Source organism: Gossypium hirsutum, chromosome A08, assembly GCF_007990345.1.
Source record: "Gossypium hirsutum isolate 1008001.06 chromosome A08, Gossypium_hirsutum_v2.1, whole genome shotgun sequence".
NCBI lineage: Eukaryota > Viridiplantae > Streptophyta > Magnoliopsida > Malvales > Malvaceae > Gossypium > Gossypium hirsutum.
The window spans coordinates 101,446,774-101,507,721 of record NC_053431.1 but is presented as its reverse complement, the minus strand read 5'-3'; the positions used below and the strand labels follow the sequence as shown (position 1 = coordinate 101,507,721).

General features: G+C 37.4%; 1 protein-coding gene across 2 annotated transcripts; it reads left to right on the top strand.

Moving 5' to 3' along the window:
* The first annotated feature begins 5,915 nt into the window (after positions 1-5,915).
* Positions 5,916-16,074, top strand: LOC107936512 (probable alkaline/neutral invertase F). Of its 2 annotated transcripts, XR_005899550.1 has the most exons (5): positions 5,916-6,898; positions 7,766-8,212; positions 8,840-9,398; positions 9,848-10,876; positions 15,774-16,074. XR_005899550.1 is itself a non-coding variant. In XM_041074519.1 (4 exons), the coding sequence occupies exons 1-4, from the start codon at positions 6,350-6,352 to the stop codon at positions 10,138-10,140; spliced, it is 1,848 nt and encodes a 615-aa protein (XP_040930453.1). In that variant the 5' UTR covers positions 5,916-6,349; the 3' UTR covers positions 10,141-11,039. The 2 variants fall into 2 exon arrangements, 1 of the variants encoding a protein (XP_040930453.1); XM_041074519.1 differs by lacking the exon at positions 15,774-16,074 and having other exon boundaries at positions 9,848-11,039.
* Positions 16,075-60,948: the final 44,874 nt, after the last annotated feature.

The following is a 60,948-nucleotide window of genomic DNA, read 5'->3' as shown; positions in this document are numbered from 1 at the left end:
AACACCATAGCCAATTTCCCAAGAAACTCAAAGCAAACACCTTTGAAATATCTCAACTCAACCTCATAAAATCCAAAACCAAAAACAAGTAAAAGCCTAAATTTTAGCAAACCCAATAAACATTTAGCTCTAAAAAAAGAAATTTCCCACATTCAAGTTCATACATAATAAAACATGCAAAAGAAAATAGAATCACTTATTAGTCAAAGCCCTAGGAATTAACAACAAATTCGGGCCAAAATTAAAACTTACCCCAGTCTTCCATCTTCACTTAACAACAACTCGCCTTGTTATCTTTCTAGCATTTGTGAAATCAAATAGAGGAAATCATATATGCAGTGAAAAAGGAAAAAAAGGGTTGTAACTCTGCAACCAAGGGGTTTTATTGGCTTAAAAGGAATGATGCTTCAATAGATTGACTTAGGTCTCCTTTGTAATCAAAGGAAAAAGAAGGAAACGTAGAGATGGGAAGAAAAGAAAGTTACAGTTTCTTCCTTCTTTTGACAGAGGTGAGGGCAAAAATTGAAATTGGGAAAACAAATTCTTCCTCCAAGTGTTGAATGATGATTCAGTGGTGAGAGAAGGGAATGGCTATTCAGCCTATTCCTATAGTAGACCTTGAATCAATTCAGGCCTGTAGTACCATTACAGTCAACCAAGCTAATGTTTGGCGGTAGGCCCGCCGAATTGGGCTAAAATCTATTCATAAACCCCCCAACCAAATATGTTGTTAGCTTTTCATTACAAAAAAAAATTATTTCATAACTTTGCCTCAATTCTATAAAAAGTATTCGAACACTAAGGGTTCACCAGGCGAATGTTATAGGCCGGGTCATTATATCTATCAACAACCTGGTCGGGTCGCCATACTCGTAAACAACTTGGTCGGGTTGCCACACTCATCAACAACCTGGCTGGGTCGTCACACTCGTCATCCTTGTATTTATTGGTCAGGTTGTTATACTCTTCAACAACCTAGTCGAGTCACCATACTTGTCAACAACCTGGTAAGGTTGCCACATCCGTCATCATTTTGAAAACACTTATTCAATATTAGTCATAAAAACCTAAAGCTAAAAGCTACATTCGCTGCCATTATTTATAACAATGAATAATTCTCCCCCTCACATTTAACAAACATTATGCATGTCTTACGCAATGGATAATATACATTTCTTACGTTATATATTACAAACGAGAATGTATTTTAAACGTATAGCCCACATTATTTATGTTTATATTTTAACGGAAAATATTCACGACTTACATTTTATATCACCAATGAACAATTTACATTTCTTCCATTTTATATTGTCAATGGACGATCTACACCTCTTGCATTTTATATCATCAATGAATGTTTTTGCATCGCTTAAGTTTTATATCACCAATGGATAGTACGTATTTCTTACGCCAATGAATAATATGCATTTCTTACATTTTGTATTACCAACGAATAGTTTGTACCCTACATTTTATATTGTTACACTAATGAATAATATGCATTTCTTACGCCAACGAACATATGGCTTGAACCTATTCTATTTTACATGTACAATTATGCCATCCAAAATATACATATACCATGTCTCTATTGAATAAATTTAATCCATCTATATTAACAACTGCACCACTCAGGTATATGTTATACATTTTCAAATTGTCGGGCCAATGAGCATACTACCCATTAAATCACAAAGAAAACTTATACGAACCAACCATGAATAGAAACACCATCTGCAATGCATTATTAAGGGTACAAATGAATTTTAATAGCCTCGCAAGACAACATATATTCCCAAGTCGTAGGGCCAATAATTGTATCCTCCATAAAACTACTAGATAATTTTTGGCTACATTCCCTATAACTTACCACCCATTTTTTTACAACAACTACTACCTACATGGGTGGCCTACAAATGGTCTCGAAGCATGGTCACTTTATAACTTATCTCTCGACTAGGAGGGGGACTAGTGATATATCCCCCAATTTGGACCTGGTTGGACCCTCCATTGGGCCCTCATCCCTCTTGTAAGTACCCCAAGATACCACTTAGTAAAGGGATTCCTCTCCACTCAAAACCCTAATTGTAACACTCCTCACCCGTATCTAACGTCGAGATAGGGCTCGAGGCGTTACTAGGATTTCACGTTCATAAACATATTAAATAAAGTCACTAAGCTGTGCTCTAATTTAAAACTTTCAAATATGTATATCCTTTCCCTTGAACAGGCCGTCGAGACCTAAAACATGTCTAAAGGCGGTACGGGACAAAACCGAGAACGTTTGATAAACTTTGGGCATCTTGGAAAATTTCTTTTAACTTGAAGTGCCACATGCCCGTGTGACCTGGGACATGTCCGTGCAATCACCCCGTGTCCAAGACTTGAGCATTCTGTTAAATTCACACGGCCAAGACACACACCCGTGTGTCTAGCTCGTGTTCATTTAACAGACTTACCATTTTAGATGCAGGGGACACATGACCATGCCACAAGCCCACGGGTGTGGCCCGTGTGTCACACACGGCCTAGGCACACGCCCGTGTACCCAACCGTGTAGACTCTATTAGGCTATTTTCCAAGCCTATGGTTACCCCCTTTTAACACTTATACTTAATGAATATTAAAAACAAAGTAAAACATAATTATGCTCTCATAAATGATCTTTGCAAAAACTCATTGCATGGAAATCTCATATCATTGGTTTCGTACATGCTAGGTTATTTCCCATCTTGTATTTATATGTTGTCATACCACTTTAATACATTCAAGATTGGCTCATTCTTATGACTCATTGCCAATTGGAATTCAACCATCACACATGATTATAAACTTGCATGGAAATTTTGTAGGTCATAGCCTACTTCAAAACAAATCAATCTCTATGGCCATAAACAAAAAGATAGATTTATCTTTACAAGCCTTCATTTGGCAAATCAAATGACACATATAACAAAATACTCAAAAGACCTATACATGCCATTGAACAATTTAGAAATGTCTTTATACCAAAGCTGGTCTATTTGATAGTATGTTGACTCTCCAACCGTCTTCCAATCTTTACGAGTCCTCGAGCTTTGTGAGAGACAGTGAAAAGAGAAGGGTAAGCATTTTCATGCTTAGTAAGCTCGAATAACCGGAAAGTAAACTTACCAAGTAATTAGCATGCAATTAAATTGGGCAATAAATTCAATGAGCATAGGATGGCTTACCGATCGCTTACACTTAATCAATGAGTTAGTCATATAACAATGCACTATAAAAGTTATCTTAGATGAGCTCATCATTCAACATCTCATTTGTATATATATATCATATTAATTTTGTTGAGTTTTTAGGAAATCTCGATGGAATACCCATTTACCGTCAATTCGTACAATGATTGTTTCAGATATGCACTCCCGCGAACCTCACATCTTATGGCGAGATTACAAGTCCAAGCTAAATTGATGTCAGGATTACCAGTCCAGGCTAAATCCCTTATAACGACAAACACCTTTATTGAGCTTGGATCTAAATTACCAGTCCAGGCTAAATTCAAATCCTAATCGGATTACCCGTCCGGGCTAAATCCATAATGCACGCATATTCTTCGGGAGGCTCGACCATTCAAAGGAACACCCGTCTGGACTAGATCCTTTTATAAATGAGATCAACAGATTACTTGTCCGAGCTAAATCTTTACTGAAACACATGCAGGACCTCATTACACATGTCAATCATAGTTTGTCCATCGAATTCCCTTTTTAACTTCAACCGAGACATTTATCACAATTTATACTTAGACATGCATTTCATATAATTTCATATTATTAATAATTGCAATCATCATGCATTCATAAATCATATAATTAGGCACATTGAGTGTTACTTTAAGTTATCCGAACTTACCTAGTATTCGTTTCGGTGTCGTGTTTCGGTTATTCTGAAACCTTTCGTTTTCCTCGATCAACCTCCAGAATTTGTTCCTCAAGGTCTATAACAATAAAAATAGATCATTAACATTCCACATTATACATTTCAAGTCTAAATTTCACCCCCAGTCCAAACGACCGTTTTGCTCCTAACCTTTCACATTTTTACGATTTAGTCCCTAGACTCGTATAATGAAACGCATGCAATTTCTACCTTACTCAAGCCTAGCCGAACACTTTTCCCTCTTATGGTATCCCAAATTTTCCATTATTTTCACATTTTTACCACACATTTTACAAATTTTGCAAAAAGGTCCCTTTAGGAGTTTTTCATGAAAATCACCTAGGAAAAGTTGTTTAACACACCTCAAACTTTCATATTCCTCCATAAAACATCAAAATACAAGTAACTCATGCATGGGTAAATTTTTAAACATGAACCCTAGCTTGAAATATGGGTAGAAATAGAGAGAGTAAGCTACCAGGATCTCAAAATTACAAAGAACATGAAAAACGAGGCTTGGGAGCACTTACTAATGAGCTTGAAAAACTTGGAAACCCTAACTATGGTGGCTTAGGAATTCCGGCTAGACAAGGGAGAAGAATGGCTGATTTTTGCAATCTTTTTCCCATTTTATTTCATTAATATGCCAAATGACCAAAATGCCCTTAAGCCATTTCTTTGAAATTTCATCCATGCAAGCCCATTTTTGTCCAAAAACTTAAAAATTGGGAAAATTGCTCCCCAAGTCCTTCTATTTTATAATCTAAAGCAATTTCATGCCAATTGCTTCTAGAATCCAAGTTTTGCAATTTATTCAATTTAGTCCCTAATTTTTCCAATTGGGCATTTACTCAAAGAATTCCTTCATGAAACTTTAAACATGCATATTCTCATATTCTAAGCCTCGTAATAATCATAAAATAAATATTTTGATGTCGGATTTGTGGTCCCGAAACCACTATTCCGACTAGGCCCTATTTTTGGATGGTACACTAATTCACTAAGTAATAATCCTAACTCTCTCTCTACCTGTCCAACTTTTGACCTTAGAATGGGTGAACTGACTTCTTTCGACTCTATCCCTCCTTTTCATCCATTTCCATTAATACCATGCATCAATAGACACATGAAGAGCTGTTTTACAGCTTCCATAGAGATGAGGTTCCAGTCAAATCTATGATGCACAAGTGTGTAGTGCAGTTCGTTCCCATACATAAGCAACATTCAAACTGTATGGGTTTCAATTTTTATTTTATTCTTCTTTTATAAATTTTTAATTATTTTCTACAATTTTAGGAATTTTTAAATGCAATTTTATAAAATTTTATAGTTACATTGAAAAATAATTTCTTAATAAATTTATTTTTTTTAAATTTGTATCCGTTTTAATTTTTTAGAATTAAGATGTCAATGAAATTTTTTTAAAACTTTTAGGACTAATTTTTTTTATTGAATAGCAGTAAATTGATAGAATGCCTAAATATTGGAGGGTTAAATTCGCTCGTATGTCGATAAAGAAAAGCCCATGTTAAACCTTCGTTATTGATTTTACGGTTGAGTGACAAAAAATTCTAATTTTGAGAGCTTTGGTGACTCTATTAAAAAACTTTATAATTAAGTGACTAAAATAGAATCACTCGCATAATTGAGTGACCAAAATAGAATAACTCTCATGGTTGGGCGACTATTTGTGTTGTTTACCCAAAAGAAAAATGGAAGAGTTTATGGGTTTGTTTGTGTTCCCTTTGGCGCCCAAAGCCCAACGGCCTCCAAGGTCCCACTATTACTCCTCCCGCCACTAAAAACTGAAAGAAGTTCACAAACAATTTTGTTAATCTCTAAAACGCCCCTACATTATGAACTTCCTACTTGTCACCCAGGGAACGAAACGGAGAGGGGCAATTTCGTAGATAAACTAAGTATTGAGACCTATTCTTAAACAACTTCCACACTTTATTTTTTTTTTCCAACCTCCAAAACGAACCACAATTCGGTACCCAATCGCTCACGCCCTTTAGGCTTCCATCTCTGATCGTCTCTCACTATTCTCTCCAGCAGTTTCAGTCTCTACGAAACGAAGAGGGAAGACCTGAGAAAGTTATCTCTCTCTAGAGGGCACGATATTGTGCATTTGTGCTGCTCATATTTGATTCTCTTCTTTAAGAATGTCAACTTTGAGATCCCCGTGTGATCTTTTAGAAGATGTAAAGGAAGCAGAGGTGGTTCCTGCGCTTTATTTTACTCTTTCAGTCGGAGATAGTGAGAAAGAACTTGGAGATTCATCGGAAAAAGAGGTGAAATCGCCTGATTTTTTATCGTTCTTATACACGAAGGACAGTGCATCGTGACGCCTATCGAAGAACAACCTTCGGAGACTACCACGGAGAAAGGAGCTGACGACGCGAGTGAGAAATCTTTTGATTTTATCATGTTTGAGAAGTCTAAATTTACCGAGAAATCCCTGTGTTCACAAAATGAAGAGGAAGAAGCTCTTGAATCTCCTGAGGAAGCTTCGCAAACTGAAAATATAAAATGGACGGATAATGGAAAGACATCTCTAGAATCAAACCAGCGAGAGAGTCCAAAAATATCAACAGAGATATTTCAAGACACAGTCGGAAAAGAAGAGTCATCCAAATCGGAGGAAGAAAATGAATCGACTGACAAACTTGATAAGCCGATGAAGACGTTGAGAGTGCAGAGCAACGAGAACATCTCCAAATCCAATAATGCAAACGTGGCGCAGATGTCACTGAAGCCGTCTCCTAGTGTAGGTTCGAGTCTCGAGAACTTGGAACTCGACAGTTTATTGCCTGCGGTCAGATCCGTCGATAGTCCTCTAGGGAGTACGGAAAACGGTGCGATGTTGGAAGAAGCGTGGGAGGGACTACAAAAATCTTACGTATATTACAAAGGCAAGCCTGTCGGTACGCTCGCTGCTATGGATCCTATCGCCGAGGCTTTGAATTACAATCAGGTATATTATGTTTAGTTTTTTGTCATCGTTTTTGTTTTCTTTTGATTTTTCAAATCCAGATATCTCCCTTGTTTTGTTATATTATCATTTTCTTTTGTTTGGCTATTTTGCAATGAAGCTTCATTTGTCTTAGGTGTTTTCTCAACGGTCTTTCTTTAGCCTTCAAATCCATGCTTGTTAGAATCCATTTTATCTTCAGAATTTTGCTTACTGCTGTTCGCTTTCGCTATAGCATTTTGAGGCATTTTCTGTTTTTGTGAATGGTGTTAAGGAAATTCCTGTTTTACATGCATGATAACCATCTATATCTATTTCTTATGCTTATTTTCCATCTATGATAATCATCTATATCTATAACTAATTCTTCTTCTTATTCTTCTACTTATATAACTTCGGTTCCTGTTATGATTTGCTATGAAAGTTCTTGTGCCTTTTAGTTCTGTGATCTTTTCGTCTTCACCTGGAAAATATGTGGTCTAATGTACACTTCTTGACTTGCCCTTCATATATCTGCAAATTTCGTGGTAATGCCGGAGGAACTAATTAATTATTATATTATATTGTGAGTAGCATAAGTCGTTTCATCTTCAATTTTTATTTTAAAACAAACGAGGAAGAGAGTTTTCCATACAGGTGAAGATTAACGATCTTTGTAGATGCCTTTGAGAGGAATTACCGTACGTCATTGTTACATAGCCACAGACTAAAAACATGCATTATTGCTTGATCAAATTCATAGTGCTTCTGTTTTTCTGAGTTTGATAGCTAGCCCATAATGTTATGATTTCAATGAAGTTAAAAGCCTTATTAATGCAGGGGTGCCCTATTGAACTCAATCAATATTCTTTCCCCATTCTTATATTGCAGGTTTTCATAAGAGACTTCGTTCCCAGTGGCTTAGCCTGTCTAATGAGACCTGCCAATGCTGGTGGCGATCCAGAGATAGTAAAGAACTTTCTGTTAAAGACTCTCCACCTTCAAGGTTGGGAGAAAAGAATTGACAATTTTACACTTGGGGAAGGTGTCATGCCTGCAAGTTTTAAAGTACTTTACGATTCGCATAGGCAGAAGGAAACCTTGGTTGCAGATTTCGGTGGTAGTGCAATAGGAAGAGTTGCACCTGTTGACTCTGGGTTCTGGTGGATCATATTGCTAAGGTCGTATACCAAATGCACGCATGATTATACTCTCTCAGAACTACCTGAGGTGCAGAAAGGAATGAAGCTGATACTTAATCTTTGCCTTTCAGATGGTTTTGACACTTTTCCTACACTTCTGTGTGCAGATGGGTGTAGCATGATTGATAGGAGGATGGTGAGGCTTCTAGTTATTATAGAAGTTTCCTTTAACTTTATATAGAAGTACTTGTTTGAAAACATGATCGGGAATTAGACTGGTTCTTGTCACAACTGCTCCAAGTGTTAAGCGTAATTGCCAATCTAAGCCACTTCGAATCTTCTTCTATTTTCATTGTTCTAGTACCCTTAGATCCTGTGATCAGTCTCTGCATGATTTTGTTCTGGCCCTAGTCTAGTACCAGACGGCTAAAGGGTTTTCCCCCTAAATTCTTGCTTGTTTTTGTGAATGAGTAATGTAATGTAGTTCATATATTATTGTTTGAACTCATTTTATTCACTACGGGGCAAAGCTGGAAAATTTATATTGGGGAGCTAGAATTGAACTGTAAATTCTTTTGGGGCCAACACACAAAATTTACCATTTTATTAGTTATTACTTTACAAATTTTAAGAGCCTAAAAGGGAAATTTTACCAAACCAAGGGGGCCAAGGCCCTTGCCTTCCCCCTGGTGCCGCCCCTGCTGCAATGCTTTGAGTTGTTTTGATATTTGGTCGGTCGCTCCTACTCTTTTTCTTCTTTTTACCCTCATTGCTCTGAACTGAGTTTAATTAGTGGAATTTAATGTGCTTCCTTTTTGGGCAGGGAATTTATGGGTACCCCATTGAGATTCAAGCACTTTTCTATTTTGCACTGAGGTCTTCTAGGCAGATGCTAAAACCAGAGCGAGATGGCAAGGAACTAATTGAGCGTATCGATAAGCGCATCAGAGCTCTCAGTTTTCACATCCAAAAATACTACTGGCTTGATTTCACACAGTTAAACAACATATATCGCTACAAAACTGAGGAGTATTCCCACACTGCTGTCAACAAATTTAATGTCATCCCAGAGTCTATTCCTGATTGGGTGTTCGATTTTATGCCCTTACGTGGGGGATATCTGATTGGTAACGTCAGCCCAGCTCGAATGGATTTCCGCTGGTTTCTGGTTGGAAACTGCATTGCAATCTTGAGTTCACTAGCTACACCTGCACAAGCAACAGCAATTATGGATTTGATTGAGGAGCGCTGGGAGGACTTAATAGGAGAGATGCCTTTGAAGATAGTTTATCCAGCTTTGGAGGGTCATGAATGGAGAACTGTCACTGGGTTTGATCCAAAGAACACACGGTGGAGTTACCACAATGGTGGATCATGGCCAGGTATTTGTCATGTACTTACAGTTCCATAGTAAGTTATTTGCAGAGTTCAATGATTTAAGTTGCCTTGTCGCATCATATGATATTGCTTTTAGCTGGATCATTTATATTTCCAGTGCACAACAGGCAAGCTCGAGATCATGTAGCCTTTCAGGATTAACCAGTATAATCTTATGATTAGACTTAGTAGGGTGTCGAACCTTCTTTTTATTAGACGAGGGATTCTCCTTCTTGCATTTCGGCGAGGTACCGGTGTCGTCCCTTAGGCAAGGTGTTTAGCCGGGGCTTTCGTGGTTTTCGGCCTTTCTTAATCTTAGGCCCAACAGTGTTAATAGATTGCATCCAACGAATTTAGAAAGCTCAAGAATGAAATGAATATGAACATTTGATTTCCTTGAAAATGTTTATTTGTAAAGTTCCTTGACCTGGTGTATTGAACATTGTCCATGCAGTTCTGATATGGCTACTCACAGCAGCGTGTATCAAGACTGGAAGGCCTCAAATTGCAAAACGAGCCATAGAGCTGATTGAACAACGCCTTTCCAAAGACGGCTGGCCTGAGTACTATGATGGCAAGACCGGGCGTTATGTTGGGAAGCAAGCAAGGAAATATCAAACATGGAGCATCTCTGGCTACTTGGTCGCTAAGATGTTGATTGAGAACCCAGCCAATCTCCCCATCATCTCTCTTGAAGAAGACAAAAGGATTGCCAAGCCAAAGCTCACCCGCTCTATCTCATTCTAGAAAACAACTGCATCTGACAGACAGGGATTTTCATTTTATTGCACACATATAATTCTTTTTGCAACTGGGATGGTTCGAAAATATCCAAAAATCCAAAATGCTCATATTGACACTGTTTTAGTTGTATAGTTAAAGCGAGCAAAAGATTGTCAAAAGTCAAAACCAGAACCAAGTAGCCCTTCTCCGTGAGTACATAACAGTAAACTACTACAGGTTGTAAGAAAAGAAATAATACCTAGGGCCCAAAACCATTGGATAAGTAAAAATGTAGCAGATAAATTGGATAGAAAACAATGGCCCGGCCCCCAGTGCGCTGCTCTTTCTCTCTTCAGACGCTTAACCGCCAAGGAAAAGAACCACTAAGGCAAATACGAAGAAAGAAAAGTCTTATCAGTACATTCTTCTCTAATAATTATATATACATATCTGTTTCTATAACTATTTGATCAAATTAGGCAATGGCTAACAGCTGCAGATTCATATCATGCGACAAGCTAGATCGTATGGCTACCTGGGTGGGCGCCAGCATGGCCTCTGCATTTTTTGCCTCATTGGAGCGGTGCTCCTGTATAAACCTCAGCACCACCGATTTCGATGACGAAAAGGAAGCCAAGGACCGCCCTCTCATGTTCATCAAGCCCGTGGTCCACGATGAACCCCAATCCCAACCAGACCCAGCCGCCGCGAACCGCCCCACCGCCGGCAATCTCAACGTTTGATTGTCTTGTCTTCTAGGGTTTGTTTCTCATGTTTCTCTACCTTTTTTTTTTCTGTTGTATATATGTGAAGTAGGTTTCTAGGTTAATTGCGAATCAATTCGTGTACACTTTGGCTTATGATTTGGTGTCAATTGTTTTTTTTAATGGTGATTTCAATGGAATTTATGAATTTCATTCTCATTTTTGGCTTTCTTTTTGTTTGGATAATTCAAGGATGAGACGATTTTCAACTCATTTGCAGATGCATCGTAATATTCTGATTTCATTGGAGTTATGATTTTTAACTTTAGGAACAAATTCATGAATATGGACTGCGATAAAGTGAATTAATTTTTACTGTTGTTTTTCTTTAACTAAAGAATGCTGCTTATTTTATTTTATTTTTTAGAAAAACAAAATGCTATTTTTAACTGAATTATTGAATGCATGATGCCGTTGACTAGTGCAGTTACATTTATGTTCAGCGTTAATGAATTGCATTCTTGATGTGTCCCTTTCGCCTTTTCTTCTTTTATGTTAATTTGAGCTATTACTAATTGTACTGCACGTTCTGGACTAGTGGATGAGCGCGGGTATATATTGTTCTTTCATATAGTAAAAGAATTATGGCGCACTCATGTTTGAATGTGTCAGATACAAATAGAAATGGTAGGTATTTATATTTTGAGGAAAATAAAAAGTTTGGGTAACATAGATTTTCATATTTTAAGAAAAACAGAGAGTTGGGGTAAATAGCAGGGGCATTGTAGTGATAGTGTTGTTTCTCAAACATGTGTCCTAAATCTCTTATCAGCTGACTGAAACCAAGATGCGATGTGATGTGCAATGAAAGTAGGTTTTCATTTTTACGGGGTGGACAAAATGTCAACTTTTAAAACTTCTGAGGATAAAGGAGGAGAAGAATGAGGGCAAAAGCGGATCGTAAAGTTTGTCAAAGTCGTAGATTTGACTTAGGGCTCTAGACGTTCGGAAAGAAAAAAAAGCAAATAAATAAGATAAATGAAAGATAGAACGTGACGTGTAGAAGTCCTAAGAAGTCTTGGAAACACAAAAAATCCACAACCCCCTTCAAGCGGGGCTAATTTCCCCTCCAAGATAATCCCCATGATCTAAAAAAGATTATTAAAAGAAATTCTTTAAAAAAAAACCTAGAGAGAATTTATTAACTCAAAAGAGAAATAGAATAATAATATATAGACTAGCTAAATAAATCTAAATAAAACTCGTAAGTATACTAGAATTCTAATTTAATCTTAAATAATGAGTAGTTTTAAAATAAATTTTCTTGTTAACATAAAATTCCTAAATAATTTAAAATACTTAATAATTATAAAAAATTTAGAATAAAATAATAATAAAATAATAAGAGTTGATAAATAAAATATTGGACTCATATATAATAAAAATTAAGTCTAAAACTCAAATCCAATATGAAACGTCTAGGCTTGGGAGATCAATTGGGGTTCTTGAAGTGAAATGCCTAAGCTTGTTAGCATTTTTCACATGGGCTTGTCATCATAGATTGAGAGTTTATGCCCACGAACATAATTAGTCTCTTCTAATCCATCATTACTCATCGTCTTGAAACTTCAACTCTTCTTCTCGAATTTTCTTCGTGATAAAGTCTTGAACTACTAAGTTGAGTTTTGACTATTTGTTTGGATTTGGATCTCGTAATTGGGGCTTGATGGAAACTAAGCTCATCTTTATTATGGCCTTTGAATTGGGTTGAGTTGCTCATATCATTCCCCCTTCCACAAAAGGATTCGTCCTCGAATCTGTAATATCAAAAGGAGAAAGGTCAACGACATTAAAAGTGACACTAACATGATACTCACCGGGAAGGTCGATTTGATATGCATTATCATTAATGCGCTTGAGTACGAGAAAGGGTCCATCACCACGTGGTCTAATTTTGTTTTGCGTTTAGTCAGAAATTGCTCTTTTCTCATGTGGACCCAAACCCAGTCATTGGGCTCAAAAATAATTTGCTTGCACCCCTTATTAGCTTTGTTGGCATTGGCTTCATTTGTTTTGGAGATTCGTTGTCTTGCTTTTGCATGCATAGATTTCACCAATTCAGCTTTCTTCTCACCATCTAAATTAGAAATGTTTTCTATAGGCAATGGTATAAGATCAAGTACAATTAGTGGATTAAAACCATAAACAAGTTCAAATGGGGAATAGACATTTGTAGAGTGAATAGATCTGTTATATGCAAACTTAACAAATGGAAAACACTCTTCCCAATTTTTAAGGTTTTTACCCATAACAGCTCGTAGTAAAGCACCTAAGACTCGATTGGCTGCCTCAGTTTGTCCATCGGTTTGGGGGTGACATGTAGTAGAATATAATAATTTAGTACCAAGCTTGCCCCATAATACTTTCCAAAAGTGGCTTAGAAATTTTACGTCTCTGTCCGATACAATGGTGCGAGGTATCCCATATAAGTACACCACCCTCAAAAGAATAAGTCAGCCATATGTGTAGCGTCATCCGTTTTGTGACAAGGAATGAAGTGAGCCATCTTTGAAAACTTATCAACAACAACAAAAATACTATATCGACCTTTTTTGGTTCGTAGTAAACCAAAAATAAAATCCATGGATAAGTTTACCCATGGCGAAGAAGGAATCGGCAAAGGAGTATAAAGTCCATGAGACACTACTTCAGATTTTGCTTGTTTACAAGTAATACAATTAGAACATACCTTTTCAACGTCCTTTTTCATGTGTGACTAATAAAAATGTTCGTGGAAAATATCTAGTGTCTTGGCGACACCGAAGTGTCTCATTAGGCCTCTATTATGTGCCTCACGAATTAATAACTCTCATAGAATATTGTGGAACACATAACCTGTTTAAGCAAAAAAGGAACCCATCTACAAGATAAAACTTGTTAAAGACACCATCCCACAACTAGAAAAAACATTTGCAAAATCAATATCATTTAAGTATGAATCTTTTATATGTTCAAACCCTAAGACTTTAGCATTTAATGTAATTATCAAAGAATATCTACTAGATAATGCATCAAATCAACAACTACATTTTCTTTACCTATTTTATACTTAATTGTATATGGAAATGTCTGTAACAATCCGATTTTGGGGCTAGTCGGAATGGTGGTTTCGGGACCACCGACCCGAGGTTAGAGAAATTGTTTTTGATATTATTTTTTTATGTGTTGTGGAATTATTATATGAGTGTATGAAAAATTTGGCAAGGTAATTTTAGCATTTATGAGCTTAATTGCGAAAAAAAAGACTAAATCGCATAAAGTTCAAAAGTCTTAAATTAATAGCTAAGGGTGTTAAATTGCCATGGAACTTAAACTGGGGGTCTTTAAAGGGCAAATAGACCTAAAAAGAGTGCTAGGCCGGCCATGGGGACAAGAATGGTCAAAAAAAGTCAAATTGGGTGGGTTTGGTTGCTTGTTTGACTAAAAAGAAAATAAAATAAACAAAGGATGATATCATCCTTTTCCTATCTTCTCTAGTGCCGAAAATATCAGCCATAGGAGGGTTTGAGAGCTTGAAAAATTTCAGCCACTCTCTATTCTCATAGGTAAGTGATTTTGATAATTTCCTTAATGATTTTGCATTTTTGGACCCTTTGTAACATGAACTTTCTAACAAGGGGACTATTTTGTAAAATGGTTGAAAGTCTAGAGTTTTTTCATGATATTACACATGTTCATTTCTGAAATTTTATGGAAAATATGAGTTATGGTTGAGAAATAAACAATTATTGTGAAGAAATTTTCATAGAAACCCTAATTAGGGACCATTTTGCATAAGTTGAAAAATTAGATGGTAAATGTGAGAAATAATGGGAATTTTGAGTTTCTATAAGAGTAAAAAGGGTTCGGCTAGGCTTAAGATATGAAGAAATTCGATAAAAATTAATTTTCGGAGCTAAGGGTAAAATGATCACTTTGTAAAAGTATAGAGGCAAAATGGTCATTTTTCTCAATTATAAATTATTGAGTACCTAGATTATTAAAAGAATTAAATTTATGAATTTTTTCATTTTAAATTAAGAATTGCAAATTTCGGGCCTAGACTGGGGAAAAGCAAAGCAAGTGGACTAAGTCGGATGAGTAGTCTACATTTTTTGCATACTGAGGTAAGTTGTATGTAAATAATACAACTACATGGTTATTATAAGTTTAATTTGATATAGCATAAATCGCTTGTTTGTGGAAATAATTATGTATGATGAATATTGAGATAGTAGAACTCCCGTTGAACCTTAGGAAATAAATCGATTATTCGTGCCATGACATTTGGGTCATTTGTGTGCTAGTGTAAGACATGTATAGGACATGCATAGTCTAAATTATAAGAGCCAGTATAAGACCATGTTTGGGACATGGCATTGGCATTGAGACGTAAGCTAGTGTCTGTATCGGCCTCGTGATGTAAGCCAGTGTAAGACATGTCTGGGATACGCATCGGTTACGAGATGGGTCAGTGTAAGACCCTGTCTGGGACATGGTATCGGCACGGATATGTGAGAGCTAGTGTAAGATTATGTCTGGGACATGGCGTCGGCCTCGATTTCGATAGTCAGTGTAAGGCCATATCTGGGATATGGCATCGGCATTATACTCTGTGTTTGAGGCTTAGTGAATACCCGATAGTATTTCAAATAGTTCAACGGCGAAAGTTACAGTTTAAGTTATACGAGAAAAGTATGATCATGTTGTAAGTGGTACAGGTACCTATTTGAAATGTATGAGATGTAAGCTCAATATATGCTATGTGAAATGTATTGGCTAGTGATGAGTAAGTTGTTCTTATGCCTACTTATGTGCTATGAGCATGATGATAAATGGTAAAGTTGTTGTTATATTTATTGCATGCAATTATTAAGTTTTATGTTTACCCTGTTTTTTTCCATTTTCTTATAGTGTCGTCTATTTAGCTCGTGGATCAACGATTGTCGGAGGCATCGATCACACTATCAATCGTAGCACTTGGTATAATTAGATCTATTTAATTTGATTATGGCATGTATAGGACCCTGACTTTAAAATTTTGTGTCTTTGTTAATTGGCCAAATGTGTTGGCGTGCTTTAGCATTTTGATTCATTTTGTACAAGGTCATAGAAATGGATAAAGTTGAAAGTTGTTATACGAAAACAAGAAGTTGTTTCATGAATAGGTAATTTGTTGGTTGTTTTAGTAAATATGAAATGTGTAAAGGCCTTAGATGTGGCTGTTGGATTGATGAATTATATTATGATGATCTTTTGCATGATGGTTGTTGTTATTTTGTGTTTCAGGGTGGTAAAGGGCTTGGTAAATAGCTCTATGTTGCCCACACGAGTAGACACATGGGCGTGTGTCTAGGCCGTGTGTGACACACAGCCAGCCCCATGAGCGTGTTGTCCAGCTGTGTGTCCCATTCATGTAGAAATTTCAAGCTAGTATACATGGTAGTAAACACACGGGCAGAGGCACGGCCGTGTGTCTTAGTCTTGTTAAGGACACAGCCTAGCACACGGGCGTGTGCCTTGGCTGTGTGACCCTTAAGGATTGCTGACGTCAGAAACAGAATGTCAAGGTTTTTGGACACGAACGTGTCATGACCGTGTGAGAGACACGGACCATAGACACAGGCATGTGTCAGGCCGTGTGAAAACCCCTGTGGGTTCGAATTTAGAATTTAATTCCACACGGGCGTGTTACCCTCCCACACGGGCGTGTGCCCTGTTTCAAGGGTTATTTTTATTAAGTCGGTTTAAGGTCCTGAGTTAGTTGCGAATGGTTTCCAATAAGATTTTGAAGCATCGTAGGCCCACATTAAGGAGTTTTAAGAAAGGTTAGAAAAAGTTTTAAATTTGATCGAGTCTTGGTGACTCAGAAATGATTGTAGGCATGTGGTTAAGTATGATAATGCCTCGTGCCCAGTCCTGGCCTCAGACTCGGGTAAGGGGTGTTACATTTAGTGGTATCAGAGTATGGTTTAGTCAGTTCTAGGACTAACTTAGCATGAGTACGAGTCTAGCTATATATGCCATAAATGTACATTGATAGTGTGACGACTCTTGACGATTACAAATTATGTTTTTTATATAGTAAATGGATCCCGACGTAGCTACGACGGATGATGTGGAGAGTAATGCGTCGGCTCCCGCTGAAGGGACCACGCTAGTAGATAGTATGCCTGTAACACTGAGTCAGGTCGGAGGGGCTAGAGAAGCTTATTTCTACATGATGGACGCTTGTTACATGGAGTTTGTTCTTGCGAATCCAAACACTCCACCTCCACCACCTCCGATTCTTTAGTATGCCCTTGTAGCTCCGCAAGGAGTGGATTTGGTTAGGAGAGAGAAACCCTCAGTATCTAAGATACGAAAGCAAGGGACCGAGGAATTTTGGGCTAAGATTGATGATGACTCGGAGAGAGTAAAATTTTGGCTAGAAAATAACATTAGGGTATTTGATGAGTTATAATGCATGCTTGAGGAGTGCGTGAAGTGCGCAGTGTCACTCCTACGAGACTCGACCTATCAATGGTGGAACACCCTTGTGTCGGTAGTACCAAGGGAAAGGATTACATAGGAGTTCTTCCAGGAGGAGTTTTGGAAGAAGTATATTAGTCAGAGGTTTGTGGACCAAAGAAGAAAAGAGTTTTTAGAAGTGAAGCAAGGCCGTAGGACGGTAACTGAGTATGAACGTGAGTTTATGAGACTCAACAAATATGCACAGGAGTGCGTATTTACAGAATCCATTATGTGCAAGAGGTTTGAAGATGGTTTGAACGAATACATTCATCTATTTGTTGGCATATTGGAGATAAGGGAATTTGTGGTGCTCGTGAAGAGAGCATGTAAGGTGGAGGAATTGGCCAAAGAGAAAAGAAGAGCTGAAATCAAGTCCCGAGACTCAAGGAAGAGACACATAGGGAAATCACAGCAGACCTCATCTAAGACCGAGAGAGTTTTCTACCGATCAAATGGGTCAGTGGGGTTCTCAAATAAGAGCAAGAATAAGCAACATATGGCGTCTAAAGCCCAAACTACTTCTATCTCGAGTGTTGGTAGTGCTCGGCCAAATAGACGGAAGTGTTCACAATGTGGTAAACGTGCCGAGTGAATGAAAGAGGTTGCTTCAAATGCAGATCTTTGGACCACTTCATCTGAGACTACCTTGAATTAGATGAGAAAGAGAAAAAGCAAGACGTGAGGACGAATAGTGCTCCTAATAGGGGTAGACCACAGAAGAACTCAGGCAATGGGGCTAGCAGTAGAGGTGCTGTGACAGCCCTAAAGTGACCCTAGTCGGAAAGCGGTCTCGGGACCGCTAGACCGAGTCACCAAATTATTTGAATGTGATAATTATTGCCTAAAATATGTGAATATAAATGTGTGAAAGTTTTAAGCTTCGACTTAGTTAATTGCATGTGAATTTAGTTGATAGGACTTATGTGAGAAAATTTAGAAATGTGCTAGGCAAATGCAAGTGGCCTAATAGTGCATGTAATCAAAGGGGTGGACTTGCATGTCAATTTCCCCCCATTTAAGTACTAGTGGCCGGCCATGACTAGGGATGATGGGCAAAACATGTCATGAAACATGTTGTGTTAATGGAAAAATAAAATAAGAAGCATGGGCAAAACATGTCATGAAACATGTTGTGTTAATGGAAGAATAAAATAAGAAGCATGGGCAATAAACTAATAAGAAATTGAAGGAAGAAAACAAAGAGAAAAAAATGTGTTCATCATTCTCATGCATGACCAAAAAAAAAAAGAAGAGAAAAGCTCTCATGTTGTTCTTGGCCGAATAGGAGAAAGAAAAAGAAGGAAAAATAGCTTTGAGGAAATCGGCTATGGTGGTTTGATAGACTAAGGTATGTTTCAAGATGTTCCATGAGATGCATGCATGTTTTAGTAGTTAGCTTGAGTTCTAAATAGCCCATGGTTCAAATCTTTACTATGTCATGGAGATGATATTCGGCCAAGGTGGATTGGTGTTGATATCATTTGCATGCTAAAAGTGAAGCTTTGTAATGGTGCATGTGATGGTGGATTGATGATTCTTGAATCTTCTTTTTAGCATTTTTGAGTGAGACATTAAGTCCTTTGTTTAACCATGACCAAAAATTGAAATGGTATGGTGTTGTGATGCAATCGGCCCCAACATAGACATGTATGTTCGGCCACATGAATAAGTACATAAGTTATGTGTATGTTCGGCCATAGGTAGCATATTGATGGCTTTAGCTTGACTTAGAAAATTCGGCTAAGGGGAAATATTAGCTAGTATGTTGAATTCGATTCGTGATTTCGTACATATGTGACTCTAGTGTCTAATGTATATATGGGCTAAGTACCTTGAGCTTCTCTTTTGATGTTCGAATGAATTGTATTAAATTGCTTGATGTGATTAAAAATGCGTATGACCATTGTGTATTTGAGCTAAAAGGTGGCCATATGACCTATCAAACTCCTTGTCATATTCGGCCATAAGCTAGCAAAATGAGACTTTAATGAGTTAAATTTGTTTGAATTAAGCTCAAGAGCAAAGGGGAACTAAATCCGATAAAGGGAAGGAAAAAGTGGTCGAATAGCCGTCGAAACCGTTCGACAACATCCGAGGTAAGTTCTTGAGTAATAGAGCTTAAATTATTATTTGATTAGATCATGTTTTAAGCAAATCAAAATCGTGCTCTTTGTGTGTGGCTATTGAGCCGAAATGGCAAGAGTGATAAGTGTCTTGTGTTTGAGTTTTGCTAATGAAAATGAAATACGAATGTGTCATGATTTATTGTTAAATGTGCATGGTTATTCGAATGATGTCCGGGCTAAGTCCCGAAGGCTTTGTGCTAAGTGACCATATCCGGACTAAGATCCGAAGGCATTTGTGCGAGATACTAATTCCGGGCTAAGCCCGAAGGCATTGGTGCGAGTTACTAAATCCGGGTTAAGTCCCGAAGGCATTTGTGCGAGTTACTAAATCCGGGTTAAGTCCCGAAGGCATTTGTGCGAGTTACTAAATCCGGGTTAAGTCCCGAAGGCATTTGTGCGAGTTACTATAACCGGGCTATGTCCCGAAGGCATTTGAACGAGTAGCTATATCCGGTTAAATTCCGAAGGTACGTGATTTGGGAATGAATGATCTTGCTGTAAAAATTTCAGTTAATACGCTTGTAACATCCCAACATTGAGGTATGTTTCGTATGTGCTTTGAATTAGTTGAGCCCTTACAAATAAGTATTCGCTCAGTTGATAAATGAGCTACTGGCCTTTGGCTAAGTTGATCTTTGTGTATGAATAAAAGGGTTGGTAATGTGAAGTAAGTATGATATTGAAAATTTGTGCATATGAAATTATCCGTTTAGCTACATGAATGCTATACTTTGGTTGTGTCTAAATTCTTTGCTCAAAACTTACTAAGCATTTAATGCTTACTCCGTTTCTTTGATTCTCTGTTTTATAGATTTTGGTTCTTCAGCTATCGGACTCGGGATTTTGAAGTCGAAGTCGCCTACACTATCAAAGCCTCCTTTTGGTACAATTTTGGTTGAACTTCGAAATGGCATGTATAGGACTACCCTTTTTGTTGTGGGTCATGGACCCTTTGGATTTGTATAATTTTGGATAGCCATGCGAAAATGGCTTATATATGTTTGAGCATAATGTTATACTCATTTGGTATGGATATGCTTAACAAGGATTGGCCATGGGAATGGTTAATCACAATCATAATTTGTGCTATTTATGCTAAAAGGGCTAGTTGAATCATGGAAACTATGAAATAGGTAAAGTCTACCTTAAAGGCAGATGCTGACAGCAGCAGTGATGTATATTTGGAAAATCACTAAAAATAGTAGGAATGGAATTAAATAGTGAATAAATTATGCAAACGAACCTTGATGAATCTATTTTCATAGGAAAGTAACGAAACATTCATATGAACAGTATATTATGAGATGCTAAAGTTTTCGTGAGACAGGGCCAGAACGGTTTCTGGATTCCCTGTTCCGACTTTGGAAATTCATTATAAATTAACCAGAGATAATTAGAAGTCATGCCATATATGAATAGATTCATTTTTGAGTCTAGTTTCTATAGAAACAAACGACATCAGTATTGAAGCCCTGTACAGGGAGATATCCAAGTCGTAATGTGCAAAGGTCAGTGTAGTCGATCCCTGTAACATGGGAGACTTTGACTAATAAACTCTACTAATTGGCCTGACCAAAAATTCTAGAAACAAATTTGTAGATGTATATATGAGTCTAGTTTCAGGGAAAAATCACGAAGCTGATTTTCGAGTTGTGAAACTCAAGATATGATTTTTAAGGTGACAGTGACGCAGTTAGCCAGCTTGCCTGGAAAATTTAAAATGGATTGTGCAAAGAAGTGATTTAAGTCTGCAAACCCCTCGTGTCCGACTCCGGCGACGGACTCGGGTACGGGGTGTTACAATTTTATTGGTATCAGAGCTACGGTTTAGTCGATTCTAGGACTACCGTAATGCGTTGGGTCTAGCTATACATGCCATTTTATGTGATTATTTGATAGTGTGGTGATTTCTGACATTTGCAAATGTGTTTATTTATAGTAATGGATCCCGATCCCGACCGAGCGGTAGCTGATGATCTTGAGAGTGTAGCGCCTGCTCCCGCACAAGGGACAGCGCCGGTGGACTCTCAACCTAATGCTAGTAACCCGAATGATGAAGCTAGACAAGCTTTCTATAGCGTGATGAATGATTGGTTCAACCAATACATTCGAACTAATACGGCTGTTCCACAACCTCCATTCCCGACAAATACCACCCCCGCACCTACCATACCTCCGGTAACTGACCAAATAAGGTCAAATAAGCCCCCAGTTGATAGAATCCGAAAACACAGGGCTACTGAATTTAAAGCCACGGACAGCGATGATGCCGAGCAAGCGGAATTTTGATTGGGCAACACTATCCGGGTACTAGATGAACTATCTTGCACACCCGATGAGTGCCTAAAGTGTACTATCTCCTTGCTACGTGATTCTGCTTACTATTGGTGGAATACATTGACTTCTGTTGTGCCTAGAGAGCAAGTAACTTGGGAGTTTTTCCAAACCGAGTTTCGAAAGAAGTATATCAGTCAGAGATTCATTGACCAAAAACGGAAGGAATTTCTTGAACTCAAACAAGGTTCCATGTCGGTTACCGACTATGAAAGAAAATTTGTGAGGCTTAGCCGGTACGCACGAGAATGCATTTCCTCAGAAGCCGTGATGTGTAAACGTTTCGAGGATGGGCTGAATGACGATATAAAGCTGTATGTAGGCATTTTGGAAATCTGAGAATTTGTGGCACTTGTCGAGCGAGCTTGCAAGGCCGAGGAGCTCAGTATGGAGAAAAGAAAAGCTAAGGTGGGAGCAAAGGAGTTTCGTAAGAGGTCTTCGGGGAAGCCCTTCCCACAGTCATCGAAGAAATTTAGAGATGGCTTAGGCCGATCTAGAGACACTTCAGGCTTTTCTAGAAGAGATCGCGATCGACCCCCTGTGGATGCACGAGTCACTTCGGTCGCTAGTGTTGGAAATGATCGTCGGGATAGAGCGGAGTGCCAGTATTGTGGTAAATGGCATTCGGGGAGTTGTAGATTCCATGATCGCTCCTGTTACAAGTGCGGATCAGCTGACCACTTCATTAAGGATTGCCCGAGGTTGTCTGAACAGAATATAAATCAAAGCGAGAAACCGGGTGCTACCACTGTTCGAGGTAGACCATCTAGAAATACGGGCAATGCTAGGGGTGGTCAGAGAGGATCTAGAGATGCTACGACCAGATCCGAGGCTCGCGCTCCTGCTAGGGCTTATGCTATACGCGCACGCGAGGATGCTTCCTCGCCAGATGTTATTACCGGTACTTTTACTCTCTTTGATACTAATGTGATTGCTTTGATTGACCCTGGTTCTACTCATTCTTATATATGCGAAACCTTAGCATCCAGTAAGACTTTACCTATTGAGTCTACTGAGTTCGTAATTCGGGTGTCAAATCCCTTGGGTCGTTACGTGCTTGTCGACAAAGTGTGTAAGAAATGCCCCCTAGTAATTCGAGATTCCTGTTTTTCGGCGGACTTGATGCTTTTGCCGTTTGATGAATTTGATGTTATTCTTGGTTTGGATTGGTTGACCGCGCATGATGCGGTTGTGAATTGCAAAAGCAAGACTATTGATTTGAGGTGCGCAAATAACGAGATAATCCGAGTTGAGTCTACGGACTTATAGGGGTTGCCAGCTGTAATATCAGCAATGTTGGCCCAGAAATATGTAAGAAAAGGGTGCGAAGCATACCTTGCGTATGTACTTGATGACAAAGAATTTGAAAAGAAACCCGAATCTGTGCCGGTGGTTTGTGAATACCCGGATGTTTTTCCTGAAGAATTACCGGGTTTACCACCTGTTCGGGAGGTAGAGTTTGGTATTGAGCTTGTACCTGGAACTACGCCAATTTCGATAGCTCCATATCGTATGGCACCAACCGAGTTCAAAGAATTGAAAGCTCAGTTGCAAGAGTTGACGGATAGAGGTTTCGCTCGACCAAGTTTCTCACCTTGGGGTGCACCAGTATTGTTCGTGAAAAAGAAGGACGGAACCATGAGGTTGTGCATTGACTATCGTCAACTGAATAAAGTGACGATAAAGAATAAATATCCATTACCGCGTATTGATGATTTGTTTGATCAACTAAAGGGAGCCTCAGTGTTTTCAAAGATAGATTTGAGATCGGGTTATTATCAGTTGCGGATTCGAGATTTGGACGTACCCAAAACTACTTTCAGAACGAGGTACGGTCATTACGAGTTCTTAGTGATGCCGTTCGGGCTCACTAATGCCCCTGCGGTATTTATGGATTTGATGAATCGGATCTTCAGACAGTATTTGGACCGGTTCGTAGTTGTGTTCATTGATGACATCTTGGTCTATTCAGGAGATGAGACCGAACATGCTGAGCACCTGAGATTAGTGTTGCAAATTTTGCGGGATAAGCAGTTATATGCTAAGTTCAGTAAGTGTGAGTTCTGGTTAAGAGAGGTTAGCTTCTTGGGTCATGTGGTATCCGCATCGGGTATTCGAGTTGACCCGAGCAAAATTTCAGCCATACTTAACTGGAAGCCTCCAAGAAATATTACCGAAGTTCGGAGCTTCCTGGGGCTCGCCGGTTATTACCGACGATTTGTAAAAGGTTTCTCGATGATAGCCACACCAATGACGAAGCTACTTCAAAAGGATGTTAAGTTCGAATGGACAGAGAAATGTCAGAAAAGTTTCGATCAACTGAAAACTTATTTGACTGAAGCTCCAATTTTAGTGCAACCCGAATCAGGCAAAGAGTTTGTCATTTATAGTGACGCATCCCCACTTGGGTTGGGTTGCGTATTGATGCAAGAAGGTCGAGTTGTGGCCTATGCGTCGAGACAATTGAAGCCACTCGAGAGAAATTATCCGACCCATGATCTCGAACTAGCTGCCATCGTATTTGCTTTGAAAATATGGCGACATTATTTGTTTGGTGAGAAGTGCCATGTATTTTCGGATCACAAAAGTCTCAAATATTTGATGACCCAGCGAGACGTGAATCTGTGACAAAGGCGTTGGCTTGAGTTGTTGAAAGATTATGAGCTTGTCATTGATTACCACCCGGGAAAGGCTAATGTGGTTGCGGACGCCTTAAGCCGGAAATCACTATTTGCTTTACGAGCGATGAATGTACACTTGTCTGTTCTACCCGACAATGTGTTAGTAGCTGAATTAAAAGCCAAACCATTATTGATTCATCAAATTCGTGAAGCTCAGAAAGTCGATGATGAATTGGTTGCAAAACGGGCTGAGTGTGTTCCGAACAAGGAATCAGAGTTTCAAATTGATGATGATGATTGTTTGAGGTTCAGAAGTCGTTTGTGTGTTCCAAGGAATTCGGAACTCATTCCGATGATTCTGAACGAAGCCCATTGTAGCCGAATGTCAATTCACCCGGGGAGTACGAAAATGTACAACGATTTGAAACGTCGGTTTTGGTGGCATGGTATGAAACGAGACATCTCCGACTTTGTTTCGAGATGTTTAATATGTCAACAAGTGAAAGCAGAACATCAAGTGCCTTCAGGATTACTTCAGCCGATCATGGTACCTGAATGGAAATGGGATCGAGTCACGACGGATTTCATATCTGGGTTGCCAGTATCGGCAAGTAAGAAAGATGCGATTTGGGTTGTTGTGGATAGACTGACTAAGTCGGCTCACTTTATCCCCGTACGTACGGATTTTTCATTGGATAAACTAGCTGAATTGTATGTTTCTCAGATTGTAGGATTACACGGGGTACCGATTTCTGTTGTGTCGGATAGAGATCCGAGATTCACCTCGCGATTTTGGAAGAAATTGCAAGAAGCTTTGGATACCAAGCTGCACTTTAGCACCGCTTTTCACCCCCAAACCGATGGTCAATCCGAGCGGATAATTCAGATACTTGAGGATATGTTGAGATGTTGCATCCTCGAGTTCAGCAGTTCATGGGAACGGTATTTACCTTTGATTGAATTTGCTTACAACAATAGTTTTCAATCAAGTATTAAGATGGCACCTTACGAGGCTTTGTACGGTCGTAAATGCCGTACACCATTGTTTTGGACCGAGCTCGGTGATAGTAAAATTTTCGGAGTTGATTTGATTAAAGATGCTGAACAGAAAGTAAAGGTAATCCGTGAAAGTCTGAAGGCAGCCACAGATCGTCAGAAATCGTATGCGGATTTGAAATGAAAAGACATTGAATATCAGGTGGGAGATAAAGTGTTTCTTAAAGTTTCGCCTTGGAAAAAGATACTCAGATTTGGCCGTAAGGGCAAGTTGAGCCCGAGATTCATTGGGCCGTACGAAATCTCCGAACGAGTTGGTCCGGTTGCGTATAGATTGATTTTGCCCCCTGAACTTGAAAAGATTCACGACGTCTTTCATGTTTCGATGCTTCGACGTTATAGATCCGATCCGTCACATGTGATTAATCCCTCAGAAGTTGAAATTCAATCTGACTTGAGTTATGAAGAAGAACCGATTCGTATCCTAGCTCGTGAAGTGAAAGAGTTGCGAAACAAAAGGGTTCCGTTAGTTAAGGTGTTATGGCTCAAACACGGGATCAAGGAAGCTACTTGGGAAACCGAGAGCTCGATGAAAGAATGATACCCAAACCTATTTACCGGTAAGATTTTCGGGGACGAAAATTTCTTAAGTGGGGGAGAGTTGTGACAGCCCTAAAGTGACCCTAGTCGGAAAGCGGTCTCGGGACCGCTAGACCGAGTCACCAAATTATTTGAATGTGATAATTATTGCCTAAAATATGTGAATATAAATGTGTGAAAGTTTTAAGCTTCGATTTAGTTAATTGCATGTGAATTTAGTTGATAGGACTTATGTGAGAAAATTTAGAAATGTGCTAGGCAAATGCAAGTGGCCTAATAGTGCATGTAATCAAAGGGGTGGACTTGCATGTCAATTTCCCCCCATTTAAGTACTAGTGGCCGGCCATGACAAGGGATGATGGGCAAAACATGTCATGAAACATGTTGTGTTAATGGAAAAATAAAATAAGAAGCATGGGCAAAACATGTCATGAAACATGTTGTGTTAATGGAAGAATAAAATAAGAAGCATGGGCAATAAACTAATAAGAAATTGAAGGAAGAAAACAAAGAGAAAAAAATGTGTTCATCATTCTCATGCATGACCAAAAAAAAAAAGAAGAGAAAAGCTCTCATGTTGTTCTTGGCCGAATAGGAGAAAGAAAAAGAAGGAAAAAGAGCTTTGAGGAAATCGGCTATGGTGGTTTGATAGGCTAAGGTATGTTTGAAGATGTTCCATGAGATGCATGCATGTTTTAGTAGTTAGCTTGAGTTCTAAATAGCCCATGGTTCAAATCTTTACTATGTCATGGAGATGATATTCGGCCTAGGTGGATTGGTGTTGATATCATTTGCATGCTAAAAGTGAAGCTTTGTAATGGTGCATGTGATGGTGGATTGATGATTCTTGAATCTTCTTTTTAGCATTTTTGAGTGAGACATTAAGTTCTTTGTTTAACCATGACCAAAAATTGAAATGGTATGGTGTTGTGATGCAATCGGCCCCAACATAGACATGTATGTTCGGCCACATGAATAAGTACATAAGTTATGTGTATGTTCGGCCATAGGTAGCCTATTGATGGCTTTAGCTTGACTTAGAAAATTCGGCTAAGGGGAAATATTAGCTAGTATGTTGAATTCGATTCGTGATTTCGTACATATGTGACTCTAGTGTCTAATGTATATATGGGCTAAGTACCTTGAGCTTCTCTTTTGATGTTCGAATGAATTGTATTAAATTGCTTGATGTGATTAAAAATGCGTATGACCATTGTGTATTTGAGCTAAAAGGTGGCCATATGACCTATCAAACTCCTTGTCATATTCGGCCATAAGCTAGCAAAATGAGACTTTAATGAGTTAAATTTGTTTGAATTAAGCTCAAGAGCAAAGGGGAACTAAATCCGATAAAGGGAAGGAAAAAGTGGTCGAATAGCCGTCGAAACCGTTCGACAACATCCGAGGTAAGTTCTTGAGTAATAGAGCTTAAATTATTATTTGATTAGATCATGTTTTAAGCAAATCAAAATCATGCTCTTTGTGTGTGGCTATTGAGCCGAAATGGCAAGAGTGATAAGTGTCTTGTGTTTGAGTTTTGCTAATGAAAATGAAATACGAATGTGTCATGATTTATTGTTAAATGTGCATGGTTATTCGAATGATGTCCAGGCTAAGTCCTGAAGGCTTTGTGCTAAGTGACCATATCCGGACTAAGATCCGAAGGCATTTGTGCGAGATACTAATTCCGGGCTAAGCCCGAAGGCATTGGTGCGAGTTACTAAATCTGGGTTAAGTCCCGAAGGCATTTGTGCGAGTTACTTAATCCGGGTTAAGTCCCGAAGGCATTTGTGCGAGTTACTAAATCCGGGTTAAGTCCCGAAGGCATTTGTGCGAGTTACTATAACCGGGCTATGTCCCGAAGGCATTTGAACGAGTAGCTATATCCGGTTAAATTCTGAAGGTACGTGATTTGGGAATGAATGATCTTGCTGTAAAAATTTCAGTTAATACGCTTGTAACATCCCAACATTGAGGTATGTTTCGTATGTGCTTTGAATTAGTTGAGCCCTTACAAATAAGTATTCACTCAGTTGATAAATGAGCTACCGGCCTTTGGCTAAGTTGATCTTTGTGTATGAATAAAAGGGTTGGTAATGTGAAGTAAGTATGATATTGAAAATTTGTGCATATGAAATTATCCGTTTAGCTACATGAATGCTATACTTTGGTTGTGTCTAAATTCTTTGCTCAAAACTTACTAAGCATTTAATGCTTACTCCGTTTCTTTGATTCTCTGTTTTATAGATTTTGGCTCTTCAGCTATCGGACTCGGGATTTTGAAGTCGAAGTCGCCCACACTATCAAAGCCCCCTTTTGGTTCAATTTTGGTTGAACTTCAAAATGGCATGTATAGGACTACCCTTTTTGTTGTGGGTCATGGACCCTTTGGATTTGTATAATTTTGGATAGCCATGCGAAAATGGCTTATATATGTTTGAGCATAATGTTATACTCATTTGGTATGGATATGCTTAACAAGGATTGGCCATGGGAATGGTTAATCACTATCATAATTTGTGCTATTTATGCTAAAAGGGCTAGTTGAATCATGGAAACTATGAAATAGGTAAAGTCTACCTTAAAGGCAGATGCTGACAGCAGCAGTGATGTAGATTTGGAAAATCACTAAAAACAGTAGGAATGGAATTAAATAGTGAATAAATTATGCAAACTAACCTTGATGAATCTATTTTCATAGGAAAGTAACGAAACGTTCATATGAACAGTATATTATGAGATGATAAAGTTTTTGTGAGACAGGGCAGAACGGTTTCTGGATTCCCTGTTCCGACTTTGGAAATTTATTATAAATTAACCAGATATAATTAGAAGTCATTCCATATATGAATAGATTCCTTTTTGAGTCTAGTTTCTATAGAAACAAACGACATCAGTATTGAAGCCCTGTACAGGGAGATATCCAAGTCGTAATTCGCAAAGGTCAGTGTAGTCGATCCCTGTAACATGGGAGACTTTGACTAATAAAATGTACTAATTGGCCCAACAGAAAATTCTAGAAAAAAATTTGTAGATGCATATATGAGTCTAGTTTTAGGGAAAAATCACGAAGCTGATTTTCGAGTTGTGAAACTCAAGATATGATTTTTAAGGTGACAGTGATGCAGTTAGCCAGCTTGCCTGGAAAATTTAAAATGGATTGTGCAAAGAAGTGATTTAAGTCTGCAAACCCCTCGTGTCCGACTCCGGCGACGGACTCGGGTACAGGGTGTTACAGGTGCCCCTACAGATTCAGCTGTGAGGTCTGAGGGCCGTGCGTCTGCAAGGACTTATGCCATTTGCGCTAGTGAAAAGGCATCTTCACTAGATATGATTACAGGTACTTTTTCTCTTCACGATATCTCTATTATTGCCTTGATTGATCTAGGGTCTACGCATTCCTATGTATGCATGAAATTAGTACCCAGTATGAATATGTTTGTTGAGTCCACCGAATTTGTGATAAAAGTGTCAAACCCGTTAGGCAGGCATGTGATAGTTGATAAAGTATGTAGAAATTGTCCTTTGATGGTTAGAGGTTATTGTTTTCCGGCTAACCTCATGTTATTACCGTTTGATAAACTTGACCTAATTCTTGGCATGGATTGGTTAACTGCTCATGATGTGATAGTGAATTGTGGTAGTAAGTTGATTGAAATGAAATGTGAGAATGGGGATATTATTCGGGTTGAATCAGGTGAACCGGAAAACTCATCAGTACTGATCTTGTCTTTAACTGACGAGAAATATTTGAGAAAAGGGTATGAGTCCTACCTAGCATTTGTGTTGAACATCAAAGAGTCTGAAGTGAAAATTGAAACAGTGCCTGTAGTACGTGAGTTCACAGATGTGTTTCTAGAGGAATTGCCTAGATTACCTCTAACCAGAGAAATTGAGTTTGGCATCGAGTTGGTCCCTGGTACGACCATCTCGATTGCTCCGTATAGAATGGCTCCTATGGAGTTGAAGGTTCAAGTACAAGAGTTAATTGACAAGGGATTTACGAGATTGAGTTTTTCTCCGTGGGGTGCCCCAGTACTATTTGTGAAGAAAAAAGATGGGTCGATGAGATTGTGCATAGACTACCGACAGCTCAACAAAGCGACTGTGAAGAAGAAGTATCCCTTGCAAAGGCATAGACTACCGACAGCTCAACAAAACGACTGTGAAGAACAAGTATCCCTTGCAAAGGATCGATGATTTGTTCGATCAGTTGAAGGGAGCCACCGTGTTTTCCAAGATCAACTTAAGGTCGGGCTACTATCAGCTAAGGGTTAAGGAGCAAGATGTACCGAAGATCGCGTTTAGGATGGGGTATGAGCACTATGAGTTTCTTGTTATGTCTTTTGGTTTAACAAATGTTCCTACGGTGTTTATGGATTTGATGAACTGCATTTTTTGGTTGTATTTTGACAAATTCGTGGTGGTCTTTATCGATGACATACTGATTTACTCGCGTGATGAGAGTGAGCACGCGGAGCATCTGAGAACTGTTTTACAAACCTTAAGAGATAAGCAATTATATGCCAAAATTAGTAAGGGTGAATTTTGGCTTAAAGAGGTTAGATTCCTAGGACACATCGTGTTGGGAGATGGGATCAGAGTTGACCCAAGTAAGATCTCGGTTATAGCTAAGTGGAAATTACCGAGGAATGTGACCGAGGTTTGAAGCTTTTTGGGTTTAGCTGGGTACTACAGAAGATTCGTGAATGGATTCTCTATGATAGCTACTCCGATGAAAAAGTTGTTACAAAAGGGTGTCAAGTTTGAATGGACAGAGAACTGCCAACAAAGTTTCGAGAGATTAAAGGTCTTACTGACCGAGGCTCTAGTTCTGGTGCAACCAGAATCGGGGAAAGAATTCGTAGTATATAGCGATACCTCCTTAAATGGATTGGGGTGCGTACTCTTGCAAGAAGTAAAGTGATAGCATATTTCTCGAGACAGCTAAAGCCACACGAGAAGAATTACCCGACGCACTATTCAGAGTTGGTCGTCATTGTGTTCGCGCTGAAAATTTGGATACACCATTTGTATGGCGAGAGATACCGATTGTTCACCGACCATAAGAGTTTAAAGTATTTGATGACTCAGAAGGAGCTGAATTTATGGCAACGAAGGTGGTTGGAGTTGATAAAGGATTATGAGTTAGCGATTAACTACCACCCTGGAAAGGCGAATGTAGTCACCGATGCTTTGAGTAGGAAATCATTGTTCGCCTTGAGGGCTACGAAAACTTAGCTGACCGTGATTGATGATGGCTCGATTCTAGTCGAGATGAGAGCTAGACCTATGTTCCTTCAAGAGATATGTGAGGCTCAGAAAAGTGATGAGGACTTGCAAGCTCAAATGGCTTAGTGTGAAACGGAAAATGAATCAGAATTTTATATTAGTACTAATGGTTGTATGATGTACCGATACAGGATCTGTGTACCCAAGGATAAGGAGCTTATTCAGAAGATTTTATGAGAGGAACATAGTGGTTGCTTGTCTATCCATTCAGGTAATGTGAAAATATAAAATGACTTGAAGAAAATGTACTGGTGGTCAAGAATGAAAAGATACATTTTTGAGTTTGTCTCTAAGTGTCTAGTTTGTCAACAAGTGAAGGCCGAACATCAAGTACCCTCGGGTTTACTATAGCTTGTGATGGTTCCCGAATGGAAATAAGATCGGGTAACCATAGATTTTGTGTCAAGATTGCCTTTGACACTAAAGAAAAAGGATTCTATGACAGCCCAAAATTGACCCTAGTCGGGAAGTGGTTTCGGGACCGTTAAACCGAGTCACCGAAATGTTTGAATGTGATATTTATTGTCTAGAATATGTAACTATGAATGTGTGAAAATTTCAAGCTTCGATTTAGTCGATTGCATGTGAATTAAGTTAATAGGACTTATGTGAGAAAATTTTAAAATGTGATAGGTCAATGCGTAAGGACCTATTAGTGCATGTGGAAAAAAGGGGGGACTTGCATGTCAAATTCCCCCTCCTAATAAGTAGTGGCCGGCCATGCTATGGGTGGAAACATGTTGGGAACATGTTGGCCTAGTGAGGTATGTAGGATAAAATATAATAAGAAGTATGGGGAATAAAGAAATGGAAAAAGAAAAGGATGTGGGTAATTGTTTCTTTCCCCCCCCCATTGCCGTGAAAGTAAGAAGGAAAAACAAAAAAAAAAGTGTCCATCTTTCTTCATTTCCCCTTGGCCGAATGTTCTAAAGAAGAAAGAAAAAAAAATTTGTTCATCTTTTATCATCCTTGGCCGAAAATGCTAAGAAGAAGGGGGAAGGGGAAGTAAGACATTCGGCCACTCCTTCTAGTCTTGAATAAGGTATGTAATACATGGTAGCTTTTGGAAATTGTTAAATGTATTAAGCTAGTTACTAAGTCCCTTACTTAGCCCATGTTCAAATCTTGAATATTGTTGGTAACATGAGCAATCGGTCATCTTAAGTCACTATTAAGGTAAGGAAGTATGTACTAGCTTTTGAAATTTTAGTTAATATTGAGTGAGTTATCAAGTGATTTTTGTAAACCATGTTGAAATTTCGATTTTGGGGGTAAGTATGGTTTTCGGCTATAAGAGATAAATAAGGGTGATGATTGTGTTACATGCTAAACTTAGATGAAATTGTGTGATTAGATAAATTAAAAGTAATAGTATAGTTGATGAATATATATAGATATACATATTCGGCCATCACTTAGGAGCTTATGTGATGTTGGGTTTAAGCTTTGCATATTCGGCTATATGTATATATACATATATATGTAAGCCCATTCGTGATATTACCTTAGGACTATGTATATATAACCGACAAAAAATGGAGAAATCTAGCAAAGGTGAAGGCCGAATGAGCTATAGGAGGTGTGGATGACTTTTATGCATGTGGGTGTGTGTGTATGCCATTTAGTTGGCGACATTCGGCATTTCTTAATTAACATTAGAGATGAGTGAATGAAATCGGCATGTGTGTTTGTGAAAATGCCGAATGTGAATTTGGATAATATTGAGTAATGTATGTGCTTTAAAATGATGGAATGGAGTGGATGCTTTAAATGTGTTATGAACAATTATAAGTTAAATTAAGGTTGCTAAATTACCATTGTCATTGCCGAATATACAAACATACACACGCATGTGTAATTGAAGTATGAATGTTTAGCAAGATGGTTAAACTAGTTAATTTATCGATTTAGCTCGAGAAGCTAAAGGTGGAGAGGCAAGCAAAGGTAAAGAAAAGGTCATCGAGTAGCCGAGTTGGAACCGTCTTACCCAACACGAGGTAAGTCATTAAGCATGTAGTTGGTATTATTTCAAATGGTCATAATGTTTATGTATTGATGCTGAATGGAATGAATAAATATACATATATATATGCATGTACGTATGTGATGATGAAATTGTTGAATGAAAAGAAAAGAGGTAAGATGTACTGAGTTGTTGATCTTGGCACTAAACGTGCGGGTATAACCATTTATGACCATGAGATTGGCGCTAAGTGCGCGGGATTGAATTGTACAGCACTAAGTGTGCGATTTGACTATGTTGCACTAAGTGTGCGAAATGAATATGATGCACTAAGTGTGCAAATTGACCATGCGGCACTAAGTGTGCGAGTTTGACTATGTAGCACTAAGTGTGCGATTTGATTACGTAGCACTAAGTGTGCGAGTGGATTATATAGCACTGAGTGTGCGGACTCAATATACATTCGTGAATCATTATGGACACTATGTGTGCGACACTATTGAGTCGATCGCGGACAGCGGATCGGGTAAGTGTCTTGAGAACATGGCTAATAGGTGCTATGCTTATACTTGGTGTTGAGCTCGGTAAGTTTGAACCTATGTGACTAATATACTTGAAGTCACGTACATAAAATTTATCGTAGGATGGGTGAAAGGCCGTTTAATCGTTTGATTGTAACGAAAATAAATTGATTTATGAAAATGCTTCAATGTCCTATTGATGAGTATAAGGAATGTGAATGCATGAATTGATATGAAACTGAATCGATAGGTTGGAGGAACTATGGTATGGTTCGGTATGGATGGAGTAAATTGTCTCGTTCCATTTTGTTTCCTCTGGTGATAATGTTATTGATGGATGGTAGTGCATTGCTTATGACTTACTGAGTTATAAACTCACTCGGTGTTTCCTTGTCACCCATTATAGGTTGCTTGGACTCATCTATTTTTGCGGGGTCAGGCCGTCATCGAAGTCATCACACCGGATAGCAAGTTTTGGTACTTTCTTCTTAGTTGGCTTAGAAGAACATTTTGGCATGTATAAGCTATTACGTTGTGTTTGAACTTTGGCATGTAAACTTTAAGCCATGCGAAAATGGCACGAATGTTCGATTGAGTTGGATCAAGGGTAGGCATGAAATGGACCTAGTTACTTTCGTAACAGATGCTGGCAGCACCAGTGTCATGAGATTGAAAAATCACTAAAAATAGTAGGGGTGGAATTAATTGATGAATAAATTATGTAATCGAAGCTCGATGAGTCTGTTTTCATGAGGAAGCAACGAAAAGATCATATGGGCAGTATATTAAGAGATAATCAGATTTTTGTGGGACAGGGCCAGAACGGTTTCAGGATTCCCTGCTCCGACTTTGGAAATTCATTATAAATTAACCAGAGATAATTAGGGGTCGTACCATATATGTACAGATTCCTCTCTGAGTCTAGTTTTCATAGAAACAAACGGCATCAGTATTGAAGCCTCGTGCAGTGAGATATCCAAGTCGTAATGGGCAAAGGTCAGTGTAGTCGACCCCTGCAACTTGGGAGATTTTGACTAATAAACTGTACTAATTGGCCCGACCAAAAATTCTAGAAAAAAATACATAGATGGGAACATGAGTCTAGTTTCTGGGAAAAATTACAAAACTGATTTTTGAGTTACGAAACTCAAGATATGATTTTTAAAACGACTAGTACACAGATTGGGCAGTGTCTGGAAAATAAATTTTATAAGGGGTTAAAGTCAGTTAACACCTCGTGTTCGACTCCGGTGTCGGTTTCGGGTTCGGGGTGTTACAGATTCCTTGTGGGTCGCTGATGATAAGCTTACCAAGTCGGCACATTTTATACCGGTGTGTACTGATTACTCCCTTGAGAAATTGGTTGATTTGTGTAATATCTTGATTTTGGGCCTAGTCGAAATAGCAGTTTCGTGACCACAAAATCCGAGATAGAAATAATTATTTTATGATTATTTTGAGGTCTATGATATGATTTCATGATTGTGTGAAAATTTCGTGAAGAAATTTTATGCATAAAGTGCTTAAATTGTAATTAGGGACTAAATCGAATAATTTGTAAAACTTGCATTCTAGAAGTTTCTAGTATGAAATTGTTTTGAAATATTAATTAGGAGGTCTTAAATAGCAATTTTACCAATTTCTAAGTCTATGGACAAAAATTGGACATGGATGGAATTTTTGGAAAGTTTAGTAGTAAGGGTATTTTGGTCATTTAGGGGTAAAATGAATTTAAATACAAAATTAAAAGCCAAATTTGCTCATCTTCAACCCCATGGCCGAATATAGCAAGGAGAAACCATGGATAGGGTTTTTCAAGCTTCCAAGCTCGATTGTAAGTCCATTCTAGCCCCGTTTTTCAAGTTCTTTACGTTTTTGGAGTCCTGGTAGCTCGATTAAGCTTATGCTAGCAATAATTCAACCTAGGGTTCATATTTGGAAAAATACCCATAGGTGAAATTTGTGTATTTTGGTGTTTTATGATAGAATATGAGGTTTTAAATTATGTTAGACAACTTGTGCTACTCGGTTTTAAGCGAAAACTAGAAAAAAAGGCTTAATCGGTAAAAATACGTAATAGTCATAAGTACATGTTAGAGTCAGAATTTGATGTTGCCATAGAAGGGAAAAATGATCAGCATGTCACAAAAAATAATAAAATAGGCTGAATTTTAATTTACGAGCTTTGGGGAAAAAGTGTAAATATGCGAAAGTTTAGGGGCAAAACTGTAATTTTTCCAAAATATGATTTTGGGTCAATTTCTATAATGTGAGTCCTAATTAGACTATATTTTAAATGATAGAGCAAGGAAAACTAAAATTCGGGCTAAAATGGGGAAAATACCAAGTTGTGGACGAAATGGTAAAAGTAGCCATTTTCGCATACGAGGTAAGTTCATATGTAAATGTTGGTAACATAGTTATTATTTTAAATTTTTTAATGTTATTTAAATGATATGATAATTATTATGAAATATTATATTGTGATAATTGTTTGTTAATATGTCAAATTATGTGATATACATGGAAAAGGTGAAATACTACTGAGTATCGGTAACGGCATTCCGTAGAAGATGGTTGAGACACATGATTGGGAAAAAGGTCCCTTTGAACCTTAGGAATGGATTAGGATACAAGTGACATATCACTAGGATATTTGGGCATCCGAACTCGTTGAGTTGAGTCCGAGTTCACTTATGGATGCGAATGTCCGAGCTCGTTGAGTTGAGTCCGAGTTCACTTATGGGCGGGTTACATGGTAGCTTGGCTACATATGTGGCACTTATGTGCAAACTTTCCATGTATCCGAATTATATTCTGATGTGTTCAACGGGTAAAATTTTACTCAAATGGAGGAATACTCGAGATGAAAGGGACGTATTGGTAAGCGTTGTGAAATGAATACTTTGAACAGGTATGTACCTAACCCTCGGGTTGAAAACTCGATATAACAACAATATGGTAAGATGATAAATGAAAATGTGATATGAATGTCTTGGTGATGATTATGCAAATGATGTTTTATGTTTGCTTACATGGTTATGTTACTTGCTATTTGCATGTGAACTTATTAAGCATTTATGCTTACTCCCTCCTTTTCATTCCTTGTAGTTTTGACAAGCCAGCTCGGAAATCGGGAACGGTTGGAGGCTCGCTCACACTATCCGTATACCATCTTGGCATAATGGCTTGTATATTTTGAGTATGGCATGTATAGCATTATAATCATTTTGTATATATGGTCTTATGATATGGTTATTGAGTGGTATGGAAATGCTTGGTAATGATTAGCCATTGGAATGGCTAATCATGATCATATTTGGTGTTATGTATGTTAAATTGCTAGCTAATCCATGGAAACCATGAAATAGGTAAAATTTACCATAAAATAGATTCAGACAGCAGCAGTGACATGAGTTTGAAAAATCACTAAAAATAGTAGAGATACAATTAGATGATATATAATATATGGAATCGAAGCTTGATGAGTCTATTTTCATATGAATGGAACAAAATAGGTATATGAGTTATATTTTATGAGATGTTTAAATTTTTGTGAAACAGGGCCAGAGCGATTTTTGGATCCCCTGTTCTGACTTTGGAAATTCACCATAAATTGTTCAAAGATAATTATAAGTCATGATTTATATGTACAGATTTCTGGTTGAGTCTAGTTTTATTAGAAACAAACGATATAGTCATTGAAACTTTGTACAAGGAGATATCTGATTCGTAATACACAGAGGTCAGAGCAGTCAAACTCTGAAATAGGGGAGATTTTAACTAATAAACTGTACCAATTTTCTTGACCAAAAATTCTATAAAAAAAATTAGTAAATATATATATGAGTCTAGTCTCAGGAAAAATTTACAGAATTGGATTTCGAGTTTCCTAACTCGAGATATGAATTTTTAAACGACTATGACGCAGATTGTTAGCTTGACTGAAAATTTTAAAAATAAATTATTTGAGCTGTTTAAGTAATGAATTAAGTTTGTTAACACCCGTGTTCGACTCCGGAAATGGTCTCGGGTATGGGGCATTAGATTTGGTGGTATCAGAGCAGGTTTAGTCGGTTCTCGGACTAACCTAGCATGTGTAAAAGTTTAGCTATACATGCCACAGATCTATGATAGTGTGATGTCTTCTGACGCGTATGAGTACAGTACCGTCTTATTTAGACAGGGTACTCTCCAACCGAGCTACGCCGACCATATTCAATGTTATGTGAAGGTATTTGAGTAAAATTATGATTATGATAAGTCTCGGTTCAGAAAAGTATGAATAAAGGTTTATGATAAATATGTGATAAATATTCATATTTGCTTAATGCTCATATGATGTAGTGTATGTGGCTTACTTGATAAGATGAACGGAATAAATAGAAAGTAGTAGAGGTATGAATAAAAGTCATAATATTATGATACAAATGAAAATGTCCTTGTCTTGATTTGGACGTCGAATGTTGATAAATGTTAATGATATATAATTTTTATGAGATAAAGGATTATAATGAAATGAACTTATCTATGTTAAATTGTTGGACTGAATTATATGATTGTAATGATATGTACATGATGATGCACGAAATGAAAGTTGTGATTGTGATGCAAATATCTGTGTTTGTTTGGCCTTATATGATGTTATGAGCATGAATTAATTTAATTAAATGAATGGATAAGTAAAGCTATCTAGAAAACATAGAATGTATGCATAAGTATATTGTCTAAATGAGACAATAGGAAAATTTGTGTAAGCCAACATGAATGTTGCATTGCCTGAATGAATGACATGATTTTGATGATGTTGCTATGATGATGGAAGTTGTGTCATATGTGTATGTATAAGAAAGTCGAGTCAGAGGTCCTACAACCCCTCCCCTTTACCAAAGTGGTACTTATAATGGAATTTCATGAGATTTGTATTGAATAAGTTTCCGGTTGAGAACCCAAAGAGTTCAGTGATAGAATAATTATAAGTATGATCAAAGATTGAAAATGAGCTGATAAGTAAAGTCAGAGTCAGTAAAGTATCGGATTGATATAAAGATTATTGGAATTATGCACTGTCCCAGTTAGAGAAGGAAATTCTCTTTGGTAAACCGAATTACTCAAGTGCAAGGTCGAGAAAAGTTTAAATCAAAATTTATTCAGAATTGGCCTTCTTTAGTGAATGGTTTAATATGAAATTTGTGATGGCAGAACTAGTTGGGGAAATGATATTTGAAATGTGAACTATCTGAGTGAGACAGTTATGACTGGATAGATTTAGCAGTCTCTTTTGAGATGTTCTATGTGTTTACCCGTTCTCAAAAATATTTCTATGGTTATTGATCTTCTGAAGAAATTCTTGTTATATGGGAATGTCTTCTAATTTTGGTGTTGGATGAAAGCATTGGTAGTCTGATTGGTTTATAATTTATATTGTTCTATTTCATCGGGTATTCTATTTCATTTCGTCTGATAAGAATTGATGAGAGAATACGTATGATATTATGATTCTGTTTCTTCTACTTGATGCTTCATCTGATATATATGTATGGGAAGATATATTGATCTTGTTATATTTGATTCCAGTGGGATTAAATGATGTTTTCTTTTGGAATTTCTTTCTTTGAAGAATTATCGGGGTATTCTGTATTTTCTCTATGAGTTTGGTTTTCGATTCTCCGGCATAGTATCATATCTTGGGTTTCTTTATCCTGGATCTCTTTATTCTGGATTTCTTTATTCTGGGTTTCTCTATCTTGGATTTCTTTATTCGGTTTTCTTGTTATCTTTGTTCTATAATTTGTCAATTATGACTCATGTTCGAAGTACGTTCTTCAGCTCGTGATAATCATGTCAAATATGACTATACTTCTAATTTGATCTTGGTAATGTGGTGATTTTAGTATTGGGATTTTTTCTAATTTCTATATAAGGATTTGACATCAGTAAAGGCATAGGTGATAAAAGCGCGAGTTTCAGTCGGTATGGTGAATTATTTATTTGAAAGATTTCATGTGACAATTATGTCAGGATTATTTTTTTTCAAGTCTGATAATATAATTTCATTTTTGTACTGATAAAAGAGTAAATAGTCTGAACGAGAAGTGTATATTTATTAGAAAGAGTTGGATATTAGTTAAATTCACTACGAATGATAAGGTTTTCGTCTTGTGAAAGCTGAAAAGTTTATTACATGTTGACAAAGTTTGGATAGATGAGAATATTGGTAACCGAAGCGTCTGAACTAGACTAGTCTACATTGAGTAAAGACTTCCTGACTTTCAGTAATGTACCGTTGTATGAATTGTGATGTGTTTCAAGACAGTGAGGTAATGTGATAGTTTAGAGCTTTCGATGTTACATAAAATCGGAGTTGTTAAAGGGGTTAAAGCCAAGCATTGGAATCTATCAAAATTATCCTTGTCAATGTTGATATTGGGATGGAAATGAGAAGGATTATTCTTGAGGCCATATCAGAAATATTTCCATGGCGGAAAGAGGAAAATGTGATGTATCCTATTGTTAAATGTTTGGCGAGATCTATAAATCATATATGTATTGAATGAATTCCTACTCATCAGATTCATGGAATTTCAGGTCTCTTTGATTGTTGGATTTCTTGGAATTCCGGTCTCCATTAAATCAAGTTGAGATCCGGGTTTTATGTCATGATATCATGGGAAACTGAGAAGGGTTGAAAATTTAAGAACAGTTGAGAGTTGAGACTGTAAGCTTTCAGATCATATGAGAAATTAAAGAGATGTATTGAAGGTACAACCTAAGTGAAAGTTCTTAGGCACCGAATATGAGATTAAAAGTGAAGACCACTTTCTGGTAAGATTTTCGGGGACGAAAATCCCTAAAGGGGGGAGAGTTGTAATATCCTGATTTTGGGCCTAGTTGGAATAGCGGTTTCGTGACCACAAAATCCGAGATAGAAATAATTATTTTATGATTATTTTGAGGTCTATGATATGATTGCATGATTGTGTGAAAATTTCGTGAAGAAATTTTATGCATAAAGTGCTTAAATTGAAATTAGGGACTAAATCGAATAATTTGTAAAACTTGCATTCTAGAAGTTTCTAGTATGAAATTGTCTTGAAATATTAATTAGGAGGTCTTAAATAGCAATTTTACCAATTTCTAAGTCTATGGACAAAAATTGGACATGGATGGAATTTTTGGAAAGTTTAGTAGTAAGGGCATTTTGGTCATTTAGGGGTAAAATGAATTAAAATACAAAATTAAAAGCCAATTTTGCTCATCTTCAACCCCATGGCCGAATATAGCAAGGAGAAACCATGGCTAGGGTTTTTCAAGCTTCCAAGCTCGATTGTAAGTCCATTCTAGCCCCATTTTTCAAGTTCTTTACGTTTTTGGAGTCCCGATAGCTCGATTAAGCTTATGCTAGCAATAATTCAACCTAGGGTTCATATTTGGAAAAAATACCCATAGGTGAAATTTGTGTATTTTGGTGTTTTATGATAGAATATGATGTTTTAAATTATGTTAGACAACTTGTGCTACTCGGTTTTAAGCGAAAACTAGAAAAAGGGCTTAATCGGTAAAAATACGTAATAGTCATAAGTACATGTTAGAGTGAGAATTTGATGATGCCATAGAAGGGAAATATGATCAGCATGTCATAAAAAATAAGAAAATAGGCTGAATTTTAATTTACGAGCTTTGGGAAAAAAGTGTAAATAAGCGAAAGTTTAGGGGCAAAATTGTAATTTTTCCAAAATATGATTTTGGGTCAATTTGTATAATGTGAGTCCTAATTAGACTATATTTTAAATGATAGAGCAAGGAAAACTAAAATTCGGGCTAAAATGGGGAAAATACCAAGTTGTGGACGAAATGGTAAAAGTAGCCATTTTCGCATACGAGGTAAGTTCATAAGTAAATGTTGGTAACATAGTTATTATTTTAAATGTTTTAATGTTATTTAAATGATATGATAATTATTATGAAATATTATACTGTGATAATTGTTTGTTAATATGTCAAATTATGTGATATACTTGGAAAATGTGAAATACTACCGAGTATCGGTAACGGCATTCCGTAGAAGATGGTTGAGACACATGATTGGGAAAAAGGTCCTATTGAACCTTAGAAATGGATTAGGATACAAGTGACATATCACTAGGATATTTGGGCATCCGAACTCGTTGAGTTGAGTCCGAGTTCACTTATGGATGCGAATGTCCGAACTCGTTGAGTTGAGTCCGAGTTCGAGAGATGTAACTAGGCATCCGAGCTCGTTGAGTTGAGTCCGAGTTCACTTATGGATGCGAACGCCCGAGCTCGTTGAGTTGAGTCCGAGTTCACTTATGGGCGGGTTATATGGTAGCTTGGCTACATATGTGGCACTTATGTGCAAACTTTCCATGTATCCGAATTATATTCCAATGTGTTCAACGGGTAAAATTCTACTCAAATGGAGGAATACTCGAGATGAAAGGGACGTATTGGTAAGCGTTGTGAAATGAATACTTTGAACAGGTATGTACTTAACCCTCGGGTTGAAAACTCGATATAACAACAATATGGTAAGATGATAAATGAAAATGTGATATGAATGTCTTGGTGATGATTATGCAAATGATGTTTTATGTTTGCTTATATTGTTATGTTACTTGCTATTTGCATGTGAACTTATTAAGCATTTATGCTTACTCCCTCCTTTTCATTCCTTGTAGTTTTGACAAGCCAGCTCGGAAATCGGGAACGGTTGGAGGCTCGCTCACACTATCCGTATACCATCTTGGCATAATGGCTTGTATATTTTGAGTATGGCATGTATAGCATTATAATCATTTTGTATATATGGTCTTATGATATGGTTATTGAGTGGTATGGAAATGCTTGGTAATGATTAGCCATTGGAATGGCTAATCATGATCATATTTGGTGTTATGTATGCTAAATTGCTAGCTAATCCATGGAAACCATGAAATAGGTAAAATTTACCATAAAATAGATTCAGACAGCAGCAGTGACATGAGTTTGAAAAATCACTAAAAATAGTAGAGATACAATTAGATGATATATAATATATGGAATCGAAGCTTGATGAGTCTATTTTCATATGAATGGAACAAAACAGGTATATGAGTTATATTTTATGAGATGTTTAAATTTTTGTGAAACAGGGCCAGAGCGATTTTTGGATCCCCTGTTCTAACTTTGGAAATTCACCATAAATTGTTCAAAGATAATTATAAGTCATGATTTATATGTACAGATTTCTGATTGAGTGTAGTTTTATTAGAAACAAACGATATAGTCATTGAAACTCTGTACAAGGAGATATCTGATTCGTAATACACAGAGGTCAGAGCAGTCAAACTCTGAAACAGGGGAGACTTTAACTAATAAACTGTTCTAATTTGCTTGACCAAAAATTCTATAAAAAAATTAGTAAATATATAAATGAGTCTAGTCTTATAAAAAAATTACGGAATTGGATTTCGAGTTTCCTAACTTGATATATTAATTTTTAAACTACTATGACGCAGATTGTTAGCTTGACTGAAAATTTTAAAAATAAATTGTTTGAGCTGTTTAAGTAATGAATTAAGTCTGTTAACACCTCGTGTTCGACTCCGGCAACGGTCTCAGGTACGGGGCATTACAATTTGTATGTTTCAGAGATAGCAAGACTTCACGGGATGCCCTTGTCAATTATCTCGGACAGGGATCCGAGGTTTACCTCGAGGTTTTGGAAGAAGTTGCAAGACGCTTTGGGAACAAAGTTGAATTTTAGCACAGCTTTTCATCCGCAAATCGATGGTCAGTTAGAAAGAGTAATTAAGATATTAAAGGACATGTTACGGTGTTGTGTTCTCGAGTTTCAAGTCAGTTGGGAAAAGTATTTACCGCTAGTCGAATTCGTATACAACAACAGTTATTAGTCAAGTCTGAAAATGAAACATTATGAGGCTTTATGTGGGCGTAAGTGTTGAACACCCTTATATTGGACTGAGGTGAAAGAGAATCAGATACACGAGGTTAATTTAGTTAAAGAGACTGAAGAGAAAGTGAAGGCGATTCGTGACTGTTTAAAGACCGTTTTGGATAGACAGAAATTCTACGTGGATTTGAAACGGAAAGAGATCGAGTTTGAAGTCAAGAATAAGGTGTTTTTAAAGGTATCACCGTGGAGGAAAGTCCTAAGATTTGGTAGAAAGGGCAAGCTGAGTCCTTATTTCATTGGACCTTATGAGGTGACTGAGAGAGTTGGGCCGGTAGCATACTGATCAGCCTTGTCTCGTGAGCTAGAGAAAATTCATGATGTATTCCATGTATCGATGTTACATCGCTATCGATCTGACCCCTCACATGTGATTCCACCAGAAAAAATTGAAATAAGCCTAGATATGACCTATAGTGAAGAACCGATTAAGATTTTGGATCGAGAGGTCAAGAAGTTGAGGATAAAAGTATGGCACTCGTAAAGGTTTTGTGGCATAGACATGGAGTCGAGGAAGCCACGTGGGAACTTGAAGTGACTGTGAGAGATCAATATTCGAACTTATTCATTAAGATTTTCGGGGACGAAAATCCTTGAGGGGGAGAATTATAACAGCCCGATTTTTGGGGCTAGTCGGAACGGTGGTTTCGGGACCACTGACCCGAGGTTAGACAAATTATTTTTGATATTATTTTATGTGTTGTGGCATTATATGAGTACATGAAAAATTTGGCAAGATAATTTTAGCATTTGTGAGCTTAATTGCGAAAAAAAAGACTAAATCGCATAAAGTTCAAAAGTCTTAAATTAATAGCTAAGGGTGTTAAATTGCCATGGAACTTAAACTGGGGGTCTTTAAAGGGCAAATAGACCTAAAAAGAGTGCTAGGCCGGCCATGGGGACAAGAATGGTAAAAAAAAGTCAAATTGGGTGGGTTTGGTTGCTTGTTTGACTAAAAAGAAAATAAAATAAACAAAGGATGATATCATCCTTTTCCTATCTTCTCTAGTGCCGAAAATATCAGCGATAGGAGGGTTTGAGAGCTTGAAAAATTTCAGCCACTCTCTATTCTCATAAGTAAGTGATTTTGATAGTTTTCTTAATGATTTTTGCATTTTTGGACCCTTTGTAACATGAACTTTCTAACAAGGGGACTATTTTGTAAAATGATTGAAAGTCTAGAGTTTTTCCATGATATTAGACATGTTTATTTCTAAAATTTTATGGAATAATATGAGTTATGGTTGAGAAATAAACAATTATTGTGAAGAAATTTTCATAGAAGCCCTAATTAGGGACCATTTTGCATAAGTTGAAAAATTAGATGGTAAATGTGAGAAATAATGGGAATTTTGAGTTTCTATAAGAGTAAAAAGGGTTCGGCTAGGCTTAAGATATGAAGAAATTCGATAAAAATTGATTTTTGGAGCTAAGGGTAAAATGGTCACTTTGTAAAAGTATAGAGGCAAAATGGTCATTTTTCTCAATTATAAATGATTGAGTACCTAGATTATTAAAAGAATTAAATTTGTGAATTTTTTTCATTTTAAATTAAGAATTGCAAATTTTGGGCCTAGACTGGGGAAAAGCAAAGCAAGTGGACTAAGCCGGACGAGTAGTCTACATTTTTTGCATACTGAGGTAAGTTGTATGTAAATAATACAACTACATGGTTATTATAAGTTTAATTTGATATAGCATAAATCGCTTGTTTGTGGAAATAGTTATGTATGATGAATATTGAGATAGTAGAACTCCCGTTGAACCTTAGGAAATAAATCGATTATTCGTGCCATGGCATTTGGGTCATTTGTGTGCTAGTGTAAGACATGTCTAGGACATGCATAGTCTAAATTATGAGAGCCAGTATAAGACCATGTTTGGGACATGACATTGGCATTGAGAAGTAAGCTAGTGTCTGCATCAGCCTCGTGACGTAAGCCAGTGTAAGACATGTCTGGGGTACGCATCGGTTACGAGATGGGTCAGTGTAAGTTCCTGTCTGGGGCATGGTATCAGCATGGATATGTGAGAGCTAGTGTAAGATTATGTCTGGGACATGGTGTCAGCCTCGATTTCGATAGTCAGTGTAAGACCATGTCTGGGACATGGCATCGGCATTATACTCTGTGTTTGAGGCTTAGTGAATACCCGATAGCATTTCAAATAGTTCAACGGTAAAAGTTACAGTTTAAGTTATACGAGAAAAGTATGATCATGTTGTAAGTGGTACAGGTACCTATTTGAAATGTATGAGTTGTAAGCTCAATATATGCTATGTGAAATGTATTGGTTAGTGATGAGTAAGTTGTTCTTATGCCTACTTATGTGCTATGAGCATGATGATAAATGGTAAAGTTGTTGTTATATTTATTGCATGCAACTTATTAAGTTTTATGCTTATCCTATTTTTTTCCATTTTCTTAAAGTGTCGTCTATTTAGCTCGTGGATCAACGGTTGTCGGAGGCATCGATCACACTATCAATTGTAGCACTTGGTATAATTAGATCTATTTATTTTGATTATGGCATGTATAGGACCTTGACTTTAAAATTTTGTGCTTTTGTTAATTGGCCAAATGTGTTGGCATGCTTTAGCATTTTGATTCATTTTGTACAAGGTCATGGAAATGGCTAAAGTTGAAAGTTGTTATATGAAAACAAGAAGTTGTTTCATGAATGGGTAATTTGTTGGTTGTTTTAGTAAATATGAAATGTGTAAAGGCCTTAGATGTGGTTGTTGGATTGAGGAATTATATTATGATGATCTTTTGCATGATAGTTGTTGTTATTTTGTGTTTCAGGGTGGTAAAGGGCTTGGTAAATAGCTCTATGTTGCCCACACGAGTAGACACACGGGCGTGTGTCTAGGCCGTGTGTGGCATACAGCCAGCCCCATGAGCGTGTTGTCCAGTTGTGTGTCCCCTGCATGTAGAAATTTCAAGTTAGTATACATGGTAGTAAACACACGGGCAGAGACACGGCCGTGTGTCTTAGTCTTGTTAAGGACACAGCCTAGCACACTGGCGTGTGCCTTGGTTGTGTGACCCTTAAGGATTGCTGACGTCAGAAACAAAATGTCAAGGTTTTTGGACACGAACGTGTCATGACCGTGTAAGAGACACGGACCATAGACACGGGCATGTGTCAGGTCGTGTGAAAACCCCTGTGGGTTCAAATTTAGAATTTAATTCCACACGGGCGTGTTACCCTCCCACACGGGCATGTGCCCTGTTTCAAGGGTTATTTTTATTAAGTCGGTTTAAGGTCCTAAGTTAGTTTCGAATGGTTTCCAATAAGATTTTGAAGCATCGTAGGCCCACATTAAGGAGTTTTAAGAAAGGTTAGAAAAAGTTTTAAATTTGATCGAGTCTTGGTGACTCAGAAATGATTGTAGGCATGTGGTTAAGTATGATAATGCCTCGTGCCCAGTCCCGGCCTCAGACTCGGGTAAGGGGTGTTACATTTAGTGGTATCAGAGTATGGTTTAGTCAGTTCTAGGACTAACTTAGCATGAGTACGAGTCTAGCTATATATGCCATAAATGTACATTGATAATGTGACGACTCTTGACGATTACAAATTATGTTTTTCATATAGTAAATGGATCCCGACGTAGCTACAACGGATGATGTGGAGAGTAATGCATCGGCTCCTGCTGAAGGGACCACGCCAGTAGATAGTGTGCCTGTAACACTGAGTCAGGTCGGAGGGGCTAGAGGGGCTTATTTCTACATGATGGACGCTTGTTACATGGAGTTTGTTCCTGCGAATCCAAACACTCCACCTCCACCACCTCCGATTCTTTAGTATGCCCTTGTAGCTCCGCAAGGAGTGGATTTGGTTAGGAGAGAGAAACCCTCAGTAGCTAAGATACGAAAGCAAGGGACTGAGGAATTTTGGGCTAAGATTGATGATGACTCGGAGAGAGTAAAATTTTGGCTAGAAAATAACATTAGGGTATTTGATGAGTTATCATGCATGCTTGAGGAGTGCGTGAAGTGCGCAGTGTCACTCCTACGAGACTCAACCTATCAATGGTGGAACACCCTTGTGTCGGTAGTACCAAGGGAAAGGATTACATAGGAGTTCTTCCAAGAGGAGTTTTGGAAGAAGTATATTAGTCAGAGGTTTGTGGACCAAAGAAGAAAAGAGTTTTTAGAAGTGAAGCAAGGCCGTAGGACGGTGACTGAGTATGAACGTGAGTTTATGAGACTCAACAAATATGCACAGGAGTGCGTATTTACAGAATCCATTTTGTGCAAGAGGTTTGAAGATGGTTTGAACGAATACATTCATCTATTTGTTGGCATATTGGAGATAAGGGAATTTGTGGTGCTCGTGAAGAGAGCATGTAAGGTGGAGGAATTGGCCAAAGAGAAAAGAAGAGCTGAAATCAAGTCCCGAGACTCAAGGAAGAGACACATAGGGAAATCACAGCAGACCTCATCTAAGAGACCGAAAGAGTTTTCTACCGATCAAATGGGTCAGTGGGGTTCTCAAATAAGAGCAAGAATAAGCAACATATGGCGTCTAAAGCCCAAACTACTTCTATCTCGAGTGTTGGTAGTGCTCGGCCAAATAGACGGAAGTGTTCACAATGTGGTAAACGTGCCGAGTGAATGAAAGAGGTTGCTTCAAATGCAGATCTTTGGACCACTTCATCTGAGACTACCTTGAATTAGATAAGAAAGAGAAAAAGCAAGACGTGAGGACGAATAGTGCTCCTAATAAGGGTAGACCACAGAAGAACTCGGGCAATGGGGCTAGCAGTAGAGGTGCCCCTACAGATTCAGCTGTGAGGTCTGAGGGCCGTGCGTCTGCAAGGACTTATGCCATTTGCGCTAGTGAAAATGCATCTTCACCAGATATGATTACGGGTACTTTTTCTCTTCACGATATCTCTATTATTGCCTTGATTGATCTAGGGTCTACTCATTCCTATGTATGCATGAAATTAGTACCCAGTATGAATATGTTTGTTGAGTCCACCGAATTTGTGATAAAAGTGTCAAACCCGTTAGGCAGGCATGTGATAGTTGATAAAGTATGTAGAAATTGTCCTCTGATGGTTAGAGGTTATTGTTTTCCGGCTAACCTCATGTTATTACCGTTTGATAAACTTGACCTAATTCTTGGCATGGATTGGTTAACTGCTCATGATGTGATAGTGAATTGTGGTAGTAAGTTGATTGAAATGAAATGTGAGAATGAGGATATTATTCGGGTTGAATCAGGTGAACCGGAAAACTCATCAGTACTGATCTTGTCTTTGACTGACGAGAAATATTTGAGAAAGGGGTATGAGTCCTACCTAGCATTTGTGTTGAACATCAAAGAGTCTGAAGTGAAAATTGAAACAGTGCCTGTAGTACGTGAGTTCACAGATGTGTTTCTAGAGGAATTGCCCAGATTACCTCTAACCAGAGAAATTGAGTTTGGCATCGAGTTGGTCCCTGGTACGACCATCTCGATTGCTCCGTATAGAATGGCTCCTATGGAGTTGAAGGTTCAAGTACAAGAGTTAATTGACAAGGGATTTACGAGACTGAGTTTTTTTCCGTGGGGTGCCCCACTGCTATTTGTGAAGAAAAAAGATGGGTCGATGAGATTGTGCATAGACTACCGACAACTCAACAAAGCGACTGTGAAGAACAAGTATCCCTTGCAAAGGATTCATGATTTATTCGATCAGTTGAAGGGAGCCACCGTGTTTTCCAAGATCAACTTAAGATCGGGCTACTATCAGCTAAGGGTTAAGGAGCAAGATGTACCGAAGATCGCGTTTAGGATGAGGTATGAGCACTATGAGTTTCTTGTTATGTCTTTTGGTTTAACAAATGTTCCTGCGGTGTTTATGGATTTGATGAACTGCATTTTTTGGTTGTATTTTGACAAATTCGTGGTGGTCTTTATCGATGACATACTGATTTACTCGCGTGATGAGAGTGAGCACGCGGAGCATCTGAGAACTGTTTTACAAACCTTAAGAGATAAGCAATTATATGCCAAATTCAGTAAGAGTTAATTTTGGCTTAAAGAGGTTAGATTCCTAGGACACATTGTGTTGGGAGATGGGATCAGAGTTGACCCAAGTAAGATCTCGGTTATAGCTGAGTGGAAATTACTAAAAAATATGACCGAGGTTTGAAGCTTTTTGGGTTTAGCTGGGTACTACAGAAGATTCGTGAATGGATTCTCTATGATAGCTACTCTGATGAAAAAGTTGTTACAAAAGGGCGTCAAGTTTGAATGGACAGAGAACTACCAACAAAGTTTCGAGAGATTAAAGGTCTTGCTGACCGAGGCTCTAGTTCTGGTGCAACCAGAATCGGGGAAAGAATTCGTAGTATATAGTGATACCTCCTTAAATGGATTGGGGTGCGTACTCTTGCAAGAAGGAAAAGTGATAGCATATTTCTCGAGACAGCTAAAGCCACACGAGAAGAATTACCCGACGCACTATTCAGAGTTGGCCGTCATTGTGTTCGCGCTGAAAATTTGGAGACACCATTTGTATGGCGAGAGATACCGATTGTTCACCGACCATAAGAGTTTAAAGTATTTGATGACTCAGAAGGAGCTTAATTTACGGCAACGAAGGTGGTTGGAGTTGATAAAGGATTACAAGTTAGCGATTAACTACCACCCTGGAAAGGCGAATGTAGTCGCCGATGCTTTGAGTTGGAAATCATTGTTCGCCTTGAGGGCTCCGAAAACTTAGCTGACCGTGATTGATGATGGCTCGATTCTAGTTGAGATGAGAGCTAGACCTATGTTCCTTCAAGAGATATGTGAGGCTCAGAAAAGTGATGAGGACTTGCAAGCTAAAATGGTTTAGTGTGAAACGGAAAATGAATCAGAATTTCATATTAGTACTAATGTTTGTATGATGTACCGAGATAGGATCTGTGTACCCAAGGATAAGGAGCTTATTCAGAAGATTTTATGAGAGGCGCATAGTGGTTGCTTGTCTATCCATCCAGGTAATGTGAAAATATACAATGACTTGAAGAAAATGTACTGGTGGTCAAGAATGAAAAGAGACATTTTTGAGTTTGTTTCTAAGTGTCTAGTTTGTCAACAAGTGAAGGCCGAACATCAAGTACCCTCGGGTTTACTATAGCTTGTGATGGTTCCCGAATGGAAATAAGACCGGGTAACCATAGATTTTGTGTCAAGATTGCCTTTGACACTAAAGAAAAAGGATTCCTTGTGGGTCGTTGTTGATAAGCTTACCAAGTCGGCACATTTTATACCGGTGTGTACTGATTACTCCCTTGAGAAATTGGTTGATTTGTATGTTTCAGAGATAGCAAGACTTCACGGGATGCCCTTGTCAATTCTCTCGGACAGGGATCCGAGGTTTACCTCGAGGTTTTGGAAGAATTTGCACGACGCTTAGGGAACAAAGTTGAATTTTAGCACAGCTTTTCTGTAATAGCCCAAAATTGGGTCTAGTTGGAACAGAGATTTCGGGACCACAAAATCTGAGATATAAATAATTATTTTATGATTATTTTGAGGTCTATGATATGATTGCATGATTGTGTGAAAATTTCGTGAAGACATTCTATGCATAAAGTGCTTAATTCGAAGTTAGGGACTAAATTGAATAAGTTGCAAAACTTGCATTCTAGAAGTTTCTAGTATGAAATTGATTTGAAATATTAATTAGGAGGTCTTAAATAGCAATTTGACCAATTTCTAAGTTATGGACAAAAATTGGACATGGATGGAATTTTTGGAAAGTTTAGTAGTAAGGGTATTTTGGTCATTTAGGGGTAAAATGAATTAAAATACAAAATTAAAAGCCAATTTTGCTCATCTTCTTCACCATGGACGTGTATACCAAGGGAGACTCCATGGCTAGGTTTTCAAGCTTCCCAAGCTCAATTGTAAGTCCGTTCTAACCCCGTTTTTCAAGTTCTTTACGTTTTTGGAGTCCCGGTAACTTGATTTAGCTTATGCTAGCAATAATTCAACCTAGGGTTCATATTTGGAAAAATACCCATAGGTAAAATTTGTGTATTCTGGTGTTTTATGATACAATATGAGGTTTTAAGTTATGTTAGACAACTTGTGCTACTCGGTTTTAAGTGAAAACGAGTAAAAGGGCTTAATCGGTAAAAATACCTAATAGTCATAAGTATATGTTAGAGTGAGAATTTGATGTTGCCATAGAAGGGAAAAGTGACCATCATGTCATGAAACATAAGAATAAGGGATGAAGTTTAATTCCCGAGACTAGGGGCAAAAGTGTAAATATGCAAAAGTTTAGGGGCAAAATTGTAATTTTTCCAAAGTTTGAGTTAAGGACTGTTTTGAATAGTAAATTAATTAAATAAGTAAAATATGATGTTTTAGATCCGAAAAACAAGATTTGAACGTAGAATGAGAGAAAAATTGAAAATTGGGAAAGTTGGTAAAATGGCCGTTTTAATATCAAGGTAAGTTCATATGTATAATAAGCATTAATTTATGCATGTTTCAATGTAAAATTGATATATTTACTATGATCTCCGAGGTGTTGAAAGTATGTAAGTTGGTATGATAATAATACAACAATAATGCTGTAATTTATATTTGAAAGTTAAATTTAGTGAATTAATTGAATTATGTTAAATTAAATGATTATGGTGCCAAGTTTATGAATTGATTTAAAAATATGTCTATGGTACATGAAGTGCATTGAATTATCATACATAAATGTGATTTCTATGATTATGGATATTATGGGAAATTGTAAGTTCATATGATTTTTAATAAGACAATGTGTAATTTAATGTTATTGCGTTGATATTAAATGAGATGTAAGTTTATATGTAAGTAATACATCACTATTACTTGTATTATGATATTTTATAAAAATATTGGAAATATGTTTGTGGATAATTACTTGATTGGTGAAATTGTTGGGAAAGAGAGAGAAATCCCGGTTGAACCTTCGGAAAGATTGGATGATACAGATGGTATGTAGCTAGGTCACATGTATAGTGCTGAGTGCACATCATGTGTACAAGAGAGCTACAAGACATTATGATGTAGCTAGGTTTCAAGGGTGATACTATGTGTACACCATGTAGACAAGAAAGCTACGGGATATATGTAGCTAGGTCGCATGCGTGGTTCCAAGTGAAGGACACCATGTAGACAAGAGAGCTACGAGATAAACTGGCTAGGTCACATGGGTGGTACTAAGTGTTCACCCTGTGTACAAGAGAGCCAAACTATATAATGGGTGGAGCTATGTGCTGAAACCACCAAGTATCGAGGATTGATCCTAAGTGTTCAACGGGAGACTCTCTATGTATTGCTTTGTGAGTTTTGTGATGAATAAGTGCAGGAACTTGGTTGTGTGAATGATGTGTTCATTAAGTGACCAGGATGTGGTAAGGTTATAAACAAGTAAGTTATACATGAGGATGATTTTATGGTGACCTTGTGATCATGGGCCTATACTTGTGATGTATGAAATGTGGTGAAAATGATTTGTGATATGTATGTTAAAATGAGGTTAATACAAAGAAAGTGTGAAAGAGTGAATTAGCAATAAAACTGTTTTGGACAGTAGCAGTGACGTGATTTTGAAAAATCACCAAAAATAGGATAAATTAATCAGAGAATGAATGAGATATCAGATTAAAGCTTAATGAGTCTATTTTCATATAAAATAAACATACAAAGCAAAGGAGTTCTATATTTTGAGATATTTATGTTTTTGTGAGACTGATTCAGAATGATTACGAGATCCCCTGTTCTGACTTTGGAAAATCAAAAAAAATTGGAGAAAAATAATTAGAGTCTCAAAATTATATTTTTAAAATCCATAATGAGTCTATTTTCAAGATAAATTAACAAGAACATTATCCGAGTTCTGTACTGTGAGATAATTATTTTTTAGTGAAGAGAGGTCAGAACTGTCAGAAAGTGAAACAGGGGAAATTTTAATGAATAAACTGTACTAATTGGCTGAACCAAAAATTATGAAAGTTTTATGGTGGAAAGATATGTGAGTCTAGTTTTAGGGAAAATTTACGGATCTTAATTTGGAGCTCTGTATCTTGAATTATAAATAATTAAGTGACTATGACTCGTGTGGACAGTTTGATGTGAACATTTATTAGTAAATTGTGAAATCGTACTTACAAGAATGCTATATACATTAAGGATGTGGAATGGAGAGGAGGAGGAGGAAAATAAATATATGTGGAATACATGGAAACTATGGTATATGAAATATTGATATAATGAAATAAATGATATGTGTTTATAAGAAAACAAAAAGAGAATGTTATGTATCATGACATGTATATATATATGACTAGTCTCAATGTAATGCTTGTTGGGTATGGAATTGAATTATAATGTTTCAGGCAAACATGTTATTCTGCGCATCTGAATCGTGGTATTTTATAAAGATATGATCTAGCTTTAAATATGAATGCTTGATGATTAAGCTGAAGATATTTGGTAAGATGATAATCTTGGTATAAATGTATAAGTGGTACTATAATAAACAAGGTAAAATGAGTATGAGAGACACATGTATGATGACATACAAATGCTATGTTTGTGGTTTAATTGAGGATGTTTAATCATTAAATGAATACCATGTTATATGCTTTTGATTTTGTATAAGTGTGTAAGAGATCAAGGTTGACCAAAGCTTGGAAAATAGCCTAGGTATATTCCACACAGGCAGAGACATGACCATGTGTCTCAGCCGTGTATGGAACACGACTTTGGGACATGGGCGGTGGAGCCTTAAAGCATGAAATTTCCAAGATTTTCGTAAGTTCTCGGTTTAGTCCCAAACCCTTTCTAAAGTATGTTTTGGGCTCCGTAGACTCAAATAAGGGACTATGTGTAAGAGAATGAACGCTTTGAAATATGAATAAAATTTTATGGCTCGTATTTTAGTTTAATGTTTGTATGTTTGTCTGGTAATGCCTCGTACCTTAGCTCGACCTCGGATACGGGTAAGGGGTGTTACATTTTCATCCGCAAACCGATGGTCAGTTAGAAAGAGTAATTAAGATATTAAAGGACATGTTATGGTATTGTGTTCTCGAGTTTCAAGTCAGTTGGGAAAAGTATTTACCGCTAGTCGAATTCGTATACAACAACAGTTATTAGTCAAGTCTGGAAATGAAACATTATGAGGCTTTATATGGGCGTAAGTGTTGAACACCCTTATATTGGACCGAGGTGAAAGAGAATCAGATACACGGGGTTAATTTAGTTAAAGAGACTGAAGAGAAAGTGAAGGCGATTCGTTACTGCTTAAAGACCGTTTTGGATAGACAGAAATTCTACGCGGATTTGAAACGGAAAGAGATCGAGTTTCAAGTTAGGAATAAGGTGTTTTTAAAGGTATCACAGTGGAGGAAAGTCCTAAGATTTGGTAGAAAGGGCAAGCTGAGTCCTTATTTCATTGGACCTTATGAGGTGACTGAGAGAGTTGGGCTGGTAGCATACTGATCAGCCTTGCCTCGTGAGCTAGAGAAAATTCATGATGTATTCCATGTATCGATGTTACGTCGCTAACGATCTGACCCCTCACATGTGATTCCATCAGAAAAAATTGAAATAAGCCTAGATATGACCTATAGTGAGGAACCGATTAAGATTTTGGATCGAGAGGTCAAGAAGTTGAGGAATAAAAGTGTGGCACTCGTAAAGGTTTTGTGGCATAGACATGGAGTCGAGGAAGCCACGTGGGAACTTGAAGTGACTATGAGAGATCAATATTCGAACTTATTCACCGGTAAGATTTTCGGGGACAAAAATCCTTAAGGGGGAGAATTATAACAGCCCAATTTTTGGGGCTAGTCAGAACGGTGGTTTCGGGACCACTAACCCGAGGTTAGACAAATTATTTTTGATATTATTTTTATGTGTTGTGGCATTATATGAGTACATGAAAAATTTGGCAAGGTAATTTTAGCATTTGTGAGCTTAATTGCGAAAAAAAAGACTAAATCGTATAAAGTTCAAAAGTCTTAAATTAATAGCTAAGGATGTTAAATTGCCATGGAACTTAAACTGGGGGTCTTTAAAGGGCAAATAGACCTAAAAAGAGTGTTAGGCCGGCCATGGGGACAAGAATGGTAAAAAAAAGTCAAATTGGGTGGGTTTGGTTGCTTGTTTGACTAAAAAGAAAATAAAATAAACAAAGGATGATATCATCCTTTTCCTATCTTCTCTAGTGCCGAAAATATCAGCCATAGGAGGGTTTGAGAGCTTGAAAAATTTCAGCCACTCTCTATTCTCATAGGTAAGTGATTTTGATAGTTTTCTTATTGATTTTTGCATTTTTGGACCCTTTGTAACAAGAACTTTCTAACAAGGGGACTATTTTGTAAAATGATTGAAATTCTAGAGTTTTTCCATGATATTAGACATGTTTATTTCTGAAATTTTATGGAATAATATGAGTTATGGTTGAGAAATAAACAACTTTTGTGAAGAAATTTTCATGAAAACCCTAACTAGGGACCATTTTTCATAAGTTGAAAAATTAGATGGTAAATGTGAGAAATAATGGGAATTTTGGGTTACTGTAAGAGTAAAAAGGGTTCGGCTAGGCTTAAGATATGAAGAAATTCGATAAAAATCAATTTTCGGAGCTAGGGGTGAAATGGTCACTTTGCAAAAGTATAGGGGCAAAATGATCATTTTGCCCAATTATAAATTATTGAGTACCTAGATCATTAAAAGGATTAAATTTGTGAATTTTTATCATTTTAGATCAAGAATTGCAAAATTTAGGCGTAGACAAGGGAAAAGCAAAGCAAGTGGACTAAGCTGGATGAGTAGCCTACATTTTTTGTATACTGAGGTAAGTTGTATTTAAATAACACAACTACATGGTTATTATAAGTGTTTAATTTGATATAGCATAAATCGCTTGTTTGTGGAAATAATTATGTATGATGAATATTGAGATAGTAGGTCATTTGTGTGCTAGTGTAAGACATGTCTAGGATATGTATCGGCCACATTATGAGAGCCAGTATAAGATCATATCTGGGACATGACATTGGCATTGAGACGTAAGCTAGTGTGAGACATGTCTGGGACATGCATCGGCTACGTGATGTGCCAGCGTAAGACCCTTTCTGGGACATGACATCGGCACAGATATGTGAGAGCTAGTGTAAGACCATGTCTAGAACATGGCGTCGGCCTCGATTTCGATAGTTAGTGTAAGACCATGTCTGGGACATGGCATCGACTTGATGAATGAGCCAGTATAAGACCATGTCTGGGACATGACATCGGCATTATACCCTGTATTTGAGGCTTAGTGAATACCCGATAGTATTTCAAATGGTTCAACAATGAAAGTTACAGTTTAAGTTAAACGAGAAAAGTATGATCATGTTGTGAGTGGTACAGGTACCTATTTGAAATGTATGAGATGTGAGCTCAATATATGCTATGTGAAATGTATTGGCTAGTGATGAGTAAGTAGTGCTTATGCCTACTTATGTACTATGATCATGATGATAAATGGTAAAGTTGTTGTTATATTTATTGCATGCAACTTACTAAGCTTTATGCTTACCCTATTTCTTTCCATTTTCTTATAATGCCGTCTAATTAGCTTGTGGATCAACGGTTGTCAGAGGCATTGATCACACTATCAATCATAACACTTGGTATAGTTAGATCTATTTATTTTGATTATGGCATGTATAGGACCCTGAATTTAGAATTTTGTGTCTTTGTTAATTGGCCAAATGTGTTGGCTTACCTTAGCATTTTGATTCATTTTGTACAAGGTCGGGGAAATGGCTAAAGTTGAAAGTTGTTATGTGAAAACAAGAAGTTGTTTCATGAAGGGGTAATTTTTTGGTTGTTTTAGTAAATATGAAATGTCTAAAGGCCTTAGATGTAGTTGTTGGATTGAGGAATCATATTATGATGATCTTTAGCATGATTGTTGTTGTTATTTTGTGTTTTAGGGTGGCAAAGGGCTTGGTAAATAGCCCTATGTTGCCCACACGGGTAGACACATGAGCATGTGTCTACCCGTGTTTGACACACAACCAGCCCCATGGGCGTGTTGTCCAGCCGTGTGTCCCCTGCATGTAGAAATTTCAAGTCAGTATGCATGGTAGTAAACACACAGGTAGACACACGGCCATGTGTCCCAACTGTGTGAAGGACATGGCCTAGCGTACGGGCATGTGCCTTGGCTGTGTGACCCTTAAGGATTGCTGACGTCAGAAACAAAATGTTAAGATTTTTAGACACGGGCTAAGACACGGGCATGTCGTGGCCGTATGAGAGACATGGGCCATAGACACGACCATGTGTCAGGCTGTGTGAAAACCCCTGTAGGTTTAAATTTAGAATTTATTTCCATACGGGCGTGTTACCCTTCCACACGGATGTGTGCCATGTTTCAAGGGTTCAGTTTAAGGACCTGAGTTAGTTTCAAATGGTTTCCAATGAGAGTTTGAGGCCTCATAAGCCCACATTACAAATTTTTAAAAAGGTTAGAAAAAGTTTTAAATTTGATCGATTCTTGGTGACTCAGAAATGATTGTAGGCATATGGTTAAGTATGGTAGTGCCTCGTGCCCAGTCTCGGCCTCAGACTCGGGTAAGGGTGTTATAATATCTCTATGAATTCTACCCATCGAATGTGTTTCTTGCGTAACTTACCTTGTCCCTTTAACCATTTTAGGGATTCATAATTTGTATGGATAACAAACTCATTTGGTTGCACGTAATGTTGCCAAACTTATAGAGCTCGAACTAATGCTAGCAACTCCTTATCGTTAGCTGAGTAGTTTAATTGCACCCCTGTCAGGTTTTCACTAAAATATGAGATTGGCCATTTTTATTACTTCAACACGACGCCAATTCTAATACCTAAAGTATCACATTCAAGTTCGAAAGTGTAATAGCCCGATTTTGAGGCTAGAACAACACGATTTTGAGGCTAGCCAAAATGAGATCGATAGTGTGGTGACGATCTTCGACTATCCTCGAGCCTTCAGTAGCTACGATAACTATAAAATAGACAGTAATCACACAGAGTAAGCTTTCAAAAGCTTAGTAAGCTCGTACTCAAAACATTTATAGTATATGAACATAAAATGATAACCTATGAGTATTTGCACAATTTCAATCCATATAACTATATCAACTCAATGAGATTCATATACATAACATCATCTACCACTTAGGGATTATACATACCTGAAGCTTCCCGTACTTATTCACTTTTGTACTTACCTCATGTTGAATGTTATAAGACTTTCCATAAGTTATTCGTATTTTATACATCAGCACAGTTAGTGCTATAAGGTTAGCCGAAGCTAAATATTTCCACACACTTAGTGCCATCTCAAATAACCAAGACTAAGTTGGTATCGCACACTTAGTGCCTTAAATAGCCGAAGCTAGTTAAATCACACACTTAGTGCCCAGGCTAGTTTAAATCGGACACTTAGTGCCAAAACTTCCATTTCATCACCATATTATCCAATTCAATTATATACAACCTATGTATATTAAAGACATCAAAACATACTTAACATCATATTTTAAGTACGAACTTACCTCGTACTCGAAATTTATCGACTCGGACTATCTACTCGATAACCTTTGACTTTCCTTGATCTAAGTCTAAATTCCTCCTTTCTTGATCTATAGGTTTTCAAAATTAACCCTTTTATTCACCAATTAATACAATTCCATCTATAAACACATATTAAGGGAATTTTATAATTTAGCCCTCATATTTTCACATTTTGACACTTTAGTCCCTAATTCAAAAAATCACAAAATACACATAATTTGCATATACTTATGCTTGGCCGAATACTTATAGTACTCATACTAGTCCACACATTTCATTTATTTCACATTTTAGTCCCTCAGAATAACATTTTCACAAATTAGCCCAATTTACTCAAATCCAACTAAAATCCAAAGACAAAACATGTAAACTCAACATCAAGCTTTCATATTTCACCATTTAACAACAAAAAACTTATGAATTTATCCATGACACATTTTCACATCATCAACAAAATCAGAAATTGAGGCATGGGCTTTATAGTACACTTAGCAATAATCTCAAAAACGTAGAAATTATAAAAAAATCGAAGTAAAAACGTACCCAAATTAAGCTTCCAATGTGCCGAAACCTAAAAGCCTTTATTCTTTCTTTTTTTTCTTCAATTTCGGTGGATGAACACATATATGACATGATTTTCTAATTTGTTTTCATATAAATTACTTTAATAAACATTTTCTCATTTTGCCCTTTTATAAACAATTATAAATTCACCTAACACATGCCCTTATAAGTCCATTCAAACTTCCAATAGTCAAATAACCACATAAGGACCTTTACTCTAGAAATCCAACTCAAATAAGCACTTAAACATCTAGCACACAGCTTTTATATTTTATGCGATTAGGTCCTTTTTACAAATTAAGCACACAAACAGTTAAGTTTTCACACGAGACTTTCACACATGTCAATTCACTTACCAAATACACAAAAATTAATATTAAAATATTTTTCTAACTCCAATTTGTGGTCCCGAAACTACTATTCTGACTAGGGTCAAAACCGAGCTGTTACAATTAAAGTGTCAAACCCATTAGGCAAACATGTGATAGTTGATAAAGTATGTAAGAAATTTCCTTTAGTAGTTAAAGGTCATTGTTTTCTGGCCGATTTGATGTTATTACCATTTGATGAGTTTGATGTCATATTGGGTATGGATTGGTTGACATTCAATGATGCTGTAGTAAATTGTAGACAAAAGGCTATTAAATTAAAATGTAAAATGGTGAAACCCTTTGGGTTGAATCAGGTGAGCTAGGGAACTTGCCTATGGTGATATCTTCCATGTCTGCCCAGAAGTGTTTGAGGAAAGGATGTGAAGCTTATTTGGCTTTTGTAATGAATACTAAGGAATCAGAGTTGAAGGTTGAGTCAATACTGGTTGTAGGTGAATATGTGGATGTATTCTCGGAAGAATTGCCTGAGTTACCCCCTAATAGAGAGGTTGAGTTTAGTATAGAGCTAATGTTAGAGACCACGCCTATTTCGATTTCTCCGTATCGGATGGCCCTGATTGAGCTGAAAGAACTAAAGTTATAGATGTAAGAATT

Excerpts from the sequence above, each read along its gene's own strand:
- LOC107936512 (XM_041074519.1), top strand. The coding sequence starts at position 6,350 with ATGTTTGAGAAGTCTAAATTTACCGAGAAATCCCTGTGTTCACAAAAT. Across the intron at positions 8,213-8,839 it reads GCATGATTGATAGGAGGATG|GGAATTTATGGGTACCCCAT; the intron begins GTGAGGCTTCTA and ends CTTTTTGGGCAG. Across the intron at positions 9,399-9,847 it reads CAATGGTGGATCATGGCCAG|TTCTGATATGGCTACTCACA; the intron begins GTATTTGTCATG and ends TTGTCCATGCAG.